General features: G+C 46.4%; 1 protein-coding gene across 2 annotated transcripts; it reads right to left on the bottom strand.

The window, feature by feature from the left end:
• Window positions 1-7771: 7771 nt before the first annotated feature.
• On the bottom strand, window positions 7772-46276 carry mrtfab (myocardin related transcription factor Ab). 2 transcript variants are annotated; one of them, XM_084456389.1, is made up of 18 exons: window positions 46203-46276; window positions 45598-45677; window positions 42659-42842; window positions 26493-26558; window positions 19508-19563; window positions 18288-18363; window positions 17375-17527; window positions 16551-16708; window positions 16195-16326; window positions 15680-15933; window positions 14402-14570; window positions 13831-14226; window positions 12415-13476; window positions 12079-12273; window positions 11732-11839; window positions 11448-11588; window positions 10961-11021; window positions 7772-9097 (listed from the first exon to the last, which is right to left on the bottom strand). In XM_084456389.1, the coding sequence occupies exons 3-18, from the start codon at window positions 42780-42782 to the stop codon at window positions 8571-8573; spliced, it is 3678 nt and encodes a 1225-aa protein (XP_084312515.1). In that variant the 5' UTR covers window positions 42783-42842; window positions 45598-45677; window positions 46203-46276; the 3' UTR covers window positions 7772-8570. The 2 variants fall into 2 exon arrangements, with proteins under 2 accessions (XP_084312515.1, XP_084312516.1); XM_084456390.1 differs by having other exon boundaries at window positions 8966-9097; window positions 10961-11004.
• Window positions 46277-52500: the final 6224 nt, after the last annotated feature.

Raw genomic sequence — 52500 nt, 5'->3', positions numbered from 1 at the left:
CTTCTGTCCCCTTCCTCTTCTCCCCTAACCCCCCCCCCCCCCCCCCCCCCCTTCCAGCTGTGGTGGGTAATGAGGATGATTACAACTTCCTAATTAAGGCAGCTTTGGAAAAAACCTCAGAGCAGAAAAAGACAAACATTACACACATTACACACATTACACACACACAAACACGGATCAGACTTTCTCCGGGCTCTGCTTTTCTCTGCTGAGGTGTTGACACTCACGCACGAACACACACACACACACGCACACGCACACACAGAACAGACATTCTCTGTTGATGTGCTGACTAACTCACAAACACTGTTGAACAAACTAACACAAAAACACTGTTGAACAAACTAACACAAAAACACTGTTGAACAAACTAACACAAAAACATCCATTGGTGGTTAAGGTCCAGGGCAGCTAGCTGGTCCGCTGTGTTCTCTCTGCTCATCTGGGCTCTCGGCCTCTCCCAGAGACGGATGGATATCTCCATACATACCGTTCTGACCTTTAATCCTGTTCTTCTCTGTCCCGGTCCAGACCACACACTGTGATTAACGATCAATTAACCATTACTAATCCATATAATTGTCTCTGCCTCCGATAGGAAAACTCTGTGCCGTGATCCGGTTAGACGGAGCTATACTGTACAGCCCAGGGGGGTGACCAGGCAGATATGGTCAATTCATTGACGGTAGAATAATCACGACCCCTCTTTCAACTCTCCCCGAACACGCTCGCTCTAAATGGTGCATCGATTCCATAAGAGTTCGCCCCCTGAAGCGATCTGACAAAAATGGATTTGGTGGATGCTATTTAGGACATTATGTATGTGTGCGCATGTGTGTGTGTGTGTTCAAGTAGATTAAACTAGATGTGAAGTGCTGGTCCTCACCTAGGCTACACACACCTGCAGGTCATCTCACCCGGGTCACCTTGCTGTAGGACCCCTACACACACCCATGGGTACCACATAGATCATGACCAGACATGACAGAGCAGGGTGGCCCTGCTTAGTGAACTGTAAACATTCTGCCTCCCGTTCCCTCTCTCGTTGGCTCGCTCCCTTCGTACCGAGCATCCTCCTTTGTCCACAGCATCCTCTTTTGTCCAGGCATTTGTATGCGTATGCTAGCAGCTAGCCTGACCTCCTTCCTTCCCTCCTCTTCCTCTAGCGTCGGCGTGGCGTTGTTGCGTAACTCGTACAGTTGAGAGCTGACGGGAGGTTATGTTAAAGACATAATTGTGTAACTGGTCAATTTGGCAAAGAGCTCCATCCTCAGTTTAGTTTAGTTTAAGTTTATTTAATAGGACAATGTGCATGTACATTAAATGTTTGCATGAAACAAAAAGATGGGCGCACCAGATTTAGCTAAAAGCTACATTCCATCTGTAGTCCTTAACACACAACAGTTGATGCAGCTACTGTAGATGGAGGGCGCGGAGCCCCGCCCAGGGGAGCAGCCACTAGGAACACTTTAACAGCATATAAGTGTGCCCCCTTTCTGATCCAAAACATTGGTAAATATGCATGGATTTATGTTAAATTGTGTGTGTTGTTATTGTGGGATGGGATTCAGTATTACTAAGAGAGTTTACAGAGAGTGTGTGAAACTGCAGGCCAGCATTCTAACTGCCATTAGGCTCTTCTCTATGGTATTGTGTAGTGTAAATACCTCTCTCTCTCTCTCTCTCTCTCTCTCTCTCTCTCTCTCTCTCTCTCTCTCTCTCTCTCTCTCTCTCTCTCTCTCTCTCTCTCTCTCTCTCTCTCTCTCTCTCTCTCTCTCTCTCTCTCTCTCTCTCTCTCTCTCTCTCTCTCTCTCTCTCTCTCTCTCTCTCAGGTGCTTCATGCGCTGAACCACACTTTGTCAGAGTGTATGACCCATCACCCACAGGGGGCATCCAAACACCCTTAACCCCCCCCCCCCCCACACAACCCCCCCACACAACCCCACACACTTTTTTTTTCTCCTTTTTGCAAATACTATCCTGCAGAAGCCTGCTACTGAATCCTCACCAAGAAACACACAAATACTGTACACCCTATCATAACTACAAAGTAAACGTAGACGCAAAATAGTACTAACTTTTAAGAATAAATCAAACTTTTTTATATAAATTCTTTAGTAGCTCTGCATACAGCAACTTCACTACTTCTATTCTCTGCTTCAGCAGAATTAATTTATCATTTATGACAGCATAAGGAAGCCCCGCCGTGAAGCAGGGCATCAAAAAATTGGTTGATACTCGTAATGTTCCTCTCCACGGAAATCTTTAGTAAAAGGCGAAAGATTTATACGATCTGAAGAGAAACCAGAGTGTACTGCTGAACACAGCAAACTGCTCTGAAGTCATTCTTGGCCATGACATCCCCATTTGCGGTTGAAATGAGTTTCAGTTAAAAATAGCTTCTCATTATTTACATTAACGCATATTAACTCGTGTAAAGAGGCAAACGTGTCGTATTTAGGGGGGTTTATAAATATCTTACTTGTCGTTCACGCTCATACACGCGAAAGGCATGCCGGGTAGCCTGTTCTGTAAAACGCAACATTTCAGTAATCTCAGAAACAGTATGAATGTATCGTAAAACTACCGTCATTAGGCTGTACACTGACCTATTTCGCTCCAATAGTTTATAATAGTTATAATACAAGAGCCTAATACAATAGTTATAATACAATACAATGGGTTATAATAGTTTTACTGTGTCACACAGAAGTCGAGTTGATCTTTTGTATACATTCTCGTTTGCACCGTAGGCTACGTAGGCTCACCGGCGAATGCAGTAATGTAAGTTGCGTCACGGTAGCAAAAACAGCAGATTCAAGCGCACGCATCTTCGCTTAATGTAGCCTAGGCCGACTTCTACATTTACTTTAAACAGACAAGGAAGCCCCGCCGTGAAGCAGGGCATCAAAAAATTGGTTGATACTCGTAATGTTCCTCTCCACGGAAATCTTTAGTAAAAGGCGAAAGATTTATACGATCTGAAGAGAAACCAGAGTGTACTACTGAACACAGCAAACTGCTCTGAAGTCATTCTTGGCCATGACATCCCCATTCGCGGTTGAAAATGAGTTTCAGTTAAAATAGCTTCTCATTATTTACATTAACGCATATTAACTCGTGTAAAGAGGCAAACGTGTCGTATTTAGGGGGATTTATAAATATCTTACTTGTCGTTCACGCTCATACACGCGAAAGGCATGCCGGGTAGCCTGTTCTGTAAAACGCAACATTTCAGTAATCTCAGAAACAGTATGAATGTATCGTAAAACTAGTACACTGACCTATTTCGCTCCAATAGCCTAGTTTATAATAGTTGTAATACAATAGCCTAATCCAATGCAATACAATGGTTTTAATACAAGAATATTGGTTATAATACTTTTACTGTGTCGCAAAGAAGTTCAGTTGGTCTTTTATAGCCTATACATTCTCATTTGCACCGTACGTAGGCTCACACAGACGACAGCAATAATACACGCCGCGTCTTGGTAGCAGGAGAAGAAAGTTGAAGCGCACACATCTACGTTTCATTTACTTCTCTATTTACTTTTAACAGATTAGGAAGCCCCGCCGTGAAGCAGGGCATCAAAAAATTGGTTGATACCCGTAATGTTCCTCTCCACGGAAATCTTTAGTAAAAGGCGAAAGATTTATGCGATCTGAAGAGAAACCAGAGTGTACTACCGAAGCAAGGAAACAGCTCCGAAGTCATTCTCGGCCATGCCATAATCTATTACGGTTGAAGATAAAAGTTTCTCATCACCTACACTAACGCCTATTAATTCGTGTAAAGCGGCAAACATGTGACATATTTTGGGGGATTTGTATGTATATGTTACATCTCGTTCACGCTCATACACGCGAAAGGCATGACGGGTAGGCTTTTAACAATTCGACATTCTGTAAGACGTTTTAAACATTCTGCAAAACTTTCTGCAACATAACCTCAGAAACAGCATAGGAATGCTACCGTGGAACTACAGTCATAAGGCTGTACAGTGAACTATTAGGCTGCTATCGTTTTAATGCGTCGCTACAAACTAAGTCGAGCAGGTATTTTATACACATTTCCGCGTGCGCAGTAGAGCAAAGAGAAGCTGTCAGGGAAACGAGAGATGTCAGGGAAGCTATAGCGGGTATAACTCAATGCACTGGTGTCCACAGACACCGAGGAGTGGGTGATGGTACAGTTAGATTCATCATTCTATGATCACCCACTATAACTTATAATTTCATATTCTATCAAAACGATATGCTTATAAATCGGCATAAGTAGCCTAGCTATATAGACCGTCTCAATGACCCCGTTTGTTGGGGGGGGGGCACCACTATGCTATGCATCGCATTGTTAATTCCCATAGACTTGAAAAAAATCCATATATTTCAAGAATTGAGTCATGAACCCAGCTAATTATTTATCAGACGAATCGTGACCTTTAAACATGTAGGATATTGGAGCAAATTCGGGGGGGCGGGGATACAAGAATGTGTACATAATTAGCCTATTGTAAGAATATTATAGCCTAACTGTTCACCTTATTTATTTATGTTGTAAGAGATGAATGGTTGTAAACTCCATTGAACTCAGACAGGTATATTGCCATTAATTTAAACAGTTCTCTTTGCTTCCCAACCGCCATCTCATTTACTTCGTGTTGTTGCATTTTTTGAAGACAAAATTAAGTTCATCCATTCACCCAACTTTGTCCTCAAGCGCAGCTAGATAGATCAGGCCTGCTTTACTTGGTTCACCACATCATCAGGTCGTCCACAGACCACAAGATGGGCCACCCATCTTCCTCTTTTCATTTTTTTTCAGTTATCCAAACTCTATATGCAATTCCTATTTTGATTTTTGATCAATGGCTCACACGTGAACAAACCAATTCCTGGGCTATTGTTCAATGATTACATATTAGGATTGCTGACATGAACCCATTCAATAGCCTAGATCTCGCCATATTATGGAAGCTATAACATTCAAATTCAAATTTATTTATATAGCACATTTAAAAATGACTGCGGTGGAGCCAAAGTGCTGAACATATAGGTGGCAAGACATAAGTTGATACAAAGTAGATAACATAATACATAATTAAACGAAATAAAAACAAACATGGACGAAGGACATACAATAAACTGATAATAAGGACATTATAGGCTATTGGAGACACACACACACACACACACACACACACACACACACACACACACACACACACGCACGCACGCACACATCCATAGAGGTCGCAGTTCTCTGTAAAGCGCATTGTGTTGCCTCTGGGTATGAAACGCGCTATACAAATAAAGCTTTGATTGATTGATTGATTGAGATGAAATGGGTTCTCTCTGCCTTCGACTCATCCTTGCTGTCCTTCCTCCATGGGCAGCCAGGAGCAGTGGGCGCCTACAGTGACTGCGCCGAGGACCAAACCAAGTGTTTATGTCCAGTGTCAGGGACGGACAGGAGAGCAACATTATCTGTTCTTTTGGCATGTTTTTATATTGGGAGAAAACCCTCGTAAACATGGGGAGAACATGCAAACTCCATACAAGAAGTCCCGAGATGAGATAGCCCACCGGATGCTGGACAACCCTGGGAGACCCCGGTAGTCGAACCCAGGACCTTCTTGCTGGGAGACCCCGTGTCACAAGGGTAGAACTTTGTCTTTATTAATCCGCGGGGGGAAATTACACTGTTACAGCAGCAGACAACAAAGTAACAGAAATAAACAGGTGTAACAACTGTAAGTAGATTAAATAGCGTGCCTAAACATGTGCAAGAGTTCGTACAAAAGTAAATGATTAATGACCATTCGACTGAGCAACGTGCATTCAAAGTCAACCATACCTAGGCTACATAATAAAATGTGTTCAACCATACTGTAGCCTTATTTGCAGATGACCGACTAAATATATGAACATTAATATCAACACACAAGCCCATAATGATTGCGAACTATTGATTCAAAACCAAGTCCATTAAATGTTATTCAAATCAAATCTAAATAGAAGACTGATCGAATGCAAGGCCTCTTGGGCATGGCAAGGAGCTATAGGACCTGCAAGAACAGTGGGCTCTGAGGTCACATCCAAGAAGACAAGCACACACACACAAATGCAAGCAGTTTTATGCAAACATACAAAATCACACACACAAACACACACACACAAATACTCAACCTTCCTCATATCCTACTTCGACACTCAAACACACTAAACACAGAAGATTAACCAACCTCCCAACTCATTTTATTGAAATGTTTCACATAAGTGCAGTGTGTGTGCATGTGTGTGCGTGTGTAAGTGTATCCACACAGACTCAGATGCTATAGAGCAGTGGTTAATTACAGCCATGTCATCTGGACTGATCTCCTCTCTGAGGCCTTTGTATGGAGGCACCACTGCTGCTGTTACTGTGGGCGCTAGGCAGGGCTGGCATGACCAGGGACTCAATAGGACACAGATACACTGAGGACTGTCAACTAGCACTTGGAAAGAAGACGAGGTTTGGGGGTGTGAAGTGCGTGTGAGGGGTTTAGTACATGTGCAGGGAGGGAGTTTGAAAGCTTATGATTACGATGATGTCACTTTAGAATAAGTGTTCAAAGCAAGTTGGTCAGTAATTACTGCTTTAATCCACAGGGGAATTGTGTGTGTGTGTGTATGCGTGAGAGAGTGTGTACTCATTATCAGGAATGCACACTAAAATCTCTTGGCGATCCTTCCCTCTCTAGGGAGAGGGGAAAAAAAGAAAGAATGAAAAGTCAAATGGTAGATCAAAATGACAGTTTTAACGAACTGTCTGGACAGATTAGAGGGAAACACATTGGATACAGATGAGAAGAGGACATTAGGGAGTGGAAGGACAAATGAGATGAATTTGATAGAGAGAAGATAGACTTTGGTCACTGTAGGACGGAGAGATAAGCGAAGAACAAATTAGAGAAATATTTCGGAGTCTCGTGCAGTTATCAGTGGTTCACACCATGGTTCTGTATCTGACCACTATACATACAGTAACTATATAGCCTATTATGCATTACTGCATTGCTGCAATAAGAACTCTAAACTACATCTCAGAATGAATTAGGATATATACAATGCAATCTTTTGAAGTCACACGAGACAGGAAAGATGAGACAGTCTCCAGACTATCTATGGATGTTTTTCAGGAGTCAGGGTGGGACAAACCTGCTGTCTGAACATGCCATTTCAGAAGCTCTCTTCACCAGGGAAAACCTCCACCCCTCTTTCCTCTTGACTACATTCTTAACAAACTCGTTTATTTTTTATCTCTCAGCCTCAGTGTCTAATGAACAGGAACCAAGAGTATGGACTTCAGAGACAAATGGGAGAGGGTCAGAGACAGAGACAAATTGGGAGAGAAGGAGAAAGAGAGATAGACGAGAGAACAAGAGAGAGGTCCCAGACCTAGCCCAATTAAGTAGAGGTTTATATGCAGTAGGAGTACAAAGTTGGCCTTCATTATTCCCAGTGTTGTCCTGTGGATGATAATGAGAAGCACTTGCAGACTTCTCAGGCAGTTATGACAATGGTGCCCTCTAGTGGCGAATATTATACAAGGCTGATGATGTCTGTAGTAGTGTGGGCTGCAATAACACAAAGTATCTGTATTTTTGTATATATTTGAGCCTTGTGAGTGTGTTTGTATGAGCACGATGGTGGTGATGAGAAGGAACAAAATGGACGACGGGGACTCCTTTTTCAAGTTTTCTTTGAATTATTTATTTTTTGATGTGTTTTTTTTATAAAAAGGACAAGGTCCAAGATGTTTGGAAGCCCCGTCCAGACCCTTTATTCCCCTCTGCTAGTCTCTAAGCAACCAGGAAAAAAATAATATGGACAATCAATAATATACACCCCATATACAGCAATGCATAGTGGTCTAGTGAACACCTCCAGTACTCCTCAACCTCCAATGAGGTGCGTTTCATCAACTGGTTTCCACCAATGAGGTTCAATTCATCAGCAATTTTCCACCAATGAGGTTTCATAAATCATTTCATCAGCAGGTTTCATCCAATGACGTTTTGGTGTAACGACCATATATTCTCACCAATAGTTTTTTTCCGGCATTTTAAGTGCAAAGTTGGAGGCACTGGACATGCTGTGGTTCTCTACCTGCGTAACACTCCTTAACCACTAGGGGGTGTTGTGCAGTTGGGCTTTACCGAACTCCACCGACAACCAGGAAAGAAAAAGCCACACTGTCTGAATGATCCCAGTCTCACCAGCAGGTTGATGGGTCAGGTTAGAACAGGGGAGTGGTAGGTTGACTCCGGTTACAGTCGGGGTTGCAGGTCTCTATCTACCCGTGGGTTTCTCTCCTCCCAGCTGTCAACTGTGAGGCTGCAGTGGTGAAGCCAGCATAGGAAGAGTGTGTGTGTGTGTGTTTGAGAGAGAGAGAGCGAGAGATGGAGCCTGTACACAGTGTGAGCTAGCTAGCGTGTGAGTGTGGTACAGTATTTTGTGTGTTTCTGTCTGTATGTGTGTGTGTGTCTGTATCTGTATGTCTGTGTGTCTGTCTGTGTTGACCGCCCAGGCTACAAGCAGGAGTCCCAGTGCAGCTGTAGGTCTGTGCTGTCCAGAAAGTCTGCTGAGAACACACTAGGGGGTGTGTGAGGTCCAAGAGGGGCCAAATTGGTGCCCTCCTCCCCTCCTCCCCCACCCCCACCACCCATGGAGATATCCAGCCAGTCCATGCTGTCCAGGGTGGGGTCTCCGAAGTCCAGCCCCTCCGCTGGGTGGGGGGAGAAGCCCAGGTCACTGGTGTCCATGGGGGAGGGCGCGTGGTCCAGGATACTGGAGCTGCTCAGCATTTGGCTGTGGAGGTCGTCGATCAGCGTCAGCCCGCCGCCCGGCTCCACCCCTAAAAGGGGTGCGCCCGTGGTGCTCTCCAGGAAGTCCTCCAAACGACCACTTCCTGTGCAGGTGGTGGGCTGGGAGGGCAGAGCAGGCTCCGGGGGGGTGGGGGGTGAGAGGTGGAGGGGAGACGGGGGAGGGGACGGGGTTGGGGGGGCGGAGTGGTGCGCCAGGGAGGGGTCTGGGTTGGCCCTGAAGCCAGATATTTCTGGTTGGGAGAAGAGAAAGAGATGAAGAAATCATCAGTGCAGCACTGGATATATGAATATTGAAGACTTTTTGTGATCAAGGTAGTTCAAGATACAGCTGGGGGTCTTGTTAGAGTTATAGATAGATCATGTATGTAGGTATATAGGTAGGTAAGTAGTTAAGTAGGTAGTTAGGTAGGTAGGTAGTTAAGTAGATAGGTAAGTAGTTAGGTAAGTAGGTAGGTAGATAGGTAAGTAAGTAAGTAGGTAGGTAGTAGGGATGGGCATCAATGATCGAAGATCGATAATTGATTGATAAGGATTTTGGTTGATCACAAAAAAATGTGCTCGATAATCATTAATAAATTCAGTGGGAATTAGTTTGTCTACGTTCTGTGTGAGAAATGTATTTGTTGAATTAGTAGGCTACGCAATGGCGCAACAGGTTACCGAAGTAACGATGCATATTAATATTTAGCCAGTCCAGCAGCAGCAGAACAGCCTAGCCATGTTGAAGACGAAGCGGGCAAAACGAAGTTTGGCGTGGGATCATTTTTATTTAAAAGGCGACACGGCTTACTGCAGGTTGGCCAAATTAGTGCAAACCTACCTCTGCATCCCAGCAACCTCGGTCCCCTCAGAGCGAGTGTTTTCTGCGGCTGGCCTGACTGTCACCAGATTGCGTTCGCGTCTCACCCCTGAGCATGTTAATATGTTCATCTTTCTGAATAAGAACCAGTAGGCCTACTAGGCTCTCACTGGATTAAAGTTAAAGCTGGACGCTATTAAGGACACTAATGTTTACGTTTTCAGTCTTTTTTACCTACAGTACCCTATGTGTGAGTATTTAGTTTTTTTTTTACGTTACTGCTGGTGAGCTTATTTTTGCTATATTTTTTATTTATTTAACGTAAAATGTGTTGTTAAACAATACGCTACTCACTGCCTTGTTTATTTAAGAGGATCGTTATTGGACTGAAGTGTCTAGTTTGAATGCCGTTTTGAGTGCAATTGCGTCAGCATGCGTGGACAGTCTAATGTAGGCTAACGTTATCACAACACAAGAAATAAGGATATTTTAAAGGAAACATGCTTTATTTGTTATTTCTGCCTTAGGCGTTGTTTTAATGGAAAAAAAGCTTATCAATTAATCGATAGTTGATTGTTAATTCTTTCAATTATCGAAAAATAAATTTTGATTGTTTGCCCATCCCTAGTAAGTAGTGATCCCCGAGGAGAAATAACAGTGCTATACTGCGTTCCATTTGAAGTAGTGAGGTGGGAGGAGGGAGAGACGGAGAACGACATCACCCACGAGGTAACCGCGGTACAGTAAACACCAACAACAGTTCAGAACAAAGATGGATGTCAGCTATCTTTGTTAGCCAAACCAGTAGATGATAATGCACTACGCAGTATTTTGCACATACAAAAGAGGTCGTGAACATGTCCTCAGATAACAGTTGGAGAATACTGTGTGTACGACTGATTTAATGAGATACAAGTAAGACAGAAATTCTAATAAAACAGTATAACTTAAGTTATTATACACTTAGTTACACAGGGAGCTGCCATCTTGTTCACAACTTCCAGAGCTAACTGGGGGTTGAGGCGAGTGGTACGAATTCACAAGCAGAGAAAACAAGTCGTGAGGGCGTTCCAGTTAAAACTGTGTAGTATCTTATGAATCACAACTTTACAAGACAAATGGAACGCAGCATGAAAGCAGCAGCAAACTAATACACAAATAGATATAAAATATACAAAAATCCAAATATGCAAGAGTGTAACAAAAAATAAACAAGTGCAAACAGTAGATCGTCTGGATTGTGTAAGCATAGCTAGGTGGTACAAGACTCAAGATTCAATGTCTGTCTCCTTACCTCCACTCTTGAGCAGGATGTCAAATAAGTCGTCCATCTGCTGGCTGCTCAGCCCATTCTCCTGGGGACAGAGATGCAGCTCCATCAACTACAGCTACTACTACCAGCTATTATAGCAGTTTAACAAGACAGAGCAACTCTATAAGATACAGTTCATTGAAGATGATAGTAGATGGACAGAGAGAGAGAGAGAGAGAGAGTCCAGAAGGAAAAAGACATGAGGGCAGGACATACTTTGGGGCGCTGAGTGGAGAGAGAGGAGGTTCGTTTAGGGGAGGGAGGGGTGAACAGGGTGTGTCTGTCATAGGGTGGACACACCTCCCTCTGGAGGGATGGAAGGAGAGAATGGCGAGAAGAGAACATGAGAAAGATGGAAAAGGAGAAATGAGGGTTGGAGTGGAAAAAAAAGAGTGCAGATGAACAAGCAGCAGACATGAGATGAGGCTGCCCATTCTGTCCATTATCCCATGAGAACAGCTTGCTCTACCTTGAGAGAGGGGGGTGTGGTGCTTTGGCTGTCCGAGTCTGACACGTCGTCGAAGAAAGGCTGCAAGCTAGGTGGGGCAGAGACGGGTAGGCTACGCTCTGGCACGCCATTGGTCTCCAGGTGAAGACCCGCCTTCTGTCCCTGAGCGAGCCAATAGGAGAGAGAGAGAGAGAGAGAAAGAGAAGAAAGAGAGAGATCATCAGGAACAAGGTTGAAAACCCCAACAGCCACGCGAGTAGAAGGGAGACATTTCATTACTCTTGTCAATTTTGTCAGTCTCCTACCTTTTTGATAGGCCGGCTGACGGATTCGGGCTGTTTTGGATGGGTGTCAGTGCTGGGAAGTTGTGGTGGTGATTGGCTGGGGAGTTTGCTGGGAGTCGACTGCAGCCTCTGTGTGGGTACAGAAGGGATGCGCTGGATTCACCATAACATTACACACTGTGTCGGGCAGGTTCCATTCAACTGGACTACTACCCTTAACTATGAACATGACCAAATGCTGCATGTCAGCAGAGAAGCCGTTGATCGCTTGAGCGCCTTTAGATCATCATTTATAGGGGGCTACTTAAAATAAAAGATATTAATCGTTTAATATCTTTCACTCTAGCCAGACTCTACCCTCACTCTACCTGCAGTGTAATGCGTCCGTTGGTTTTGCCCAGTGAGGAGACTCCACTTTGGCCGTCTGCGCTGTGATTGGTTAGTGCTATCAAGTAGTGGTTGCCGTTGCCGTCGGTGACCAGGGTGGGCGTGGTCTGCGACTTGAGGAGGTCCAATGAGATGGTCTGGGAGCCGTTCTGTTGGCTGATGAAGACTGGAGTGACCTGGAGAGGAAGAGGTGGAGAAGAAGACACGACTCAAACAGCGTTCCACAGAGCTATCCTAGCCACTGTAAGTAGCAAAGTACGACAGTATAGCCAGTAAGTAAGAGATTTTCTATTCTATTCTATTAAGTGTGTGTTAACCTGTTGTGTGGTGACAGCCTGCTGTTTCTGCTGTTGTCTCTGGGTCTTCAGCTGCCTCCTATGCTGGGCCTGACTCAGCTTCACCTGGTTCAGGGTCTGGGCCTCTTGGATCTGGGTATGGACCTGGACCTGCCTGACGTGGACCGGGGTCTTCGTCTGCTGTTGGTTCTGCTGGCCCTGGGCCTGTGTTGGAGTCTGGGCCTGCTTCCCCTGGACTTGGACCTGGGTCTTATCCTGCTGGGTCTTGGCCTGAGCCTGGAGCAGGCTCTGGGCCTTGGCCTGGTTCTGGAGCTGGGCCAGCTTCTGCTGGGCCTGGAGCTGCTTCTGCTGAGTCTGCTGGATGATGAGCTGCTGCAGCTGCTGCTGTTGCTGGAGCAGCATCTGGGCCTCCGTCTTCTGCTGCTGCTGCTTCAGCAGCAGCCTGGCCTCCGTCTTCTGCTGCTGGATCTGCTGCTGCTGGTGCTGCAGCCGGTGGATCTGCTGCAGCCTGAACAGGGTCTCCTGGGAGCACTGGGAGGGCTGCGTCTGTCTCTTCACCTGGCACTCGTCCAGCACTCCCTCCATGCCCTCCTCCGCCTCCACCTTCACCTGCACCGTCAGCCCGTTGGTCAGGGTGGGAGGCTGGGGGAGGAGGGCGGAGGAGGAGGAAGTGGGCGCAGCCGCTTTGGTCTGGGCCTCCGCACACTGACCCGTCCTCTCCGCCCCCTCCGCCTCTCCGCCCAGCTTCCCCCGCTCCAGCTGGGAGCGCAGGGTCTCCACCAGCCTCTGCTTCTGCCGCAGCATGCGGGTGAGCTCCTCGATCTGCTTGTCCTTCTCCTGGAGCATCTGATCCTTGTCCAGGGAGGAGGAGGAGGAGGGGTGGTCCACGGCGTGACTGGCTGGGGGATCCAATCCCGGGCCGGGGGGGTGAGCGGCGGCCGGGGGCCTGGAGAGGGCGCACGAGGACTGGAGAAGGCCGTGGTTCTCCTCTTTGATCCGGGGGGAGACGGGGAGCGTGGGGTGGGGAGGGCCGGGGTGCTGGGGGGAGGGGTGCAGGGTGAGCTGGGTCAGGGGGGAGCTCACCTGGGGGAGGAGGAAAAGGGAGGTGGGGGGGGGGGGGGATGAGAAGGGAGAGGGGGTTAGCAACTTTTTCAGTGAGAATGATTCATAGGGGTGATTCATGTCTATAAGGGTGATTCATGTCTATAGGGGTGATTCATGTCTATAGGGGTGATTCATTTCTATAGGGGTGATTCATTTCTATAGGGGTGATTCATTTCTATAGGGGTGATTCATTTCTATAGGGGTGATTCATGTCTATAGGGGTGATTCATGTCTATAGGGGTGATTCATTTCTATAGGGGTGATTCATGTCTATAGGGGTGATTCATGTCTATGGGGAGGTTCACGTCCGTTCCCAGCGCGTCCCAGACTCACCATCTCGCCGAACATGTCCCCGTTACAGCTGGTCTCGTCAGGACTCATGGCCGCCAGCGAGCGCTCTGACGGCGAGGGAGACGCCGGAGGGGAGGAGCTTGTGCTGCCGAAGCGCATGATCCGCCCCGGGGCGACGCTATGGGCCAGCGAGAACGCTGCTACTTTGGCCATGGGCTCTGTCGATTGGTGGGTGAGCGCGGAGGTCCCGCCCGGGATGCTGGTCGCAGGATGGGTGGCGCCGGACTGGGCCGGCAGCGACTGGCTGGTTTTCGGGCCAGCAGGGTTGGTGGAGGCGGAGTTGTGCTCCTGGTAGTTCCTCAGCCTCTCGATCAGGTCGTTCTTGGTGCCCGAGACGGTCAGACCTCGCAGCTTCAGCTCAGTTTTCAACTCTGCCACCTGGAGGGGGAACACAGGCAAGGAATGGATGGATGAATGGACATGCATGAATGAATGTATTCATTCTTAGTTGATTCTGCAGCCTCTAGCATGTCACGGGGAGCAGGTCATGTGCAGTATGTGGTGTGTTTATAGTATAGTATGATGATGTCGGTTTCCTCCAAGCACTGCTCACTTTGAACTCATCCAGGTTGGCAGGCAGCGTTGCTGGCTTGGCCCCTCCCACTGGGGGTTGGTTCTGACGGCTAGCCCCGCTCTGAGTGGAGGGGGCTGGGGTCGTGGTGGGAACACTGCGGGAGGGGGAGGGGCCGGGGTTTGGCGCAGCAGGCTGCTCAGTGGGCGGTCTGAGGACAGATGAGGTAAAATGAGAAAACGCAGATCCATGAGCTCAGCTGAAAACTGGCTTGGTTTTGAGTGAGGAACCTTAGTTCATTATTGAGACAGAGAGAAACAAGAATACAGAGTAACTGAAGACAGACAAACACACACACACACACACACTAGGGATGTGCACGGTTAACCGATTTCTCGAGTACCCGAGTAGGCAATCTGCTAGTCGGAAAATAAACACTACTCGGTTAATCTAAAGGCTATATAATATGGCATGTTTTGCCGTGAAAGCGCGCATTTCTGAGCGCCTGTGCCCTTCTTCAATTGTTACCAAAGAGGATAGAGCGTTGGCGGCTGCCTGGAGAAAAGCGCTGTACTGTATATGGAGTCTTTTTAAGAGCGCTCCGGCACAGGTCCATGCGCGTATAGCCTACTCGTTTTCCAGCCTATAAAGAAATATTGAATGAATAGGCCTGTTGTTCAATAAATCTATTTAGTTTTGCATGGACATTTCTCTAATGAAGGCTTGACGCCGAAACATCCATTATTGTCCAATAAATTGGAAATAGGCAGTGAGTGCCGCGGTGCTTTTTAGATAACGCTAAAAATTAATTCACTTGTTATCCGGCATCGGCAGTAAAGGCTTGGTTTAATACTTAATTTATATTAGTAAATTAGAGGTCTGGTTGCATATTGTAGGCTTAGAGTTTTCAGAGTAGCCTAACGATAGGCTTAATAGGCTATGAGCTGGGCAGTGCATCCAAATTAAAAGGCTGCGTTTTTCGATTCCGATAGCTTCATGAAAACCTGTGGGTTATTCAATCTGATAAGTAATGCATCCAACCACACATCAGCTTTTAAATATGTTTATTTGCAAGGGCATGGACGAGACATGAAAGCACCGCCACGGTAATAACGGCGGAAAAAAACGTATTCCCCTCCGAGGGGGCCGGGGTTCAATGCGCTCTGTCTGGACGGTATCTTTTTTTGAGTAATCTTTTTTTTGAGTAATCGGTTACTCGAGTAGGATCAGGTTAGGTTACTCGGTTTTAAAATTAGTCGAAATTCCCATCCCTAACACACACACACACACACACACACACGGTCGGTCCTCCACACTCACTTGGGCGGAGCAGGAAGGATGGTGTGGTAGTTGTAGTGCTGCTGCTGCTGGTTAATAATCTGCAGCTGCAGGAAGAGCTGTTGTTGCTGGAGGATCTTGGCGTAAGAGGAGTCGAGCTGCGGAGGCGGCTCCCGCTCGGCCTTCTGGTCCGGGGGGATGTACTGGTGGTACTTGAGCTTCTTCACCTTGGGCTTGGTGTCCTTGGCCTTCTTCGGGCGCTGGGGGGGGCGGTCGGAGCCGGACTTGGAGTGGGACTGGAGAGAGAGAGGGAAGGAGAGAGGGAGGGAGGGGAGAGAGGGAGGGAGAGGGGAGAGAGGGAGGGAAGTAGAAAGAGGGAAACAATGACAGGTAGGTGAAGATGAAAAGATGTTACAAGGTTAGTGGGAGATTCTGGTCTAGGAAACCCTTCTATATATTATTGTTTTACTAAGAATAGAGAGAGTTGACTAGAAGCCTCAAACACACGGCAGTTCAATTCCTGCACCAAAGTAAACAGGGGAGGGAAGATGGCTCACCTTGCTCTGACCAGTCGCAGCGCGGGAAGCCACTGGTGTCGTTGTCCCATTGGTCATCTTTGGCTGGGGGGAGGAGTCTACACCATTCAACAACAGCGGTAGTGGCGGAAGAGGCGGGGGCTGGGAAACAAACTGATAAAGCGTCCGATTGGTCATTTGAAGTGTCAGTAATGGGCTTGATGAACTGTGTGTGTTTGTGTGAGTGTGTGTGTGTGTGTATACACTGCATTCAAAGTCTCACTTATTCACCCTTCGTTTATCATCTACAACGCTATCCCTGGCCAACTAAAAGCTATCAATCCAGGTACATGTCACACAGAGCACTTGGTCCACATTAGGAGGGTGTTTGTGCGTACCTGTGTGGGCGACATGTCTCCGTTCAGCATGTCAGAGGGGGACAGCTGGGAGACTGAGCCCAGCGGAGAGTCCTGATTGGCCAGCTGGTCGGGCGACAGGGCATCACTGCTGTCCTCGTCCAACGAGGAGCTCTCCCCTCCTGCGCCCTTCGGGGAGTCTGAGAGTGGGAGGGCGATGGTTAGTTTGACTCAGACAATCCCTCGGCCTCTAATGACGTGTGTGATCCCAGACCGCTCCTGCCTCTGAACACAGCGAGTACTCCCACACACTCGCTCATTTCAAAACGATTAAGGGCGCCTCTATGAAGGTGACAGCGATGACGAATAAACAATCAACAAAACGGTCCCGAGCTGCTGTTGTTTTGCGCGGCAGAGCGGAGCGCAGGCGGAGTTTGTTACACAACGAGGATGTTGAAATCTGTTAAAGAAACACCTCGGCCAACATTTGGAAAGAGGATGTAGAGCGTGATCACGCTGGCGTTGGGACATCTGTGAGTGAAGTCAACACGAGCACATGCAATGTGTGATGCAGGCGCTGCCCCGTGGGTTGGAATGTGTGTGTGTGTACATGAGTATGATAAATACCCTGTAGGCCGAGTTGTTGGGGGAAGTGTATATCTCTGTGTGTGTGTGTGTGTGTGTGTGTGTGTACATGAGTATGATAAATACCCTGTAGGCCGAGTTGTTGGGGGGAGTGTATATCTCTGTGTGTGTGTGTATGTACATGAGCATGATAAATACCCTGTAGGCCAAGTTGTTGGGGGAAGTGTATAACTGTGTGTGTGTGTGTATATCTGTGTGTGTGTGTGTGTGTGTGTACACACCCAGTAGGCAGTTGACAGGTACAGGCAGGATGTTCTTGTGGACCAGTTCTATGGGGCCTGGTCGGTGGGAGATCTTGTCGTTGAGGTCATCTGCGAGCCTGGCTCTCTTCAGCTGCAGCTGCTTGGCCTGCAGGGAGGGCTCGGCCAAGGTCTCTGTGTCCACCACAGCACCACACACACGCACACACATGGGAATACTTGACTGGGTTCTGCCATTAATCACTTAAGAGGACGCTTACACACTCACATGAATACTAAGAACAATTCATGTTATTTATAAAGCACTTTTCATTGTGAAACAATCTCAAGGCTGAAAGTGCTGAAATATATGAATACATAAAGTATTATAATATGTGACAGCCGCTGGTGATTTGGTCCCCAAGTAGGGAAAGGTCATTTTTCATTTTTTCAATTCAAATGATGTCTCATTTAATGAAATCTGCAAATATTTGAAGAATATATGCTTCTTGTGAATGTTGGTACACTTTAAATCACTAAGCAGAGTTAAAGGGCTTCAAAGATTAAGAGCTGTTGATACTTCTCACAGGACATGGACTTTGATTATTTAGTGATCCTAAAGCTGTTGTTATATTAAGTGGGTCCTTCGCAAGGTCCCCTTTCGTAATATGAAAAAATGAAGAAAATAAGTAAATAAATAACACTTTTTGCTCATAGCACAATGCGAAGTCCGTCTAGATGGGGACCAAAATACCAGTGGCTGCCACATACACACACACATTATACCCTCCCAGACAAAAGAAACTACATACCCTACAACAAAAGACACATTACAACGAACAAAAACATTAAACGCGGTCACACACACACACACACGACACATACACACACACGTTTTAGTGTCTTATGGTGCAATACCCCGGTTCCCCTGGCAGAGGCGCTGTGGGACACTCACCCTCCAGTATGTGCATCCTGACCAGCTCAGAGCGCTCAGGACGACTCCGGATCTTCCTCTTCAGGTAGTCCTCCGTCTGAGGGGAGGACAGGAGAGAGAGGGAGGAGGAGGGGTGCAGGGAGAGGGGAGAGATGGAGGAGGAGAAGAGGAGAGTTGGAGGAGGAGAGTAGGAGGGGTGATGGAGGAGAGGAGGAGGAGATGGAGGGAGAGAGGAGAGATGGAGTTGGATGAGGAGGAGAGTTGGAAGAGGTCGAGAAAGAAACAAAAGGGTGAAAGACAGAACAAAAGGATTGTGAGGGAAAAGGGGTGAGTGACAAGGCAGGAGAGGGGATGGAGAGATCAGCAGGATAGAGAAAGGGAGGAGAGAGAGAAAGAGAGGTGAGAGAGACAATCATAAGCATTTCAAATAGGGGATGCCCCTCAATGGCAGACAGCTGCTTGGCTATGGTGCGCCAATTTAAAAAAAACTTCGGCTACTACTTTCCATGCATTTCTTTACTGCCGAATTGGAGAAAGCCTCTGTCCACGAGTAAATAATCACACAGGATTTCCTCCCGCAAAAGACTGGTGGCACTTGTAGCAACGAGCATGGTCAGCGAGGTTTGTTGTGGTCATTCACTGCACTCAGAGCAGCCTGTCCTTGATCGCACGCGTGAGGTAGGCAGACGGAGCAGGAGAGAGAGAAGATTCCGGATCATCAGGAATAGCGAAAATACTTAGCCGAATATCTTAATCTTATTACAAGTTAGAAATGCGGTTGGATAGATAAAAAGTGCAAGACAATGTTTGTATAGCCTAAATAGAAAATCAATTCTCCTAATTTCTCCAATAGGCCTACTGTTAGTTTTGACTGGGCTCAGCACAGCCATCTTACTTCCTTGCGGTGCGCTGATGCATGCTTTGTGAATCGACTACTATACCAGTAGTCAAGCCTAAGAGGCACTTTCATATTTGAATTATTATTATTATTATTTTTTTACATTTGGAAGTGTTTTTTATATCGCTATTTATATTTCTTTATATTATACAATACACCAGGCATTTTCTGGAATAAGTCTGAATGGAAAAGTTCAATAAGCAAAGAAAGACTTTTTGAAATAGAGCTATTTTTTTCCTCCTTACGCACACAAAGAACTGAAACCGTGACTCAAAACCGAGGTAGGTATGGAACCGTGGGCTATCTGCGCCATTGCATCCTTACAAGAGAATGGGACACTCACCCTTGCTCTCTCCAGACTCCTCCTCTGCTCGTGGAAGGCCGCTGGGCTCTTCAGTGCTGCAGAGGAAACAGGAAGAGAAGGAAGAGTTGAGACGGTGTGTGAGAACAGCTGCTGTCTGGGACGGAGGCTCGGGGTTCTGCCAGCGGCTCCCGCTTGGTGCTGAGAGCTGTCGACATTGAGGAAGAATCCGTCAAAGCAGAACTGGTGTGGTTGAGCTGAAGGTCAGGTGAGCCATCGGCGATCACACAAGCGTGCTGCGTCTTCTGGCCTCCGCAGCAGCAAGTGGGGTCGGCGGTTCAAATCCCGCACTGTACGTGGCCGCTTGGAGCGACTGTTTTGTAACCACAAAGGCCAACCACAAACGACACACAGGCTGCCGCGACAGAGCGCGTGTTTCCCCCGACACGCGGGGTTAATTCTTGAACCAAACCTTCGGGTAAGCCCATCTTCCAGCACCATGTGTGGATGAGAGGAACTGCTCGCTTCTCTGAAGAACTAAGAGAGCAGAGTGGGTGCAGTTCGTCAAGTCAGTGAACAGCTTCTGTACTTCTGTGGACTGCTGGAGTAGGATAGATGTTCTACTCTAGCACAGTATGATAGTTAGATAGATAGCTGCTCTACTCTAGCACAGTCGTCAGATAGCAGACCCATTCTAGCCCAGCATGATAGACCCAGATAGCTGTCCTACTATAGTCCAGAATGACGGACCCAGATAGCTGTTCTACCCTAGTCCAGAATGACAATGTCAATGTAAATGGCCGGGTTTCCCGAACGAGTTAAGAAGCACTTAACTCCAAAGTACTTCTCCCATGCAAAGGGTTGCTTAAGAAGGGTTCCTTAAGAAGGTTCTTTATCGGGAAACCCGGCCAATGTCATTTTATTTCTATAGCACCATTCATACAAATCAATGTAGCACATAGTGCTTTACATAAAGAGATGGACAAAAACATAAATCATGTAAACACAGTGAGAACAGATTTAAAACCAACGATAGAAGTAAAATAATAAATTTTAAAGACCAAGATAGCTAGAGCAGAGACTGAGGGCTCTGTAGAAGCATCCATCATACATGACCTCCAGTCTGGCCAGTCCAGGGGCCTCATTTATAAAGGCTGCGTAGCACAAAACTGACCCTGAAAGATGCGTACGCCACTTTTCGTGCCAAAGTTTTTGATCTATATAAACCAAACTTGACATGAGAAAGTGTGCACCCGTACCGCGGCTCTGACCCATGCCTGCGCACATTTCTGAAAAAATGTCAAACTGTGACTCCCAGGGGAGAAGGATGAAACTGGAGGAACGCTTTGCAATTCAGACCAACCTTGTGCAAAATAATCAACATTACCTCTCCCGCATTATAGAGCTCCCATAGTATGACGAGACTGGGTTCATGAGAATGGGTGACGAGAATGGGTTCATGAGAATGGGTGACGAGACTGGGTTCATGAGAATGGGTGACGAGAATGGGTTCATGTCAGCAATCCTGACGCAGAAGCACGCAGACAGACAGCTTATTCTATTGAGAAGTTTGACTGCTTGAATAAATATTAGGATGTGTGAATGTTTTTACGAATATGCCAACAGTCACTATGATTTAGCTAATGTCACCATCAGTAAATCAATGTTATTGTAAGCCTACTGGTATTTTAAACCCGCTCCACTCACAGCAGATAATGGGAAAACATTATGAGGATAATCCAAACGGAGATATCTGTTTTTGCAAAAGAACCCCTCAAATATGTTATACTTTTTAAGCGGGAATTTAATTGGATCTGTACAATATAGAAATTTAGTTTGTTGCTCACAAGGACGAACAAACTGCTGGGTTTAATTAGCAATACAAAACCCTGTTGAAAGCCACCAACACCCGTAACCAAATGATCCAGCCCACATTCTACCCAAACCTTCAGTCAGTTATGACATTATCATAAATAAGGTGAACAGTAGGACCGGTTGCGTTTAAACTGATATCGTTTTCAACGCCTCAGTCTCACACCCGCCAGTTTCATAATCTAATATTCTAAAGACAGTGGTGCAGATGGGCAGGGATTGAACCCATTTGAACCTGTGATTTTCACTTTACGAGACCAACGCCTTGTCACTCACGATAGTCTTCCTTCAACCTCAGCCACTGGGACTTCTATTTCATAAGAAGGTGATTCCAGGAATCACCGTCATTGTCGTAAGGCAGTCATCATTTATGAATGGGTGAATGAGGTGGTTCCCTGACCATTTATAGGCAAGGCAAGTTTATTTGTATAGCACATTTCAGCAACAAGGCAATTCAAAGTGCTTTACATGAGACATTAAAAGCATCAAGACAAAGTGCAACAGAAAAGGTCATATAAAACTAAACACAATAAAAGGATATACATAGACAATTATGGGCGTGTAGAGGGCGGGATACGAGGCTGATCAACATGCGCACATTTCCAGGTGGACTGTGATTTATAAAGGGGAAATTGGGTGCAGGTGTGCGTGCGTACGTTTTATAAATCTTATTTTTTCTGTGTGCACGCCATTTTCAAGTTTTGTGCTCACGCACACTTTTAGTATGGATTCTGATGAATGTTTTATAAATGAAGCCCCAGGACCTTTATACAGAGACAGGTGAGATATGAGAGAACAGGCTGATGGATTGACTGTCAGAGAGGAGGTTTCTACATTCATCATTCTGAGAATTATGTCGTATTGGTGTGGTCTTTGTGTGTGTGTGTGTGTGTGTGTGTGTGTATCTCGGCATCATTGTAAATGAGGCTTACCCTCAATTTCTTCAGAGAATCTTAAATAAAAGTTGAATTAATGAATGACACTGTCTCTCTCTGTCTGTATGTGTGAGCAGGTTTACCTGTGCGCTCACACACACGCACACACACGCACACACACATTATACCCTCCCAGACAAAAGAAACTACATACCCTACAACAAAAGACACTTTACAACGAACAAAAACATTAAACATGCGCACGCACAGGATGTTGAAACACACTATTGGCAGTTACAATGATGTAACTCCAATGATTGGGCAAGGGAGGTGATGATGAAATACATTGTGAAAAGTGTGTGGTCACACAGCACAGTGAAGGTGTGTTTGCTGAGGGTGTGTGTGTGTCATGCATGTGTGTGCCTCTGTGTGTGTGTGTGTGTGTGTGTGTGACTAGTGTACTCTCAGGTCAGCAGTAACCAGAGGGTCTACTCAGCAGGGCCTGGATACTGAATAGCTGTCTGTGTGTCACGTCACTACGGGAGACCAGGGCACCATGTGATACACTGACCCTTCTCACCTCCCCCCTCCTCCACTCATCAATCTCTCTCTCTCTCTCCGTCTCTCATATCACACACATCTCCCCCTCAACCCCTCCTTCTATTACCCTTCTACCCTCCCCTCTATCTCTAGCTAGCATAACTGTCCTTCTCCCATTCCATCTCTCTCTCTCTCTTTGTCTGTTTAGTGTTCATAATACAGCCTTAGCCTGGAGTGTTTGGGGTCAGAAACACTGGCTCCCTTCATACAGGACAGTACAGCAGATCCCCTGCAGTGTGACCAAAGACACACTAGAGCTCCAGAACCCATTAACTCCACGGGAGGACATTGCCGGTGTAATAGGCGTGTCTGTGCTCTGGGTCTACAGTGGGAAACGGTAGGAGCGAGCCCCCGCGTCTGCGCAGACACGTCACTGCGGAAGCTAACGGGATCCCTGCTGAGCTCTCATAAAGTCCTGTCTGCGGTCTGCCTGGCCCCAGAGAAGAAGAAGCAGCAGCAGGGCATGATGGGACTGGGGAGGAGAGACCCCCCCCCCACCACCGCCACTGTTTCTCTAGCATTAAACAGGTTCCAATGAGAACAGAGGGGAGCCTAAAGACAGGTCAGGCCAGGTCAAAGCAAGCTCCTTGAGTAGCCCTGACGGCGAGCTCGACCTGCTGCTGACTCTCTCCGGAAGGCTGTGCACCTTGGTCAGTGCTAGCCTGGCTTCGCTGTTCCGGCTTCGCCATCCTGATCACGTGAACACGCATTCTGTTTCTCTCCACAGATCAGTCTGACCACGCTCCCACTCAGACTGAGTTCCAGCCCGCAGATATTAGCCGTGCCAATCACAACCGTTTATCTAATACGGGGCGGGTTTGACACAACGACTGTACCCATTTTAAATGATGATACGACGACTAACCCACGTTTCGTTGCTCTGATTGGTTATAGGTCTATCCGATTGTGTCCAGAGGCATTTTGGTCTGTGACCAATGTCCAAGGGGCCTCGCCCTGGACATCGAAAATAAACTCAGCAGCTCCAGTGCTCTAAACCAGGACCAGGTACAGAAGAGTGCACTTGGTGACTTCTCTGGTCGTAGGAACCCAGCTACTGTAGGCAGCTCAGCCTTCCCACAGACGAGCACACGGCCTTCTGTCTCTGTCTCACTTGACACCACGCTGAACAGGAAGTCGACAGAGAAGAGGAAGCCGGCCTGTGGGATAACCACAACAAAGACTGCTCAACATCGCCTCACACAAAACACCACATCTCTCACATAGCCTGGCTACAAGCCTGGCTACAAGTCAACACAGATCAGCAAACGTGAATATACGTCCTATCGTGCATTAACATAACGTAGCAGCAGCCCTTCTAGAACCCGAAGGGATATCGAGAGCACATATCCTCTGTGGCCAAAGTGGGCCAGGCCGCAACTAAACTGGGCTCAGGCGAAGCAGGCCAAAGCAAGCCAGGCTAAAACTCGGACCACATGATGTCACTGGGTGTACATGCAGCCACATGACACCATCGCGCTTCAAACTCTGAAGCAGAAACTTAGCGACTACAAGTAGCACAATGTAACACAGACCTGCCGACCTTAAGGAAAGTCTTGGAGAACCTCATTAAGCGGGGGACTGGACTGGGGGTGCTCCCATTTCTCCCGCACAAAATTTTGAGCATCAAACTAGGGATGGGATGATACCCTCGGTGCACAATACAATGTACTTCGCGATACAGGGTTGACGATATGATATAAATAAAACAAGATGAAAAAGTGTAACTGAGTAAACAATAATACTTATGTGAGTGCTCTATGGCATTGGGGCATCATATTATTATATAGTAAGCATAGTGAGGAATGAACTAGAGTGAAGCAAACTAGGTTTATCACAGAGGAAGGTATAGATGGCATTACCTATGCAGTTTTAAACCAGTGTGTTGCCCCGTCTCTAAACTCTACAATCACCAACTAAGCTAGCACTACGGCAATTAATTCAACGTGTGTAATGCAAAATAATATGCTAAGATAAAGCCTTATAATCAGATAAATACACAAAGCTTTAGCTAGCTAACTAGCAATTGGAAATGCATACCAAGCTGCTGACAGTCAGTGACTGATATGAAGATGGCAACATAAGTAGCTAGCACTAGGCAGATAAGTTGAAAGCCAAGGCAATTGAAGAGCATAGCTCTGTCGTTACATTAGCTGCAGCCACAGAAGCTAGCTGGCTATGCTAGACTTGGCTAGGAGGTTGCTTGTAGAAGCTACTGTATTGTACACTACAGTCATTGTCTGAAACATGGATGTATGATCTGGAATTGCAACCGTTATGAAATGCTACACTGCTCCATCATCTACGAATGAGACAAGTGACGAGAAGGCAGTGGGAGTGAGTGGGAGAGAGGAGGTAGGTTAGGCAGTGGGGACTGCAGCATATGTTCCATGCATGTATTGTGTGTGTGTGTGTGTGTCAACTGGCTGTCAGAGAGAAGAGAGCAAGAAAGCTGAGCAATGAAACAGTTTGTTTTAGATATTTAACGATCCGTTGTTGCAGCCCTAGCCTACTATGAAAAGTCATGTTTTTACCATATTTTCCATGACTGGTGAACAAGCAAGCTACTGTCACTTGCAAATACTGTACATACGTCACGCTAGGCTAAAGCAACTAACTCAATTAAATCTCAACTTTCCACATCCCTCCAGTCTGTGTTTACCCCAGTCCGTTCACCTTTACAAATAAGTTCAAAAAGTCAGGAGTGAGGAGAGTGAGCCCCGAGCCCAGTAGGCCTGTTATATAAAATTACTTCTAATTTGCCGTGTAATAAAATGCTTACTTCATGCTTAGCCGTCCGTTTCTCTCGGATGGCTTTGGCTGGCGTTTCCAGTTCACCTTCTCAATCCTAAAATAGGTCTCAAGGACCAAATTTGTTTTTTTTTTTGAAAGTGTGAAAAATAGCCCCAGGGAACATTGAGGGAAGGAAAAGCACATTAAGTGTAACATACTGCACATTTTATACAAAGCTGAACGCTAATCAGGGAAGTGCTCGTTTAAAATCCAGGTTACTGTCAAATGTCCATTTCAGGAGCTGCTGTCATATATCTCTCTCTCGTTACTGTCAATCTACGGAGCAGGAACTCTCTCTTGAAATGACGCAGCATGTCAATCATCCCCAGTTGCGAATATGATTGGTCGACGAGGTGGGTGAAGGAAGTGGGCACGAATCCAGTGCTATGATTGGTCTCTTCGTGTACTTTTGAGTGACAAATCGCACCGGCATACTTTGATGTCAAAAGGAGTACCTGCTAAGCAAAATGCATACATGTTGGCAGGTGTGGTAACGCCATCTATAGACCCAGTTTGAAGGATCTATGGTTGCTTTAGACATGAACACGAATGAACAGCGAAGGAGTTCAGGTCAGTGAGTATTATATAACCCTCCACCCTCCCACACAGTGAGTCCCGGGGCGGCAGTGTTGATGCTTGACCCCGGCTCGCCTGGAAGGAGACTGCACAATGCACGGTCTGCACAATGCTACAGTCCATTCCGTCAGGCAAAAAACGGAACACTGCACCGCTGCAACGTGAGTTGGACGTGTTCCGGAGTTGTGCTACTGGACCTGTTCCAGAACGTACGGCGCGTTCTAGAGCCTTAACGTGAGCAGGACGTTAGAACGTGCCCCAGACAGGCGCTGAGGGCAGGGAGAGACGGTAGATCTAGAGGCGTGAGGACTTACGTGGCATGATCCCTTGGCTGACCAGCTCCTCCCGCGTGCGTCTCTGCTGTAGCTTGAGCTGGAGGACTGCATGAGGACAGGGGGGGGGAGACGGGGGAGGGAGGGAGGGAGGGAGGGGAGAGAGAGAAAGAGAGAGAGTCAGCAGCCAGTCAGATGTGAGAGAGCTGTAGTAGCACAGCGTCAGGTCCAGGCTCTCGGGACAGCGGCGGGCTCCGATCCCCCTGTGGTCAGTCACCAGCTCCGGGGCAATGTAAATAAACAGGAGGGCGCACAGAGGGGAACTGAGCTGATCAGAGGGGGAAGCAGCTCTCTTTCATTCTCTTGTTTCTTCCCCTTCCTCACCTACTTCACACCTCCTTTTTTTTTGGGTGAAAGCTGCCAGTTGGGGAGGGGGCGGAAGTGGCATCACTCGCTTCCTGTTTCGAAAATCCTCGGACACACCCGCGTATGCGCGCTCACATACGCATCCACCCTCTTATACACATATGCATGTATAAGAGGGTGGATGTGAGACAGAGACAGGGAGAGAGCTGGAGACGGAAGAGGGACAAACTTCAGGAGTTGCATTGCATCGGGGTGAAAACAGAAACACTGACATTTCAAAACAGGAAGCACCGCTTACATAAGACTCAGAGAGACAGCAGGCAGCAACACTGCAGTCACATGGTCAGCCAGACCACAGACTTCACACCACAGACCACTGCTTGGTGTGTGCATGTGCTAGGGATGTTAAACCGAGAAAAACGATACTTCTATTCCGATTCGGAATGGATTTGATCTCCATTTATTGAGCTGATGAATGCTTATGACTGCTGATCACGATTAGTCAATATGCAAAACTAAATTGACCAAACCAATGGGTTACACTAATTTTCAATAATCAAAGCATTAGTTTGCATATTATATTTAAACTTGTGATAAGACTTGAGACATTCCGCCCATAAATTGACTTTCTACTCTCTACAAAATGTACTTGTTCTTTCCAACTAGAGAGTTTAATGAAACAGGGGTAACAGTGAGGGGAGAGCAGGCTGGAGACAGGATGAGGATAGATGGGGAGAGATGGAGGGGGAGAGGTAGAAGTGGAGGTGGAGAGAGGGGTGGTAGAGTGAGAGGGGACGGAGAGAGAAGGTTAGGTTGAGGTACCCTTTTGTTTTGTTTGACATGGATGGGGGGAAGGGAGGCTGGAGAAAGACAGGGAATGGGGAAGGAAAGGGAATGATGGAGAGAGGAATACATTTACTATTATGGCAGTGCAAGTTAAAAATAAAAATTAAAAGCACGACTGTTTTAGCCTCACACCCTTTTTCTGAGCAGTGGTATTGAAATGGGTTTAGTGAATCGTGTAATTTAATTGGTATCGTATCAAAGTTCAAAATTCTGTCTATTCGTGACATCCCTAGCGTTTTGTGTGCATCAATGCGTCTTTGGATGTGTGTGCGTGTGTTAAAGCAGCATAAGCTGCTATCAATACTATCAACCACATGCAATTGTACATAGAGGTGCAGGTGAAAGAGCAGTGTTTCTGTGTAACAAAGTCCATTTGTTGAAACAGCTTTCAGTGCGGGGGTTGGAAGAAGGGGAAGTGAAGTCAACATTCATCAGCCTCATTTACTGGCCTACCAGAACAGCAAACCACCAACTTCTGTCCTGTCTACTGTATCTATCTGATCTCTCTGTTGCTTACTACTGTAGCACTTATTTGTGGTCCTGTCTTGGGTGCTGCTCTCACAACCACAGCTTCTTCAAAAAATAAGAAGTGTAGAGCAGTAAGTTGGAAATCGCCATGCACGTATAGAACATTTTTAAAATTACAGGACCCGAGGGTTTAGCCACAGCCGCCACACGTGACACACACATTGCACACAGTGAGCGGCACACAGCACACACACATGCAATTTTTCGGGCGTTGTCGGTGCTAATTGTTCCCTGTATTTCTCCCATCCAAGCCGTCCTCCTCCAGGGGCTGCCGGGAGCAGTGGGCAGCCATCGTTCATGAAGCCTGGCGGGGACCAAGTCCAAGTTCTCAGTCCAGGTCTTGGTCAGGGACCGGACTGAAGAGCATCTGTTTTTCTGCAATGTTTTTCATAATTGGTTTCTTTGGGAGGAAACCCTTGCGAACACGGGGAGAACATGCAAACTCTGCAAAGAAAGGCCTGGAGACCTTGCTGTGAGGAGACAGCCGCACGTGCCGCACGTGAGCGATTTTGGGGTTCCTGCCAGGAGCAGGGATCGAACTGGGGACCTCGCGATCCCCAGCTGGCCGGTCTACCTCCCGGTATACGTGCTACTCAAACAAAAGGACCCCTTGTTATAACTAACCTTACTGACAATTCTATGGAAACGTGAGGATTATCTTTTCACTATCTTTCTCTTCTTACCTGCCCTGGGACTGCGGGCGGAAAATCTCATCTCTTTTTGCTAAACCTGGTACAATGCATCTCTCATTGTTTTACAAGGTTAATGTGTCTCTTTTGTACATTGTCCCTGATCAAATAAAGATATTTATAAAAAAAAAAAGAAAAAAAAAAAAAAAAAGATTGATGCCAGTAGGTCAGGCGGAAACAAAGATTTTGTGGCTTACTACAGTATTTATTTAAAGCAATGACAAGGGACTGGGACCTGAATGTTGATGTTAGTGTTCTGCTTGTTTATATCAGCCCTGTCGACAGCAGTACTACGGCGTTCAGAGCTGAGCCTGGAGCGGTCATGAGGCACGCTGCACCTGTCGGTGCCCACCACATGACATCACTGCTCAGGGTGGACAGCTGCTCCGACCTTCATGTGCACGGCCCCAAGGGAATGAGAGAATCCCCTGCTATATGCGCCGCTGGCAATTGGAGATTCATTTTCTGTGTCTTTTGCATATGAGACAGGGGCAGGGTATCTAACAGCCGACATCTGTTTCCTCACTTGTGTCAGCCAGAAACACACACACACACACACACACACACAAATAATGCTAATAAGCACAGGTACGCACACACTTTCAGATTATGTACAGTACACACACTCACGTCAGTTTTCACGTCACGTCACCCACAACCTGTTGAATGTGCCAAGACGTGCCACAGGATGGATGCAATGCTACTTGGCACTTCCACGGAGTCATCTATTTCTGGAAAAGAGAATTCTTGCACTCTCACTCCCTCACATCTTCCCCTCTCTCCATCTGCGTTTCCCTCCCCATACACAGGTCGCTGAATTATTTCTCTTTCTCTCCGTCTCCCAAGTTAACTTTCAGTCTCTCTCTCTCTCTGTCTGTCAGTCATAGGACTGTTCTGAGTTTGATGAGAGAAAGAGAGAGACAGAGAGAGAGAGGGAGGGAGGGAGAGAGAGAGGAAGAGTGGTGTCTGATGTGCTGTCTGTCCAGCTGGGTTAATTCCAGAGTGCTCATGTGTCATTAAGCCTAATTCAATGTCTGCCCACCTACGTCACTGTCCCCAAGGACCCCTGCATCTGGCACTGGACAGCACACTGGCCTAATGATGTTACAAGCAAGACACGCACGCAAACGCACACGCACACACACACCAACATAGTGCAGTGTTTGGCTTCTTTCTTTCTTTCTTTATTGGTTTAGTTTTAACAGGGACAGTTCACATTAATGAACAATAATAAAATTGTAAATGGGTCAGGATTAACCAAGAAGGCCAATTTTCACCCGTAGTCCCTTCGGCAATGGAAATCAGTGCGGATAAAAGATCAATGACCTCATAATTTACACGCTACCTCAATTTGACCATCGATGACCTCATCATTTGGACGCTAGCTAGATTATTACACACCACTGTGCTACCAGAGTGACAGACTGGCACGCAGACGTGGGGAGCGATGACGGCTTCATGTTTCACAGAACACTAGCGAAAGGCCAGCGAGGGGACAGAACACTAGCGAAAGGCCAGCGAAGGGACAGAACACTAGCGAAAGGCCAGCGAGGGGACAGAACACTAGCGAAGGGCCAGCGAGGGGACGGCATACCTTGACAACCAAGCAGTGCTCGCCCTGGGAATCTATCTCAGGCTACTGACAAACACACCCTGAACGAATGACGGAACGACTTCACACCTGTGCCTAAATGCAGCCTAATTAACAAACACAAATAAATCAGATCAGGTTCCCTCCCTCTCTCTCTCTCTACTGAGCGTGTGCAGAACGAGAGCCCACCTTCTTTCAGGCTGTGATAGGCCTGTTGGTCGTAGTCCGTGCCCAAGCCCTGCTTCTCTTCGTCGTCTCCCATTGGGGGACACCCCAAGGGGGCGGGCTCGAGGGACCGACAGTGATTGGTGTCCAGCATGATCCCTCAAGAGTTCAGCTTGATTATCCCCGTCAACATTGAATGTTCCGTCAAAAGGAGTGGTGTTCCAAATTCAACTTGAACGGACGATGATTTGCAGAGGACGTGGGTTGAAAAATATGTTCTATGAGTTCTATGAAGAGTCAGTAGTAGACCACATTCAAGACCAGCACCCCTCTCTGTCACTGCGGAAGGGGATCCACGACGTCTCTGCTCCTTCAAAGTTGAAGAAAATCAGCTCAATATAAGAAAAAAAGTTGATAATTTAGCGGGTTTTTTTAATTATTGGAGAAGGCTCCCTCTCCTGTCGTCATCCTGGGGTGTTCTACTCTCTCTCTCTGTCTCTCTCCGTCTCTGAATCCTTCCTGTTCTGAGTCGTGACCGTCAGTCAGTCACGACGACAACGCTGTCCTGCTACGCGTTGTTCCATTAAGCGCTGTTCCATTAAGCGCTGTTCCATTAAGAGCTGTTCCAGGCGTCCAAAGAGAGGAGGTTCCCACTGGGGGAACGGCGGAGATGACAAGAAGAACAGAGCTGAAGAGAGGGAACGATTAGAGGACGGCAGCAGAGAGGAGGAGAGCACAGCAGCAGGCACAGAGAGAGTGAGAGACTGCTCTGGTTGCAGCGCCACCCACCCACCCACCCACCCACCCACCCACCCACCCACCCACCCACCCACACACACACACACACACACACACACACACACACACACACACACACACACACACACACACACACACACACACACACACACACACACACACACACACACAAGGTGTGATAGAGTTCTGCTGCTCAGCTGTTGCCATTCATTCACTGTTACAATCTGAGTTAGTGCCACATGCATAGCCCCCCCCCCATCACCCACCCACCACCAACCCCCCCGACCAGCCTACAGACCCAACCCTGGGACGAGTATGTTGATAAACAACTGAAACACTTAAAGTCGCACTGAAACGGACGTTTGAGATCATCTAACTTCCGTAGTTTGACGTATTTCCGACGCAAACAAGCTGAGGGTGGGACATATGTTTAGAGGAATTTGATTGGAACATTGACAAGTGGATGGGTTTTAAGAACTTTAGAGAGATTCGATAGAAGGATAGCGTTGATTGACGGGTGGATGTCGTGAGATTGGCCTAAAATCTAAGGTACCTGTTGTCGTCACTGCAAGTGACCTACCGTTTTCCAGGAAGAAATTATATACTGTGATATAAGATTACAACAAAAGTAGAATTTTGTAATTTTTTTGGCATACATCGTTGAATAGGTGAACACTATGACCAATAATGTGAACCAAAATGGGAATGCTTTTTTCATTTCAGTGCGACTTTGTCTTGTTAATGAAATTTCAGTCTCACTAATGTGTTACCCACACCATTTGTTCATTTATGTTTTCCTACTGACTGTTCTTCAGTTCATCATTTTACAACTTCTGTGAAACCAACTTTCAGTCCATTCTCATAAGACCAATACCATTTGTTTCTGTGTGACATCACTTCCCTATCCTGTTCGTCATGCTTGACGTCATTTCCTTTCCCACATTATAAGATATCACTCCCTAGACCCATTCACCACTCTGTTTGTGGGAAACACATCTCCGTTCAGAGTCCGCTTTGCAAAACGTAACATCAGAATAAACCTATTGTGCTTGTGTGTGTCCATCCGGACCGATTCCCTGCGTGGCTTCTCCAGAATGTTACCGAGGCCAACACCCCCCATAACCCTCCCATACCCCTCCGCCCCCCCCCTCTGTTTTAAATAGTACAGCCAGCTGGCCATCGGGGGGCTATATTCAGCTCAGTATCACCTGTGAGGCCACTGGATAGGGTTACTTACAGACACACATGTGCTGCATAACGTCAGGCGCGCACACACAATGTATGTGTTGAAAGTCCTGGGACCTGTGATTCTGTTGCACGGTTTCATACTCTGGGCTGGCTGTGACTCTAGGTTCCAGATAGGTACAGCAGGCCGACATGAGAGAACAGGCTGTAGTACCCCTTACTGAACACTACAAGTCACCATGACGTCATCGTTCTTCATCTGTCCTACCCGGCTAAATCATGATCACACCACGGACACCAGAGATTAGGCCTAATCTGTTCTAATCTAGTAAACAGACTGCAGAGATTGATGGAGAGAAGGAGACTTGTCGGTAGTGACCGGGGCAACACCTTAGGTCAAACAAACACTGGGATAGTGTGAAAAAACAGAAACAAAGTCCACCTAGGAACACATGAGTCACTGTCTGGGGGGGGAACAGTACGAGTGACTCAAACACGGTGTGTGTGTGTGTGTTATGGTTTATGGTTTTAGGACACCCTAAACCTAACGTGTGGGTGGTACAACAACCCTGGCTCTCAAGACTTTGCAGCAGCTGGCTATTGTGGGTAGATGGGTGTGGAGTGGACTATCCATCTACTAGTAATGTAGGGCTGCACAATATATCGTTTCAGCATCCGTCATCATCGCCATGTGCGCATGTGTAACAGTCACATCGCAGGACGTGTATGTGTAAATTTTATTTATTTTTTAAAACACTCAATGTCAAGCAAGGCAAATTAACTCAAACACAATATGCTACAACTTTTTTCGCTGCTTGATACAAAAGCCCCCGCCCCCCCCGATGATATTCGGTTCATCTGAGGACCCCATCATACACTGGGATGTGGGCCTTCCACACACTCCTACACTGACTCCGGTGCACACGAACGGAGCACGCTAGGACAGCCACACACTGCCCAGTGAGCAGTGGACGGGTCTTCTGTGACCATGTGCAGGCCGTTTGTCCAGCGTGGATCTCAAACCTCAGACGTTAGCGTCAACCGGACCGTGCCTGACACCGTCATTAACATTCCTCCCGCAAAAACAGAAGGTGTTCACCCCCCCTTCTTTTTGGGGGGGGGGAGATCTCCTTCCTGTTATTCGTTCTCCTCCTCCAGGGGGAATTCTCCAGAACTCTTAACCAGAGCGCTATAGCGAGACGGTCGGCGTGTTTACTTTTGGCTGTGACTCTCTCTTCCTGTCTCTCTCTCCGCTGTGTACACACTTCTCTCTCTCTCTCTCACTCCCTCTCTTGTGCCAATGATAAACACGGGCCGGCTCCAAACCCTGACGGTCGGGTCAAGTGTGTGAGGAATATTTGATCCCCTTGATGATTTCTCAGGTCGGGGAACAAAGGGCCTCAAAGCAGCGTTCAAGCCCCCTGGCTCCACACTCGCCCACTGACACAGACAGAAACCTAAAGCTAGGGGCCCACCCTGCCCACTCACTGCTGGGGGAGGGGAGTGTGACCATGCTGGTGGGGTTAGGGACCAGGGTGGCCGTGAACCAGGAGGAGTGTGTGGAGTGTGTACAGGCCTACAAAGTAACACCCTATCTAGCCTGAACAATACAAGCAGTGTTGGTCACACAAACACACACAGCACACCTCTACAGGAACACAGCAGCACTGCCCATTGTCTAGGAGGTTATAGTAGACAGATCCGATCGCCCTCCATCTAGAATAGTGTTGGTTGAAACTAGAAACAGGGGTGTAATAAAACTCCAGTCCCAACAATGGACAATCACATAGACACTCTCTCTCTCTCTCACACACACAAACACACACACTGGCCCACGCCCATATTATCCTACCCATTGAGTATTGACCCTGTAACAGAGTAAGGGGGTAGTTAAAGGTTAGACAGGCCTGACAGACCCAGGCCAAACAAACGACTGATTCTGCTCTCCGAGTTCACCTGAGTTAAGTGTGTGTTCATATAGGCCAGATATATCAGCACCTTCCACTCAGCCACACAAACCATTCTCAGAGTGAGGAGAGTGAGGAGAGAGAGAGAGTGAGTGCGGGAAGAGGAGGCGACTGAGGTGTTGAAATACAAAGCAGCTGGCAGCTGTTAGTATGTGAGGCAGGATAGTATGAGGGAGATAGGGGGGTTGGATAGTATGAGGGGGTGAGGTGGAGTTCAGCAGAGAGAGAGAGAGAGGGAGAGATCTAGCGAGAGATGGAGACAGAGAGGGAGAGATCTAGCGAGAGATAGAGACAGAGAGGGTGAGGTCTAGTGAGAGAGAGAGACAGAGAGACAGAGAGGGTGAGGTCTAGTGAGAGATAGAGACACAGAGAGGGGAAGGTCTAGCGTGAGAGATAGGGACAGAGAGAGTTCCTTGTCCAGGCTCCCTGTTGTTTTTGTCGTAGACTGTGTTACATAACTAACATCTGAAATCGTTTTATTCCGAACCCCTTGCCCCACTTTGCCGAAAACATATCCTTCCCCTTCCTGTAACAACCCAGACCCCTATAGCATGGGCAGACAATGAGAGGGGGGGGGGGGGGGGGGGGTCAAGGGAGAGAGAATCTGGAACATGGTATAGAGCAGGGGTGCCCAATACGTCGATCACGATCGACCAGTAGATCTCAGAGGTTATGCTGGTAGATCTCTATGTTGGTAGATCTCTATGCTGGTAGATCTCTATGCTGGTAGATCTCCAGCCATTCAAAAGAAAAGCCATTAAAAGGCGACTTGATGATGCGTGTTGAAGTTGCGTGTGCAGAGATAAGCAGTCTCATCACCTCTCTTTTTGTCCAAATGAGCAACTTTTTCCTCCTGCTACTTTGTAGATTACAAGGGTGACCTGCAGTTTAGCTGAGCGTTTTAATGATTTAATGATTCATGTGTGGGCTGATTTCATTATTGTTTAGTCTTGTATGTCAGCTGACAGCTGATAGTAGCCCAGCAAAATCAATCAGAAACTCAAAAAAGCCAGAATTCTGCAACCCTGACTGATCCATTCAGTGCAAGTCAGCAGAGTGTATTGTGCTGTGATTGAGTCATGTAAGCAGGCTAAAGACACTCTGTTCTGACCACTAGTTGATTGTTACCTGTTAATTGTGCAAAGCATATATACAACAAAGTTAACGTTCCACTTCCAGTGTGAAGTAATTGGTAGCTTGATTAATAATTAATTTTGAAACAGTAGCCGTATGTTGTTATTTCGGTTGTATGTTGTTATTTTTGTGCGTGGCGACGCACAAAAGATGGCAAATATCCAGTTGTCACTCCCTCCCTCCCTCCGTCGGGTTGTTGACCTGCAGTTCTATGTTGCTACCACAAGAGGCAGTGGTTTTTTGTGCATGGCTGTAGGCCAGCGCACCGGTTATCACTCCCTCCCTACCTGCATCTCTCTGTTGGCACCACAAGAGGTGTTAATTAATGTTATGTTATTTTCAGTATGGGATTATTTTTTCTTTTAAGATATGACTTTAATGACACATGAATTAAAACCTAGCCAATGTTAAGTGACAAGTGACAGAAGGGCGGGGGTTCCGGGGGTGTGAGGCGGGGGCCCGCCAGGGGGCGGGGTTTGGGTGGTAGATCTTGATGAGCTGGTCATTTTAAAAGTAGCTCACCGCCCAAAAAGTGTGGGCACCCCTGGTATAGAGTTTCCGTCACATGTGAGAAAAGAACTTTGATTAATTTTCAAGAAAGAAAGAGAGAGAGAGAGAGAGAGAGAGAGAGAGAGAGAGAGAGAGAGAGAGAGAGAGAGAGAGAGAGAGAGAGAGAAGAGAGAACATGCATCAAACTTAAAAGAGAACAGCACAGTAAGCTGCAAGTTTAAGGACTATTTCCAAATTTTGGATCAAATTAATAAACATGCAGCTTTTAATTAGTGGTTTGGTGTGGGGTTGCTCTCTGTGGTTAGGGTTGGCATTCTTCTATTCTATCATGTTGTATTACTTACTATTCTGTGACAATGATTCCCTTACACGTCTGTCCATCAGCACCAGTCCGCCTCTCTCTGGTAGTACCACCTCCTTACCTGTAGGGGGCTTCTGACCTGCTCACTCACACTTCAGCAACATTCAGCCCCAGACAACCCCATGCTGTGGTTATCAGGAGTTGTACAATACAGATTATATAGAAATGGAGAGGGTTCTGGCTGGCTGGCTCTCTGGTGGGTAGCGCCTGGATTACACTACTACGTTTGTTCATGGCTACGTTTTCGAATGAGGAAAACGATCCCTGACTACATGCAAAAGTGTCAACTTTTTTGGTGGGAACTTGTAAACATTGAATACAGTTTAGGTTCACCCTACACTATTATCTGATTGGTTGTTTTTTGCCTTTCCAAAATGATATTAACTATAGTATCCACTAAGATACTATATAGCTCAAACTCGTAAATCCCCCGTTTTGATTGTGATAATGTGAAGTGAACAGTGTTAGTGTAGGTCTATTCCTATAGTTTTTACACCATTACACTAGAATGCAGCTCCGGATTTCGAGCTCCAAAATGTAGCTCCCGCCATATCCCAAGGCCTTCGGGTTGGAGGTTCATTTTGGCTGCGGTAGTGTAATTGCTACAAACGTAAAAATGCAGTAGTGTAATCCAGGCCTCGGAGAGCTATGCTAATCTCTCACTAGCTACAGCTGGGTCAATAGAGACATGCGCCACCAGGGGCCGAGGCATCTGTCTGTGTGTCTGTTTGTTACTGACCTGAGGGGAGTATTTGACCAGAGGACAGTGTTTTTCTAAATTCAAACAGGTGTTTGAACATTAATCTGTGTGTGTGCGCGCATGTTGAAGAGACAAAGTGTTAATGTGTTCATCATCCGTGGCGTGAGTCACTAAATAATAATGTATATTGTAGGAAGTCTTCCGGTCTCTTGGTGGAAGTCCATCCTGCATTCTGGTGTGTGTATGTGTGTGTGTGTGTGTGTGTGTACTGTGTGCTCCATCTTGCATCACACATTCCTGTTGCCACGAGTAGAACAAGAACAGCAACAAGCTCTGCATGTGTGTGTGTGTGTGTGTGTGTTTGTCTTCTACAGCTGAAGGCTAAAGCTCTCTGGAGAATGATTAGGTTGTCTAAGGTTTCCTAAGTGGGGGAGTTTTTCCAGGGACCACATCAGAGCTGCGAAGGTGTGATAGAACTATGATACGGTATGTGCCAGAGCCTGTGAGTGCATGTCTGTCTCAGAAGCAAGCAGCCTTTTGCTGGCTCAGTGTTTGTGTGTGTGAGTGTGTACTCTATGTGCGTAAAAAGAGAGAAATAGAGACAGAGAGAGAAATAAGTGTGTGTGTTCAAGACGAGTCATACAGATCCAATGGGCGTACAGTGTCCACATGATCTGTAAAATCGTGTGTGTGTGCATTTGTGTCAGGCCACATGTTCATGCCTGCATGTTTAGGAGCAAGTGTCAGAGATAGAAAAGAATACTCTGAATTCTAAGCAAGCACACAGACTACACGAGAAGTGTAGAGAGAGAAAGAGGAGAGAGAGAGAGAGGGGTAGTGAGAGAGGTTGAGGCAGTACTGTAACAGTAGATGACACAGACAGCTGTGTTGGGGTTTCTGCAGCTGTGTGTCTGGTCTGCAGAGAAGGGAGCCCCCCCCCCCCCCCCCTCCACCCGGCCTCCCCTCTCCCTCCGTCCCTCCTTCCCTTCTCCCTCCCTCGCTCCGTTTCCCGCTAACCTTGCACCATGTTCTAATGTCTGTCAATCTGTGTCTCTTCTCACCCCTGATCCCCCCGTCCCCTTTCCCTCATTCCTCTCTCTCGTCTCCCTAGCTCTCCTCTCCTCTCCCCTCCCTTCCTCCTGCCTCTGCTCAGTGCCTGTGTGAACCTGCGGAGGTCTGGACAGGGCCACCGCCGTTGTTGCTGGGACTCCTCTCTCCACCCTGTTACATAACTGTCCTGGCTAGGCTAACACACAGCCAGGCTAGGCTAGGCTAACACACAGCCAGGCTAGGCTAGGCTAACACACAGCCAGGATAGGCTAGGCTAACACACAGCCAGGCGAGGCTAGGCTAATACACAGCCAGGCTAGGCTAGGCTAACACACAGCCAGGCTAGGCTAGGCTAACACACAGCCAGGCAAGGCTAGGCTACTACACAGCCAGGCGAGGCTAGGCTAACATACAGCCAGGCAAGGCTAGGCTAACACACAGCCAGGCTAGGCTAGGCTAACACACAGCCAGGCTATGCTAGGCTAACTCCTCTGTATCCAGGCTCACTTCTGCTCCATTGATCCAGAGCGCCATTGCAACAGTTCAACAGCTTAGCCGGCACAGCCCAAGCCCCAGCCTCATCCCAGGCAACTCTGAACTTTGTCCTGGCAGTTCTGACCAGAATCTGGCCCCAGGCCGACGCCCCCCCCCCCCCCCCCCCCCACTCCGACAACCCCACCCTGACAACCCCACCCTGACCCCTGTGTCCCAGCAGGTCTGCCTGGCCCACAGCCTCGGGCCTCCCATTCGACTCCACCCCAGACAGTGAAGAGGTAGCCAGGCTGTTTTACATGACAAGACCCTGGTGATCAACTAAAGAACGTTGGTGTTCAGCTAAAGAACAGATTTACTCACTGTCAGGCTGGACTGAATGTGTAACAGCTCTCCTTGATCTCATAAAAACCCTAACAAACGCATGTAAAACCACTCAACCCGTAAGAACGATTAGTTAGCGGAACAAGGACAAAAAAAGCATATGGGATCGACTAACACTGGCCACAGGCATTGTTGTTGATGGCCCTATAGGCTGCATATGCCACTCAAACTACTGAAATGCGAAACCACTTGACAAGTCCAGTTGAACTCCCAGAGGCAGGTCAAGGTAGCTCCTTCTCCCCAGGTCTGAGCCTGCCTGCCTGGGCTGTGCTCCCAGTTCCTTCCCACCCCTACCCTACCCTCTCCAGCCCCCCAGCCCTGCCCAGCCAGGTCCCAGCCAGATCCTGGGGGAGTGGTGGCTAACCAGCTGCTTTCAATGAGGGGCTGTCTCTTCTGAGAGAAGGGCCTATCCATCACCCACACTGACCCACCCACCCAGCCAGCAAGCCAGCCATACAGTCTTCATTCCAGTACAGCCAAGCGCAGTCGCCCTGACCCCGGGACCCCCAGCCCCCTCCAGGGGAAGCTCCCTGGGCTGTCCAGCCAGTACACCTACAGTCACACCCGGAGCATGGAAAACAGCCACACCTGGAGGACTTTTACTGCAGCCTAAACTTTTTAACAGGGAGAGTCTGAGAACTCAGTGACTTCAGACACTTGGCACTGCACTTGGGGTTCCACTGATTGCATTCATTCATTCATTCCTTCATTCATTCATTACCATTTTCATTTCAATACAAATCTAGCCTCCAGTTAATGACTTAATGCCCATGCAGAACAATTAAGTCTGAATGTTTTCTAGTGTTTGTGTTCTTCAACGAAATACCATGCTGATGAACCGTTTGTGTGTGTGTGTGTGATTACAGCTCTTTTCCTGTTAAATGGGCCTTGAGATTACAGAGCCTGTGAAACTTTAACTGAGCAATAAATACTTCCAACATCTAAAACACACACACACGTGCGTATACCCCCCCCCCCAAGCACATCAGAACACACACCTTTAATAAATAAAGAAAAAATAAAGAAAAAAAGAGAGCCTTTACCCGAGTGTATGGCCATATCCCTGTGCTGAAGCAGGGTAAAGCCAGCCTCCCTCAGTGGTCCATACTCCCAAACAGAATGGCAGGAAAGAGTGTGTGCCGGCTGAGTAGCGTTCCCGGAATGGAAACGTTTTTTTTTAATCCAGGCAAAAGAAAAACAACGTTGTCCCACTCTGTAGTCCTGGTTCCCCACAAGATCAGTTAAGTGTGTAAGAGAGTGTCTGTGGTGTGTCTGTGTCCCTGTCGCTCTTCAGCACTGGCTGCACCCAATCCCTGCTGTGTCAGTCTGCGAGTGTGTGCATGCCCTGACAGAATAGGCATGTGTGTGTGTGTTCTTGTTCCTTATTACACCTTGAATTGTAACCAAGTCCAGCCTTGAGTTCCTGGCCTCTCTCTACGGCAACGCCTACTTTTTCTCCTGTGAAAGACTGTGTACTCTCTCTCTCTCTTGCTCTCCCTTGAAAGGCAGAGGGTCACTCTGTTCTGCTCAATCACAATTAAAAGATTGAGGAAAAAAAAAAAGGAGAAATCTTTCAGGAAACAGAATCCGGTGCTTAGCCACATTCCAGCTCCGACATTTACATGAGCATTCCTCCAGTCTCTCCTTCTGTTTTCTTCTCTCCTCCTTCCCTTCTCTACAGTTATGCAATCTGGTCTTTTGGATGACTCCCGCCCCCTACGTCCCTCCTCTCCTCCTCCTCCTCCTCCTCCTCCCCCCCTCACAGCCCCTCAGCCTCAGATCGTTCTAGGATAGATGATCTCAGATGCAGCGTTATTACACTGTGTTCACATTCTTTCTCCTCACTTCGTTCCCCAGACTTGGAGCCCACTCCTATCAATCTCTGTCAGGGCCAGACAGGGAAAAGTCATAACAACACTTAAGCCTTAAAGATCAACATTCACCCTCTCTCTCTCCGTCGTTCCTACTTTATTCATCTCGTACAGGACACACACGCAGGCCTGAGCGGGCGCGCGAGCACACACACACACAACGCACGCAAAACCCTACTCAACCCCAACATGAAAGTGTGTCATACCTGAACAATAAATCTCAGCTTCCCTGATTCTCTCTTTTTTCCTCTCCTCTCTCTCTCAAGCAGGCTAAGTAGACTGCATAGCTTGGGAGAAGACATTGTCAGTGGACTGGGTTTCAAGATGGACACAAACCAGATGAAAACGGACTAGCATTCCTCTCTATCTCTATTAGTCACTCTCTTTCTCTGCCTCCACTCCCTTTCTCTCTCTCTCACTCTGTGCGGATCTGAGAGCTGGAGTGATAGGACAGAGAGTCAGTCCTGGTCCTGCTGCAACATGTCTTCCAGCAGCAGCCTGCTGTGCTCGCCTGTCCTGGGTGGTGTTTAGACAGGGAGTGGTGTCCCCGGGCTAGGGGAATGAGTGTGTGTGTGTGTGTGTGTGTGTGTGTGTGTGTGGGGACTGCGGGAGGGGTGGTGGGAGTTAAATAGTAACCTGTACCTTTTCTAATTGTAATTGACTTTAATGGGTCTCTACTCCCACGTCTACTCTCTATTCAACAGTCACGTCACCCCCCCACCACCATGTGCTGCAAAAACAGGAAGACCACCACCCACGAGAGAACAATGACTGACGTGACAGACTGATTAAAACTTAAGGTACCGGGAAGAGTGTTAATAACAACTTACACTTGTGACAATACTCGTTGAATATGCACAAGCTAGTTAGGTGTTCAAATGCCCATATTCAGGTAGAATGGCAAAGCTTTACCTGGACACCACCAGAAAACACTTCTTATCTAATCTTATCTGATCAGGATCCTGACAAGAGACAATACCCATGAACTACAACCTTCAGCTAGGCTTAAGTATTCTCTCCACCTTCTCTTTATGACATCACACACACACACACACACACACACACACACACACAATCTCACCACCTAATCGCTACACACACACACACAATCTCACCACCTAATCGCTACACACACACAATCTCACCACCTAATCGCTGTCTACAAATCTCTCTTTTGTAACCTCCCCTGTGGAGATGTAAGTTGTCCAGTGATATATGAAGGAGCTGTCAAGTCATGCCCAATGCTCCACGTCTGCTTTTCATGCTGGGCCTCTTCCTCTCCAGTCTACAATTATGTAATCTGTTCCCTGTGCTCACTGTTTAGTTCACTGGAGTGTTTATGTTGAAAAGCATATACTTTGGGCTGGGAGTTAGCCCAAGCCAGAACACTGACTGGAAACTAGGCCCTCAAAAGGACACACCAAACGGATCAGAACTTGATACAGTGAGGGAAAAATATAATGTGGGGGAGAAGTAAGAAATGGCGGGGATTAACCAGGGTTTATGTAACTTAGAAATCAATGTGCTTGAGAACCATTTTGTTTCTTTGACTGATGCCACTCACACACACCATGTTAAAGGGGAATGTTTAACGCGCGACACCAACTCACCATTCTTCCTGTCCCTAAGTGGCAACAGGTTGGGGGCGGGCTGAAGGGATAGCTCCTGAAGCTCATTGGCCACTGCTTCACTCTGCGGGCTAGGGTTGGAGCCTGGCGCCCCGGCGACCACCATCCTCCCGGGGCTTGGCTCCTCCCCATTCTGTGGCTCCAGTGTTGCCAGGGTGACAGAGACCTGAAGACCGTCGAAGATAACCAGAATGAGATCACACACACACACACACACACACACACACACAGTATAATGGCAATCAATTGTGAAATGTTGACATTCGAGCTACATATTACTCTAAATTTCATAAGAAAAATATTACCCCCCCCCCCCAACCTCCCGTTTTGAAATCTCCAAATTGCAGCTTGGAGTTGATTATAATGTTCAATACTCAAATAATAATGTGATGATAGCTTGAAATTTGCAATACAACGTTCTAATGGATAGACACGAGCGTTAAGCTGGGAGTAAGACCTGACAACAACCTTATCTCAACCGTGGTGCATTGCTAAGCAGAGACCTGGCTGCACATAATGATGTCTTCCTGCCCTGGTGACAGCTTCACTACGCGAGCTACAGTACACACACAGACACCCAGCTCCCCTTTCGGCCTCGTCTTCTAGAACCACTGACACAGACAGGAAGATGGAGTGATAGAGGTGTGTGAATGGTAGAGGGTGAGTACAGGATAGATGGAGGAGAGGATAGAGAGAGGGGAATAGGGAACCTAGAGCTGTGCAGCAGGCTAGAACACGCCTGTGGAACACTGAGCGTCTCATTGCGCAAATCTAGATTGTTCAGGCGCAAGATGGAACACTCCACTGCAGTTGGAATGCTAGGCTGCGGGCTAGGGATTACTAAATCCACCGTCAGCAGGAATTTGCATGTCGTGCCTCTGCAACGCAGTAGTAGTAGTTATTTATTTCGGCCATTTTAAATAATTTTCAATGAATGCATTGAAATAGAAACATATAAATAAATAAATAGTAATACGGCATTAAATTAAAAGGAAAACTAAAAACATTGACCCAAGAAGTGTAGACTGAAGCTTTATCTTATTATAGCTCTACTTACATATTCTAATAGTCATCTACTAGGTTAAGACTATACAAAGGCAAAACAAAACGGAAGCAAAAACAAAAGTTCCAAACGTTAAATAGACAATAATGATCATACTGGCCCTCTCTAATTTCAAACAGAGAAACTCCCTGGAACCCTCACACCTGTTGGAGGGTGTGATGACTGTGATGACTTTACGCAGCCCGACTGTCAAATTTGTCACAAGACAATGAAGGGAAACACAGTGTACTGTAGTTCCTCCTAGTGATAATCCTCACTAATGACAGACTGGCTCACAGGAGCGTTCAGACTCCCTGCTGTGTTGCTGTTTATCCCGGGAGGGAATTGCAATGACAGCACAGTGGGACATGTAAACAAAGACACAGTGTTGTCTGAGTATCTCTCTCTCTCTCTCTTACACACTCTCTTACACACTCACTCACTCACACACTCACTATACTTTTGTCATAATATATTCTTTAGGTCTCTCCCATTCTCTCTCTCTCCCTCCCTCTGTGGGTGTGGTGGTGGCATTATAACTCAATTGCTCCTCACATTTGGCATGAGGAACCATGACGTGCTGGCACTGGCAGCCGCTCTGTACTGAGCTCTGGAAAAAGCATAGCACTGCGACAGTCAGAAAGGATTTCTGTGGTTTCGAAATGTTCCAGACTGAGGATGTCCAGTATGATGCTCTCTCATACAGACATGCATCACCTGGAGAGACCTGGACCTGAAAACATCCTTCCCCTGGTGAATCTCAACTGGGCTTGTCTGGAGGCACACACACACTAACAGAAGCACTACACTACTATGTCATTAGGAAGTGCCCTTTCCTGGTTTCGGTTGTATTACATTATTTTTGGCTATCCTCTCTGTGACTCATCATGGCATATTATTAACTATCACATTGTCCAACAAATCTCCCGTTGCTTTAACCGTTTTCACTCACAGTTCCTCTTAACTCCTAACACCACCACCGATGACCTCACCATGACATCAGCAGTGGCCTAACCCGATGAAGACCCCCCTAACCTGATAATCAAATTTACGTTATCTGGAGCCATATCTCTGACTTGAAGCGAAGGCTTTCAACCGCCTGTGAAGCATGTCAGCTAGGGAGTAATCTTGTTAAAATACTGCAGTTACGTGTGGCTAATACAAGACAAGAGAAACTCAAGAGAGTCATGGCTGGCCCCCAAGCGCACATGATAGCGACAGAGAACCAAGACAGATCCAATTCTGCTACTACCGCACCTGTGAGATGACACACCACCACCGCTAAACACAAACTTTTACTTTCTTTATAAGCATATTTAAAAAAAACAACAACACTAAAATAAGCGTATTTAATTCAATTGATTAGACCTAATAATCCCCACACAGGTTTGATCAGACAGCTAGGTACTACAGTAATCTGAAGCTGCAGGTACGCCTGCCCCCACCCAAGTCCTAGTTGCTCTGGTCCTGTATATGGGGTGGTATTGTCCTGACATGCATGTCTTATTGTGCTGACACAATGACTTGGGGGAGAGAGGGGGAGTTTTCTGACATTCCTCTAATGCACGCCTGCACTAGTCTGTACAGACCTGCCGAGAACACGATCCCTTAGCTACACACCTACCTGCGCCTCCTACTTACCATCTACCTGGCTGCGTTTGATCCAATAAGATTCAAATGCAGATTTTACATGAGATCAATAAAGATAGGTACAGCACGTGGAGGTTTACAGAATACTTAACAGCATTCGAATAAATAAGGCTGTCTTTGAGAAATATAGGCTATTATTAGGCCAGGAAGTCCTGTTTTGTAAAAATCTTAGACCAGTGGTAATTGTGGGTCCGAGAAATGATAATAAAATGGGAGGATTGTAGCTCACCTGTGCTGCTAATTCCTTGAAAATATCAGAGAATGTTTTTCCATTTCAGCACACGGCTTTGGCGAGATCTGCAGGACAGCCTGAGAAAGAAAGACAGACAGCAGACAGATCAGTTTCTCCTTTGACTTTGTAGCTTACAATGACTGTTTTGGCCAGCCAAATCCTCGAAGCAGCAGGCCTAGCTCGCCGCAGATGCCAGCTAGCTAGCTTAGCTAGTACGCAGTAGCTCAGTGACAGCAGCTGTCATTTGCCAAAATAGACCCGGCAAGCTATTGTTAGCTAGAGTCTAGGGACTCGGGCTCATGTGAAAAACGCTAGTCAAACACACAGCGCGCTTGAAATATCAAATGAAATACGTACATACAAAGCAAATATAGAAATAGTTGTATGGTAACATAACACTAACATTAGCAGTGTTCAGGCATAACCAGTTCCAGACAGACCCAGACCCAGCTAGCTAGCTTAGCATAGCACAGATAGCCAGGGGATGCTGCAGGCTCTGTCACGCGTGTTGTGAGAGCGCTTGTTGTTTAGCAAACGAACCAGCTACAGAACAGCGAGCTGTCTTTCTATATTAAACGACAGTTAACACAATTATTGCGTACCCGGTTTACTTATCATAGTCGCTACGGCTGTTGTTGATAATGAGAGTAGACGCCTTTGGTGCACCACTTCCGACTCACAAAGAAAGTTTAACCGGAAAACCTTCCTCCGCTCCGTTACGACGCTACGCAGTCAAGCGTTCACTCCCCTAGCAACCACCTGACAACCAATTTACTCAACCACCCCAAGTTCAGATGTAGGACTTTAATATGTAGCCCATGCATAAATACGTATAGCTAATTAATCGTGTCTAACTATTATTTTGAAAGAGAACTTAAATCATGGCGAAAGGAATGGAAAATACAGTGATACAAATCTCATGCTGTGATCAGACAACTTTCTCAGAAGGTTTCTGTTGTGGTCTTTGGCGCCACCCGATGTTTCCATGTGGCACAGCTGTGAGATAGACAGACCTATTAATACATCCATGACAGAGACCAGCCACTTGTGGGTGCTGTATAACTATGCAACCATCTTAACTTAGTCTACAGTGAAATGAATTGCTCTTCTACAATCACAGCCGGTTAAAACTGCTCGAGTAGCCTAACTGAGTTGATTTTCAAAAAATAATTTATTTAACCAGAGAAAATCACGTTGAGACATCTCTTTTACAAGTTAGCCCTGGCCAACAAGGCAGCATACACAATTTCAGACATAGGCTACGATAGCCTATAAAAACAGCACAACACATAGGGTAGGCTACATCAACAAATAAAAACAGAGCAAAAAGCATAACAGAACTTAAAAGAACAGCTAGGCTTCCTAGTTGTTCATGTAAAAACTAAAAAGTCCCACATTACTCCTCGTTAACAAAGGTAGTGGACAGACTGCAACACAATGCATGTGTGCTCACTCACTCACTCACTCACTCACTCACTCACTCACTCACTCACTCACTCACTCACTCACTCACTCACTCACTCGGTGTGTGTGTATGCCTGCGTTGCAGATTCAGAGTACCATCTTCGAGAGCTGTGTAAAGGCCTGCTGCTCTGCCCACGAGTACTGCTACTGGCTGCTCATCTGCCCACGAGTACTGCTACTGGCTGCTCATCTGCCCATGAGTACTGCTACTGGCTGCTCATCTGCCCACGAGTACTGCTACTGGCTGCTCATCTGCCCATGAGTACTGCTACTGGCTGCTCATCTGCCCATGAGTACTGCTTCTGGCTGCTTTTCTGCGCACGCCTCCTCGTTAACAAAGGTAGGGGACAGGCCGCAACACACTGCATGTGTTCTCACTCACTCACTCACTTGGTGTATGTGTACACGTGCATTGCAGATTCAGAGTACCGTCTTCGAGAGCTGTGTAAAGGCCTACTGCTCTGCCCAAGACTACTGCTTCTTGCTGCTCATCTGGCTCCTCATCTGCCCATGAGTACTGCTTCTGGCTGCTATCTGTGCACGCCTCCTCGTTAACAAAGGTAGGGGGCAGACCGCAACCCACTGCATGTGTGCTCTCACTCACTCACTCTCACTCACTCACTCACTCACTCACTCACTCACTCACTCACTCACTCACTCACTCACTCACTCACTCACTCACTCACTTCAGAGTACCGTCTTCGAGAGCTGTGTAAAGGCTGCCGCTCTGCCCATGAGTACTGCTACTGGCTGCTCATCTGCCCACGAGTAAGCTGCACAATATAAACAGTACCAATAAACACTACCATACTGTCATTACAGTTACATTCATTTCCTTCAAAAAATAAAATAAAATACAGAAAGAAAGAAAAAAAAGAAGCTTGCCTACACATCGAGGTCTAACTCATTTCTCAGTCTCAACAGTTTCAGTTTGAACTCTTTCCTTCCGTCGTCTAAGTTCAAAAGGACCTGAATGAATTCAAAGAATGATTGCAGTTTGTCAGGATATTGGAGATGAAGAGCGTATAGATAAAGCCAAATAAAATGACTGAGGAATCTGCCCAACATCCGTCAGTGAGAACAACCTGATCCTCCATAACGATGGCCACATGCTTCAGGTTGAAAGGGACCTCTGATTCTTCATTGGTAACGGCTACAAAGCACACTTCTCCACTCTGGTCCTCGTCATAGTCAGAGTAAAGACAATGAAGATAAAGTAACTTGCAGTAAAAGGAAGTATAAAATAGCAGATGAGCAGCCAGTAGCAGTACTCGTGGGCAGATGAGCAGCCAGTAGCAGTACTCTTGGGCAGAGCAGCAGGCCTTTACACAGCTCTCGAAGATGGTACTCTGAATCTGCAACGCACGCATACACACACACAGTGAGTGAGTGAGTGCACGCACGGATGAGCAGCCAGAAGCAGTACTCACAAATGAAGACAATGAAAAGAGAGTAACTTGCAGAAAGTAAATGTAAATCATATGGTAGTGTTTATTTTGTGCAGCTAAAGGAAAAGAAAGTAACTTAGAGTAGAAGTAAAGATGGTGAAGCTGTTTGGTTGTTTTTATTTTAAAAAATTATATTGGATGGTTGTTTTTTTCTGTGCTGTCTGGATGGTAAAAACAAAGGCCTAAAGAGACATGCAACATGTGACAGTACGTTTAAATAGTAGACCAGATGCTCTTACTATAGTACTGTACCTTGACCCAGTTTGGATGGCAGTTGGTATTTGATGTTTTCACTGTTATGATGGGCTATACTGTGTTTTTGTTCTGTGAGGTTGTTGCTTGTTTATTTTATTTCTACTTCACAATAACAGAATGCGATGTAAGCAACAGCAGACACAAGCTGAATTCAATTGTGTGATAAACAGTAAAGTCATTATTGGTCAAATTTGTATTTTGATGTAATTCAAGCCAAATTTTTGTGAATAAAATTGCTTTTATCCATATGTGATGTGTCCTTCTAAATTATTTGAGTTAGGTCAAATTAAGTTATTTAAGGCAGCCTGTGTACTTGAAGAAACTGAGTAGCACATTTACAATATTAAGTAGGTAACACTTGAATTAAAGAAGTGTTGTTAAGATGGTTCATTTGAGTTGTCTTACATAATTCTCATTCATTACCATAACTTGACTAAAATGAGTAAGAAACAGATAGTTAATATGAGTAGTCTAAACTAATAATGGTGAATGTAATGAGTATAGTGTACTTGATTCCTTCAAGTTCCCAAAACACAAAATACTCTTGTACATTCAACTCAGTTGGTTGAATAATTCAGAATTGAATGTTTTAAGTTAATAAACTCAAATCTTTCAAGGCAGCCTGTGTACAAGAATGATTTGAGTTCAATTAACTTGGCAGGTTTTACAGTGTAGATGGCTTAACTCACTCCTCAATATAGCTGCAGCTTTCTGCCTGTGCTGTGCATGCCGCCTTCTTTCATGAGTTCGCTACATTAACATCAAGGTTCATTAGCATCAAATGATTAAAACCGGTGTCTGTAGGCTATGCCTAAAGGGTTTAAAGTGTCACACGCGTCCTCTCGTTAGCGCCAGCTCCATCGGGCTTAATCAAGCTCACAGGAAATCGATTTATAACGAGTTCTAATCAGAGCCATTGAGACTTTGTGTGGGATGGAGGACTGACGTATGAAGTGAGCTGTGCGCCATTAATTGCAGTGTCCTCATGGTGTCTCATGTTCCTCTCGTGGAAGCGCTCACAATTAAAGCATTCATTTTGGGAGCATCATTTTGGGTGAAATACTCATCTTGGGTCACTGCTGTGTGTGTTTGCGTGTGCGTGAATGTTATTGTTTGGAATATGTGTATGAGCATGTACGTGAGTGTGTGTGCGTGCGCGTGTGTGTGCGTGCATGTGAATTGAAAGAAACAATGAGTTTCTGTGTGTGTCTTTATCAGTGACAACTAGGAAATGTCAATTATTTCTTATTCGGCTTTCCATGGCTTAGCCTAAATTAAGTTATTTTCACAAAGCCTGCAGGGAATCTCTCTCTCTCTCTCTTGTGGATGAGTCACCACACATCACATTTGAGTTCATAAATAATACACCAGGAGACTGGGCCCCATGTGCACAGGACAGCATGAGTAGGGGGCTGCATTGAGCTGAATTAATAAAGCGTGTCTTTGTGTGGAGCTCACCAGACAAGTACTGTTCTCAAGGCTTAGAACTACTCGTCAAGTAGAGAGGATGTTGATGAGAATCAATTGCATGCAATTCAAAGCAGAGTAGGTCTTTGTTGGGAGAAGTATACAGAGGGTGATGGGGACACACAATAGTGAGACAGTATTCAGGCCTATGCTATTTGACTGACAGCAAGGTTGTCATCAGTCACTCATTTATTTTATTTATTTCACTTTTATTTAACCAGGTTATTCTCATTGAGATTAAAAATCCCCTATTCATAATAGATTTAATCAAGCAAAAAAACAACAACCACAGCACACAAGTTGCAACATACAACATAAAACACAAAAAAAGTAAAAAACTAATAAAAATTTGAAACTTAAATAAACAGCAACACCATTTCATACACTGGAAAAGTCAGTGCGTTTAATCAAGTGTATTTACAAGTCATAACATTTACAGCCACCCATTCTGCTCTGTTCCATGACTTTTATCCTGGCTTTAAAATCATGTAGTGAAACAAACTCTTTTAGTATTAAATCTTTTGGCAGTTTATTCCAAGTGGAAGCTGCAGAGTGAGGAACACTTTATCTCCAAGTCTCACAACAGGTAATAGAAGGTACAGTGAGGGGTGAGAGCTTTTGAGTTTGTAATAAACCTTAGTGCCCCATGGTACAGTGTCCAACGTACACAGTGATGACATAGTATGATGTCTACCACAGCACAAAGGTAGCTTTGTAATAAGCCTCTTTTTTAGCTTATTTCTAAAGTAAAACCCCATCTTAAGCCTAAGCCTTTTCACTGGCCTGGGGCTTAAAAGAGACTCATCAAGAAGCCCAAATACTTATAAGTTTACCTTCTCCATTTTCCCATCCATCCATCCATCCATCCATCCATCCATCCATCCATCCATCCATCCATCCATCCATCCATCCATCCATCCATCCATCCATCCATCCATCCATCCATCCATCCATCCATCCATCCTCTATCATGTTCACCCACTCATCGCCCTTCAAGGACACTGAAAAGAAAACCTTCAGTCTGAAATGTTTTTTTTGCATACATTATCCTATATGATAAGACTGTCAAGCTCCCAGATATACAGTGTGTTTATGCTGGAGTAATTTGGAGGTTATGAAGTAAAACCTAAGATGGACTATGGAGATTTACTCACCCCCGCCCCCTCTCTGTCTCAACCCCCCCCTCCCTCTATTCCTCCTCCTCCCTTTCTCTCTCTCTCTCTCTGAACTTACTTCATATCCTTGTTTTTTCTCTGTTCTCCATTTACCTTTCAGAGTTCTGCAGACAGATAGAAGTTAGTATTCACAGCCTGCGCTCTCGATTGTGTTATTTGTTATGTGATAGTGTAGCTGGAAGTGGAGCGGAGTGGAGACCCGATACCTTAATGGACCGTCATCATCGCCATAGACTCTCCCTCTCCTAGAGTAAACTAGTTTAATCTAGTTTAGCTTATTCCCAGGTAAATTCAGTCATCATTGAATTGACGTTAAAAAACGGCCAACTCAAAGTCCGGCCTCCACTCTTCTTTAAAGGCGATGTTTGGTATTTAGCTTTGTAAGGCCTGTAATAAGGTTATTTACGATCATATACAATAGTCCACATCAACATGTTGACAGACTTTGCACTCTTGAGATATTAGTACTCATTGTACAGCTAAGCGTATGCCCATAGAGATCCATTGAGTATACTTAGCTTTGACATGCAAGACTGCAAAGTCTGCCAAAATGTTTATGTGGGCCGTTGTATATGATCGTAAATAACCTTATAACAGGGCTTATGATGCTGAATACCAAACTAGTCCTTTAACCGCAGGTCTACCCCAGCATCCCATGTGACAGAGACAAGACTGACAGACAGACTCATCTGCTCAATGCAAGGCAAATCGGCCATGTGGTAAATTACCTCATGGATTCAATGTAAATCAGGTGTAGTGTCCTCAGTGAGAAACACCTCAATGTTACAGCTCCATCGTACCCCGAACTTGTCCTTATTGGTGACACCAACAGGTGGAGCTATTCTCTATATCACATTAAGGTGTGCTGCTTTCTTTGCTGTTTTTTTTCCAGCCCCCATACACAGACCATGAACCCACACAGGCGAAGTAGTGAATGGATGAACCCAAGTAGATGCAGTACCCTTGCTGGCTAATACAGTAGTACAGACACAATGATACATCATCTCCCTGCTGAAACTACATCCAAGGTCCTAGAGCTCTCTCTCTGAGCATCAGGCATGAGTGGGGGAAGGTATGCGCGCAACTTAGCC

Source organism: Borostomias antarcticus (genome assembly GCF_949987555.1).
Source record: "Borostomias antarcticus genome assembly, chromosome: 22".
Lineage (NCBI taxonomy): Eukaryota > Metazoa > Chordata > Actinopteri > Stomiiformes > Stomiidae > Borostomias > Borostomias antarcticus.
This window is presented reverse-complemented; position numbering and strand designations above follow the sequence as displayed.

What these genes read in the sequence shown, in the direction of transcription:
- mrtfab (XM_084456389.1), bottom strand. Translation starts at nt 42,782, where the DNA reads ATGGTGGTCGCCGGGGCGCCAGGCTCCAACCCTAGCCCGCAGAGTGAA. An exon ending in CAGGATGCACATACTGGAGG is followed by an intron (nt 17,528 to 18,287) that starts GTGAGTGTCCCA and finishes TGGTGGACACAG; the next exon opens with AGACCTTGGCCGAGCCCTCC. An exon ending in ACGGACGCATTACACTGCAG is followed by an intron (nt 11,840 to 12,078) that starts GTAGAGTGAGGG and finishes GTACCCACACAG; the next exon opens with AGGCTGCAGTCGACTCCCAG.